At 36.1% G+C, this 71,420-nt stretch overlaps 7 protein-coding genes and 1 long non-coding RNA gene across 11 annotated transcripts in view; 3 read left to right on the forward strand and 5 right to left on the reverse strand.

Moving 5' to 3' along the window:
* The first annotated feature begins 2,547 nt into the window (after positions 1-2,547).
* Positions 2,548-4,227, forward strand: LOC136809708 (putative agmatine deiminase). The gene has a single exon (XM_067066244.1). The coding sequence runs from the start codon at positions 2,604-2,606 to the stop codon at positions 3,558-3,560; it is 957 nt and encodes a 318-aa protein (XP_066922345.1). The 5' UTR covers positions 2,548-2,603; the 3' UTR covers positions 3,561-4,227.
* Positions 3,985-6,304, reverse strand: LOC136809709 (uncharacterized; the record flags this gene model as incomplete). The annotated part of the gene is given in 3 exon segments (XM_067066245.1): positions 3,985-4,709; positions 4,905-5,165; positions 5,292-6,304. Coding segments are annotated over 3 exon segments (756 nt in total). The 5' UTR covers positions 5,512-6,304.
* Positions 6,305-6,805: 501 nt separating this feature from the next.
* Positions 6,806-46,122, forward strand: LOC136809713 (uncharacterized). Its single transcript, XR_010847014.1, has 3 exons — positions 6,806-6,923; positions 7,092-7,216; positions 45,768-46,122. It is a non-coding gene; the product is annotated as an uncharacterized lncRNA (long non-coding RNA).
* Positions 15,375-19,644, forward strand: LOC136809712 (uncharacterized). Its single transcript, XM_067066252.1, has 2 exons — positions 15,375-16,208; positions 18,650-19,644. Exons 1-2 carry the CDS (start codon positions 16,025-16,027, stop codon positions 19,102-19,104), a joined length of 639 nt encoding a protein of 212 aa, XP_066922353.1. The 5' UTR covers positions 15,375-16,024; the 3' UTR covers positions 19,105-19,644.
* On the reverse strand, positions 26,689-36,974 carry LOC136809710 (uncharacterized). Of its 4 annotated transcripts, XM_067066247.1 has the most exons (6): positions 36,583-36,974; positions 34,300-34,381; positions 30,504-30,851; positions 28,631-29,137; positions 28,191-28,382; positions 26,689-27,555 (listed from the first exon to the last, which is right to left on the reverse strand). In XM_067066247.1, the coding sequence occupies exons 2-6, from the start codon at positions 34,337-34,339 to the stop codon at positions 26,906-26,908; spliced, it is 1,737 nt and encodes a 578-aa protein (XP_066922348.1). In that variant the 5' UTR covers positions 34,340-34,381; positions 36,583-36,974; the 3' UTR covers positions 26,689-26,905. The 4 variants fall into 4 exon arrangements, with proteins under 4 accessions (XP_066922348.1, XP_066922349.1, XP_066922350.1 ...); XM_067066248.1 differs by lacking the exons at positions 34,300-34,381; positions 36,583-36,974 and adding an exon at positions 33,570-33,883; XM_067066249.1 differs by lacking the exons at positions 34,300-34,381; positions 36,583-36,974 and adding an exon at positions 33,302-33,465.
* On the reverse strand, positions 38,069-48,502 carry LOC136809711 (E3 ubiquitin-protein ligase MARCHF8-like). The gene is given in 5 exon segments (XM_067066251.1): positions 38,069-38,382; positions 38,384-38,653; positions 39,040-39,288; positions 42,240-42,383; positions 48,368-48,502. Coding segments are annotated over 4 exon segments (708 nt in total). The 5' UTR covers positions 42,339-42,383; positions 48,368-48,502; the 3' UTR covers positions 38,069-38,292.
* A 1,861-nt stretch (positions 48,503-50,363) lies between these two features.
* Positions 50,364-51,820, reverse strand: LOC136809714 (uncharacterized). Its single transcript, XM_067066253.1, has one exon. The coding sequence runs from the start codon at positions 51,790-51,792 to the stop codon at positions 50,653-50,655; it is 1,140 nt and encodes a 379-aa protein (XP_066922354.1). The 5' UTR covers positions 51,793-51,820; the 3' UTR covers positions 50,364-50,652.
* An 11,644-nt stretch (positions 51,821-63,464) lies between these two features.
* LOC136809715 (cytoplasmic dynein 1 heavy chain 1-like) overlaps positions 63,465-71,420 on the reverse strand; it is a gene marked incomplete at its 5' end in the record, with an annotated part of 10,852 nt that continues 2,896 nt past the window's right edge. Inside the window, 13 exon segments of the mRNA XM_067066254.1 lie at positions 63,465-64,096; positions 64,624-66,035; positions 66,262-66,434; positions 66,615-66,923; positions 67,522-67,621; positions 67,910-68,001; positions 68,115-68,415; positions 68,809-69,047; positions 69,593-69,994; positions 70,172-70,537; positions 70,781-70,948; positions 70,950-71,228; positions 71,230-71,420. The exon segment at positions 71,230-71,420 is cut by the window's right edge and continues 100 nt beyond it. Coding sequence (XP_066922355.1) covers positions 63,822-64,096; positions 64,624-66,035; positions 66,262-66,434; positions 66,615-66,923; positions 67,522-67,621; positions 67,910-68,001; positions 68,115-68,415; positions 68,809-69,047; positions 69,593-69,994; positions 70,172-70,537; positions 70,781-70,948; positions 70,950-71,228; positions 71,230-71,420 — 4,307 coding nt within the window.

Here is a 71,420-nt window from a genome sequence, read left to right on the forward strand (position 1 = left end):
AATTAAAACTTGAAAGTTTGAAACAAAATAAAACGTGCAGCAGCCAAACAAAATCAACCAACCAAAATTTGTCATTCAATTTCCGAGACAGCGCTTTGATTTTTAAGGCCTTGTTTATACGATAAAGTAAAAACAATTCCGCACATGTAAATGGATCAGTGTTTGAGGTCAGGCAAAATTTCCGGGAAATAGCCTATCTGGCAGTGCGCGGATCTAGGTGGATTCCGTCTTCCCCGTAGATCTTTTTCTTGGGAAGTTGATCTTCAAATTAGTTCTCAAGGTTGGCTTGGCTCAAATCTTTTCATCTACGGCTCAAATTTTAGGCAATTTGTCATAGTTTTTGAGAATGTTAATTTTATTAAAAAGCGCTGGGTTATTTCTTCATGAATCCCTTTCGAAGTTTTGCGGCACATTTTTTTGCTTGAGAGTCAGGTAAACGATGTAGCACTTTTGCAGTATTAAATCTTTGATACGCATTTCGGCGGGACGCTAGTGTGACTAACTGTCTGGCCTGTATTTTCACTTACTCTGTTAAATCTCTTTGACAACAAATTTGTTTTGATAACTCCACCAAGTTTATCAATCATACTTTCTGTCATAGCATGTCACGATAACTTTCACTGATAGAGCGCGTCCTTTTTAACTTTTTTGTTTTCATTCAAAATGACCGGATGCTGATTGGAGAATTAGAGAACGCCTGTCGCCGCCTAACCGCCATCGCCAAAATAACAAATAACGAGTGTGTAACTTTCCGTGCGAGTGACTTCATACGCTCCATCATTTTGCCACTAATTTGCTCTTCTTCGTTGCAGACATTTGCGTGTGTTCCACTACAAAGTTTTTTTCATATTTCGATTTAAAAGCCTACACAGTGCGAAAGAGAAATTGTGTGTTTTTTAATATGCCGTTTATTAACTCAAACCAAATGACTTTGGAGGTTCAGTGAAATGGTGGCCGAATTGCTGTCCCATGTTTTGTCAGATAGTCCCAAGTTAGAGCAGTTGACGGTAATATTTTAACTCTTCTCCACGATGATACAGGGGTATTTGAACTTTTCAAAACCACGTCTTTTTTATAAGAACTTTAGCGTTTTACTAACCTGTTTATTTTTATAAATATTTTCTTGTTGTCAATTTTTTGTTTTCTTTTTCAAGTTTTGCTCATCGAAAAGCGCGGCAATGTAGTGTCTTCTTTTTTAATTGAGATTGCTAGCGCTGTCGAATGTTTTGACGTTGCAATGTCTTCATTTTGAATATGGTGTTTGGATCATTCGCGGACTGGACCCTTTTTGATATCAAATACTAGACAGACACAAAAAAAAGTGAATAAGTGAAAATTTGAGGGAAAATTATTGAGTACTTAGTTTGAAATCTTTATACTTATAGTTTAGAGAGTCAGAAAAATTTACTTGGCATGTTTAAAAGTCTTTACCGGACGTGTCCGAGAATAATTTATTAATTGATGATGTCACAAGCAAAAGTGAAAAATTGACGTTGCAAAATTTCATAGTTTTATATACCATTCGAAGCGTTTTTTGATGTAGATTTCAAATCACATCAATCTTAATAAGTAAAAATTTGAATACGAAAAGTTATTGACGTCCGTATCTTCTATGACGTCATTTTTGAAAAAATGCCTCATTTTATAAGGAATTACGATCTCAATTTTCTCGAGTTAGGCTGAGAAATCGAATATACCCGTTTAATTGTCTTCTGTATAGTTTTTGACGAGCTTTCGAATGGTGTAAATTGTTTTTCGATTTTATGACATTCAAATTTGACATTTTTAGGGGGTGAGAGGGTCATGATTGACCAAAATCACATGTCGAATTTCATAACTTTTGAAATCTAAATTTTTACCTATTGAGACTGATGTGATTTAGAATCTAGATCGAAAAATGCATCGAATGGTATATATATCATTATTATATGCTGAAATCAAATTTTCACTTTTGGTGATGACGTCATCATTTGACAAATTACTACCGGACATGTCCGTTAAATAAATTTTCGGATGCCGAGTAAAATTTTTAGGATCAGTAGATATATGGGAACAAGAAAAATCAACTCGACGTTTGTCCCAAAGTCGTCCAGATTTTAGATGTCGTCAGCTGGCTGTCTATACTGGTGATATGTTTCTATTGATTTTGAATTATAATGAACTAACATGTTTCAATGAAATTTTGTGTGATGGAAAATAACAGGTTCTTTCCAAAGAGGAAAGTCATTTTCAGAACTCTTCTTGTGCAAATCTTCTCATAAAAAATATTTCTTCTCCCGATCAGCCATGTTTACAAAAATCCCGAATTTTGTTCATTTTTTACTTGGCCTCGTTCAAAATTGGTTTGGTGCTCTGTTTATTTTAATTTAAATTTTTGGACAGATTGCAAGGTATTTTAGATATAAACTTTATATGTCTTTCGGTTTTCTGCTTTTAGAAGGGTTCATTTCAATTTCAAATCTCAACTTAAAATTATACTGATTAACCAGGTGGGTCCTTGAAAATATCACTTGTTGTTACTGCTTTGAAATCAGCTGTTTATGATAAAGTATTTTGATTTCTTTGTCACAGGAATTATAAAATTAACACGAAAATACATAAAAATGTTGCTTGTGCTTTCTACTCCCTCCAAACGCGACAGTTACTACAGAAAATATTTGGACAAGATGATTGACTTTTACATCTCATACGCTGGAGCAGTAATCAATGAAAACCACGACAATATTGTGATTTTAGCTGATAAAACTGCAATGCCTTATTTAGCATCAAAGTTACCGAGTGAAAATCTTTTACTGGTTGATAAACAGCTTGACCCATGGGTTCGTGATGTCAGCCCAGTTTGTCCTGGCAAGAACATCCAATTTCAATACAGTGGTGGATTAAAGAAAAAGGAAGCAAAGCTCCTCCAAAAAAGCTTCAACCGAATCATTGAAAAGTACCACACATCTTTTTCTCAAGTTGATTTTTATAATGATGGTGGTAATTTTGTTTACAATCAAACGCTGGAAATCATCATTACAACTGACAAGTTTCTTGAATTAAATAAAATCACAAAGTCTAAAGCCAAGCTTTTGCTGAAAGATATTTTTAATGTCAAACAGGTTGCGATTCTTCCAGCAGATGATGAGAAGCTTGGTCACGTGGATGGTATGTGTTCCTTTCTTGATGAGAAAACTTTACTTTTGGTGAACTATCAAGAGGACCTGAAATTTCGAGATTCTGTCCTGAAAGAGTTGGAGCTTTTGGAAAATGTTGAAATCAAGGAGGTGACTTGTCCCTTCAATGATAAGAAAGCAGAAGGTGGATTTACTTCAGCTTATGGAATTTACGTCAATTGTGTCTGTACTGAGAATGCTGTTTATGTTCCTGTGTTCAATGATGTATGTGATGAACCAGCTCTGTCTGTGATCAGAGAAAGTGTGAGTTCCAAAGAAGTGATTCCTATAAATGCTGAAGCAGTTTGTGATTTAGGAGGCTCCTTACGTTGCTTGAGCTGGGAGGTGGAAGGTGAAAACGCCCATCGTTTGATGCAAGCTGCCAAGTTATCTGTTACTAATTGAAAATAAATATTATTGACAAAGTTATTGTATTTAGACAGCTCATAAGAATAAGTCGAAATTTCACTGGAACAGGGACAAAATAGTTTATATACTGTACCGTATAATTTCGAATAAACACCCCGGGCATAAATCAATTAATTAATTTTTTGGTTTTTGAAAAAAGGTGTTTATTAAATATTTTATAACCAAGGTCACTTTAATAAAGTGAATGAGAACCTTGAGAAATTGAAGCCTTTTCATGACTGTTAGACTACAAATATGTCAACTTAAAGATATTGAAACGGGTGAAAATCAATTCGAATATTATATTAAAAGAATACAATTACTAATCATTTATATAATAAGTCTTCCTTCGTACTGTTCTTCCTTTCAGCTTTTAATTTCAAATAAACGCCCCTGCTATGGGTGCGTTTTAAAAAAACAAAGGGCGTTTATTCGAAGTAATACGATAACATAATATGTTACATAGCAAGACTAATCATTAGAAAAAATGCCCAAGAAGTACGATGGAAAAATTATGGCTAAAGTGACTATTTAGGGTGAAAAGGCTTTCTGGTATCAGTATCAAGCACCAAATTTCAGCTTGTTTAGAGTTATGCAAAATTAATTCTACAGGACTATTAGTTATCGTTGCACAAAATGAAGATTCTTAATCCTTTACTCGATTTTTATATTTTTTTGTAAATAAAACACACATGCATTTATATGGATAATTCTTTTGTCTTTTTTTAAACTTGTTCAAAATAAATATTTATATTCATAGGATATATTTACACAATTTAAATTCATCTTTATACACATCTACCTAAATTTCTATGTACAGTTTTACCTGAGCAAAATTCAGATAATAAAATCATTAAAAAACACAAAAACTTCAAACTTCTTTGTAGACGAAGGTTCCCTCCACACCATCGATACTATCTCTCATATTGTATTGGTGTTTATGTCCACGACCTGAGAACTCAAGAGAGGAGATCTTTCGCTTCTTGTGTTTACAGAACATATGTTCCAGATTGTAAGCTTCTCCTTTGAGGGAGATTCGTTTGGAAGGTGAATGATGTAACCTGATGGCTTTCCTTCTCCACGTCTTCCCGTCTTTCGTTTCGCTTTCGTCCGAAGATGAGTCATCTTCTGTTGAAGGACATTCACCTGAAAGAAAAGAAAAGAAAATGCAAAATCAACAACAATGATTCATTTTCTTTTTCTCGGAAGCTTTCTTTCAACTTGATTACTTTCCGCTACAAACTAATTATCTGTTAACAACCGACATCATCTTTTTAATCCAGCTCACGTAGCCTCCTTAGAAATGAATCCTGGAAACCTTTCACTGAAAGATATACTTACAGTTTTCATCACATCCCCCATTCAATAAATGTTCCAAATAGATTTGTGCTTGCGTTGCTTGTTCAATCAAAGTATCGTAATCCATCTCGAACTTTCCTTCTTCCGAATGCATCTCTTTTCCTTGGTCAATATCAATGACTTGTATTTTGGGTACGTTGTTATTTTCTTTCGGTTTGCTGGTGTTGTGATTCTGTTTGAATCTCAATTTGGTCAGCAAATGATCCACAGTTCCTGACAATCTTGAACCCTTGGCGTGGTACACTGAAAAGTAAAGAAATTGTTTGTCAAATTGAAGGATTGAATATTAGCATGAGAAACATTGTGAGCACGATCCTCTACTTGATTAACTATTATATTCAAAGAGTTCTTTAGTAAGATAATACTCACATGTGGTTAAAATTTCACTGAGGATGATTTCAGCCTCTCTTGCTCTTTGTATCAATTGATATTCGAAAATTTTATCATCAATAAACAGCGTTTGGACTTCATCAACCTCGATAGTTGGAATATTATTCATAGTGTTGGCTTTTGGATGTTTATTCTGTGCTCCAACAACAATTGCTTTCTGTTTCTTCGCATCCGTTAAGATTTGCTTGATGAGATTCATGGTGATAATGTTTGAAATGTTTCAGTTGCAATTTGTTTTATATGGTTGTTGATGATGAAATCTTGTAATAGATTATTCATACAGGTCCTCTTTCGTTGTCGTAAAGATGATGGGTTTCGTTCAAATGTGTTGGTTCCCGTTAGACCAGGCGTTCGTTCACGTTTTCTAGTAATGAGACGTTATTTGCAGACTGAAGCTTCTTTATATATGTAGATCATTAACAAGTAATTATTTTTCGTAACATGACAAATAGAAGCTAATTGTCGGATGTAATGACGCTTTACAATTGCATTGTCGTTATGAAATTTTATTATTGCCTGTCTATTGTTTTTCTTACAATATTTACGGATGCTGTATGTCAACCTTTTGTTGTTTTTATTTCATCTTCATTTCCTTGCATTGGTTCTCGTTTATCTCAAAATTATATCATGCTGTTTTTATATAGAAACGCCTTAGCATTCCAGACGAAAGTGAGACTAAACAAAATTGATTGTTCGGGTTGCTAAGAAAACAATCTTTATAATCAACCTTAGAGTTATCTATATTTTGTTTAGTGACTTTTCTCCAATTCTTTGAAACTTGAATTCGAAAGATCTGATAAAACTTCATAAGAACAACTCCACAATGAGCCAGAAAAGGTGTTCCTTAATCTCGTAATGATGACGTCAATGAAATTGTGTGTGTTACTTGACATGCACTGACACAGTTCGGTCAGTACCTTCCCTGTATCTGCATTTCACATGGGTCACTCACGTCAATGATATCGCCTATGAATCAGCTGAATCAAGTTTTTAAGTCGTATTGCTGTATTGGGACTAAGCTTTTAGAAGTTTCGGATGAATCTTTCAGGTCACTGAATTATGTGCCTCTGTTTACAAAGGTCAATAACATGAATACTCAACATCATCCACTGATCAAAATCATTTCCCACTTTCACTTGACCTACTTTCTAAACTTTCTACACTACACATTTGACTTTATGGTCGGATTTGGCTGAAATCTTTGTTCCATGTTGTTTTTTTTCAGCACTTTCGGGCCTTTAAAGAGTATGACGGTCGGGATCACGGTCTCTATGTGTGTGGTAAATGTTACTAGCCTACGTTCCCTCGTGATATATATTGGCTCTTTTACACAGGCCCTTATTGGCGTTATTTTTTTGTCGCTGGCGTAAAAGGGCCGGCGTAAATTTTGCTTAAGCGTAATAAGGGTCAGTAAGGTATTCTACAGTATAATGTAAAGAGCTATCATAGGAAAAGTTTTTCAAAATGACATTTCTTTCTGCTTTCGATTTATTTCACTTTTCAGCAAAAATATTAAAAAGATGTCAGATGACTTCTGGGATTGAGAAATTGGAAATGAGTATCCTCCATTGGAAAGTTTTGCAATTCAGCAACAAATTATCTTCAAGAAAGGTATTCAATGACCTCAAGAATTCTATATTTTTATCTTTGATAGCCGGAACTCGAGAATATCTTGCTTATTTTCGGATTTCCCAAAATTTAGTACTTGATCTCTTTTCTTTTTCTATGACCTGGATCGGTGGTATATTCCTGGGTACTAAGTTCTTTTCATTTCATTAGGATGTTGGAAGGATAGAAGAGGAGTAACTTCACATCCAGAACAGATTTTTAAAACAAACGATGATTTGCAATTTCCACATTTTCATGCATCCTACCCCGGGAAGACTTACCTTCTTATTTCAGAGGTAAGATGGCTTTTCTTCAGTATTCTTCAAGGAAAATTAGTTTTCTTAATTTCGCATACGATGAGTAATATATCACATTGTGTACTTTTCGAGTGGATGTGTGTTGCAATGTCATATTTTTATCGCTTTTTATGGTCACGAGAACGGCTCATTTTCTTAAAATAGAACTCAGTTACTTTATTTGCAAGGATTGAAAAGATTGTTCTGGTAGTAATTGAGAATCCACCGCAAAGGTCATTGACCACTGAAGAGTTCAAGATGACTCATCCTCCATTTATTTTACATGCTCAAAAACAAAACATAAAACCGTTATCAGTATTAGCCTCCGTCTCGGAAGAGGACTGGGCCCGAATTTGCGGACGTTTTCAAAGTTTCACTTTCGTTTCGGCTATACGATAGCGTTTTCAAGCAGAAAGCAGAGGAATTCTGTGAAATTATGGCAGGGAATGCTAACCTATTTTTCCAGTGTTTCTCAAGATTGGACCAAGATTATTGTTCTAGAAAGTTCATAAAGGCCTAATAGTTTCAGATTAGTATGATTTCATCAGAAAAAACATTTACACCAAAGCTCCTTATTGATATGTGAAGGCTACCAAAAATAGCAATGTCCTCCATCAGAACAACTTTAACATAAGGGACAAGGACAGTCAAGAAGTCTACTTTGTTGAAAATTTGCACAAAATACTTAGAGAAAATGGTACTATGGAAGCCCATTTTATACTCCTAAATGATAGTTGAAAGATCAGCAGTTGAGAGGGTTGATTAAAATAGAACTGAAAGCACACAATAAAGTACACATATATATTTGTCCAGAAAGAACTGGCATGTTGTTTGCTTTGTTTTGGTGTTTAAAAATATGTACTTATCAGTCCTAAAAAGATACAAATTCGAATATAATGAGGGAAATGAGTCTGGTTAAATGTTACTATATTTACAAGAAAGGATTACCGAAAAAAATACTACTGTATGTACTACTGATGAACTAAACTCAAAAACTAAAACTTTACCATAAATTTACATTACGACAATTTAAAAATCTATCTTTAATAGCAACAAAGAAAAAAACATGGCTCAAAGTTTTAAAAACAGAGCTAGTCAGAGCTTTCAATTCAGTAGGTATAGAGCTTTCAAAATTTGAAAACAGACACTGCGTTGGTTACTACAAGACATACTATCCACACGGTTTTTTCGATTCATGAAAAAAATAAAGTATTTATCAAAAAAAGTTCTCTTTTTTTTGGTAATCAATTCCAACAAACAACAATCAATATAACAGTTTTTTGAAAACCATCCCACAGCGTAAACATTATCAACCAACTAAACCACACCGCCAAAATTGTAAAAATAAGTCAATATAATTTCTATTAACAATTTCTCGTAAATGTTTTTTTTCCAACATTCTGATACCAATCATGGCTGGAGGCATCATGTGCAGAGTGACTGTGTGGTACTGTATTTCATTGCTTTTAATGATCACGATACCAAACATCAACCAAACAAAAATTGCCACCAAGCCAAATCTGTCGATTAAAAATTTCCATGAAAATTATAATTGAAACTTATCTCCAGCAAAATACTTTTTTCAACATTCTGGAGGTGTTCAAAGTTAAAGGTATCATATGTAGAGCCAAACAATACATGAAAAATCATTTGCTATCCCATTTGCCATGAGATATATGAGTCAACAAATCAAACAAAAACCAACAAATCATGTCTCTTCACTTTCATGTCACATCGTGTTTATATGGGGTATCAGAAAGCCAATCCACAAGAAGAGCCATTTTCCTTTATTATGGAGTGTTCCAAAACTATTGGTAGGTTGTTTGGAAGTAAAGAAACCCACACAGTTTGTTTTATTTTGAAGATTTAACTTGAAAACAAACTGCATCTTTCCAGCAGAAACTCATGTTTCAACCTGCTACATAACATTGGTCAGTCGGGTCTGCTACTAACATGTAATAGTTTTCTTATAGCCGAGCTTGAGAATCCGTAGGCAGAACTTGTAACATGTATTATGTGTATAATTATGTCAGTCGACTTGAATCATGATACATTACTCACATTTCAGTGGATGCATTTTCGCTGTGAAATTATCCGCAAAATTTTCTGACCGCGTTCTGAGACGGAGGCTAATTTCATGACGTACTAGCAAAAAAAGTTCACTTTTGTTTCAGAATGTTCTTAGAAATCTTTCTGTAAAACAATAAAGGTCAACAATGACAAAGTGCTCCCCGAGGCCAAGTAGTATCAATAATGACCTGTCAATAATCAAAGCGATAAACACAGAAAACTTTTCCCACACAGATAAAAAGCCAATTAATTAAACATCAATACCTGAAAACCAATTTAAAGGTACTTAATGAGTCAGGCGAGCTAATTCAAAAGTTACTTTCTTTGGTAACTATAGTGACCATCCAAACCACTTTATTTGTTGGAGAAAAGACATAAAATGAAGGTTTTTTGCCATCCTTAATATCGTAATTATGGGAAAATGACAGCGGATTAAGTACTAGACGTACGAAAAATGTAGAAAAAGGATATGAATTTGTTTTTCGAAATTCAAATTAAGAAAGAAGTCAAAAAATACAATAACAAAACTAGAGATATTTTTTTCGGTCAAGAAAAGACCACAAGGTGGTTAGGTACTGAAATAAATACAAATTTAAAAAATGTTCAAAGACTTACATCATTTTTAAAATACTAACTGTGCTTATTTTGAACCATCAATGTGGTAGCTCTATTGCGATACACGTTTTTTTTTTATAAGAACATCCAAAAAATTTAAGCCTTGGGATGTTTTTAACTTTTCGAGTTTTAAGCCTAAAAATGTTCTTAACATGTTCTCATTTTCGTCATTTTTTGAGTATTTTTGTCTATTTTCCTAAGAAATTGGGTGTTTTAGAGCCCACAAAGCCTTAAAATGTTCTTAACTTGTTCTTAACACTTAAGCTGTCGATGTTCTTATAAAGTTTAAAGTTCTTATAAAAAAACGTGTATATCGAAATGTTTTGAATACATGGAACCCACTCATCCAAATAACTCTTTGATTCACTGCTACAAAACGAAGTAATTAAAATTTTAATTACCAAAACAATGATTGATGATATTTTTATAAACAAGATGATTAAAATGATATTTATGATATTGTTCGAAAGAGGCTCCTGGTGTTACTATTTTGTCGCCTAGCAACTGTGTTTCGTCAACAAACCACTCAAACACGTTTTCAACTTTCGCATTTAAGCTCGAGAAAGAATGATCTACATTTTGAATGAGTTTTTTAATCAGTTTAAAGTTGAAGTGATTATCAGATTTTCTAGCTTAAGAATGAATTCCTTTGTGCAGTTTGATATTCTGAAAAAATGTGTCACGTTTATATTTTGTACAATCTTACTTAACATGTACAAAACAATCCTTATTTGATTTGAGGAGCTCCAATCGTGCTCTTGAAATTTGATTTTTAAAGATTCAGATTATCAGCAATACAGTGGAGTCTCCATAACTCGAACACGCACGTGAAACCGAGATTTGTTCGACTTATTGAAAATTTGAGTTTAAAATTTTTTCGAAGGAAGTGAAAGATTAGGAACTTTCTTCAAGTTAAAGAGACATTCGAATCTAAAGTCCAAATCTCGTTTCTCCTTTATCAAATTTCCAAACTCTCTTTGAAGTTGCCATGTTCCGTCATGCTTGGAAAGCCCTGGTCATGAGGAGAAAGAGGCCTGTTCAGGCCTGAACATCTTAGCAAGCAAGCCAAATCTTCTGAAAAAGCTCTACTGTTTTCTTTGGCTAAGATGTAATCCTTGAAGTTGTCATCTTTCAGAAGGTGAATTCCTTATGTTTTTCTCTGGAATGGAAGTCAATGAAAAACTAAGAATATATCATATATCTTCTCGTTTTCTTTTTGGAACATGCAGTTCTTCAGAAATATTATCATACAAGAAGGTACTCGCGATCGAAGTACGCAATGTATTCAACATCGTTTTGTGACGTCATCACTACTCCACACGTCACATGCTTTCCAAGAAAGAAAGCATAGAAGCTGCAGGAACATGTTTCACTGCAGACCTTCGAGGAGGTAATTGCCAAGTAGATACAAGACGTCATCTGATGATGTCATTGCTTGATGATAAACGACGTTGTTTTCTCTCGGCGAGATAATGTTGTCTTACCAGGAAGATTTGGAAAGAAACTTCTAGTTTCGAATGTTGATTCATGATCGCGAAAAGTGAACATCAACACGACAACAAAAAATAATCAGCGCTCTTCAGTTTGTGGTTCACCCGAATTTCTTCCTGATTTGCGGTTTCGTGTTTTTGTTTTTTGACAAGCATTTTGCTTTTTGTTGTCTTGAATTGGACTTTGACCGGAGCATCGCTTTGCTATCCAAGTCTACCTAGAGCTAGATGACGAATTCTGATGCTTTGTTCAGTAAAGGAGTGCCCTTAGTGTCCTATCTTTTCTTTGTTATATCAGCGAGATGTGAAATAAAACTCTCCTTGGGTTTTCTTGTTATCTGTTAATCAAATTGAACATCGGAGGCTGAGGAATTCTTGACATATCTCTTTCAACTAAAAATACCATGTACAGGGTGTGAAAGAAGGAAAAAGGGGTTTGCAGAAAGTTCAAGTACACATGGGAGATGAGATGTCTTCAAAATTAGAAAAGTTAGCTTGGAATACGACGACTGTTCGAAAATCCCTTCGATTGATTTTGTTCGACGTTCGACGTTTCGTTTAATAAGGTAAATAACATCAAGAGCTTATTTTCTTCAAATACTTTCTATGGCTGTGACATGTTTAAGTTGACCTTGCACACAAAAAACCTCCCTATCTATCTATACTACCAAAATATTCAAATATTGCAATCTGTGATATTTTTTTAAAATTTTCGCTAAAGTGGGTTTATTATCGGAAGTTGAAATTTCGTCCGTAAAATGAATATCGCCCCATCATACCGTTTCCTGATGCTGACAGTCTGAATTGCATGAATTTGCACTTTTGAGAAATCACAACTTCATCAACAAAATATTGTTTCAATGTTTCGGTGAAAGAATGGACAATCAAGCTAATGCAAATTGAAGTAAATGTTCACAGAAAGGCTAAAAGTGTTATGAGGTGTTGAATTTTTCAGAAAAACTTTACTCCCCCTGAATTTACATCCTTTTTAATTTTTTAACCTTGCGACATTCCACCTACGAAAAAGTAACAACATTTTTCGAATCGAAGAAAAGACACCCGGAAAAAAAATTAACCGAAAGAGACGTGATCTCATTTCGACGATGATGTCATTTTACGGTTCCATCTTGAGTTACATATTTTACATTGTTTTATAAACAATTGTCATTATTACTGCACATTTCCACCTGCTTTAAAAATTTTGAAAATCAGTAACATCTATTTAATAAGAATCTGAAAAATAATTTGAATGAATGTATGTAAGTTGTATAGTTTTCCTGTTCTTAGGCTTAAACACACGTGACTTCGCAATGATGCCTTTTTCCCTCGAAGTAAGATTTTCAAGAATCAAATGTTAAGGGTTACTTAAAGTCTTGTTATGGAATTCGACATTAAACTTAATTTTCAAATAAAAAATCATTCCCCTTAAACGTGATATCGAAAGTTTCAAAAAGACCGCTTTCTGTTCAAAAGATTTTGTAATCAAGTTGACCCGGTCCGTTGCAAAATCATTTCCTGAGAAAATATTAAGGAATGTAATCATTATTTATCAATTGATTAATTAGTAGCATCCTTAATGGGGTTATCCCATGTCAGATTAGGTTAATTTGCTCTGAAAACCATTAATTAAGCTAATGTTACCCGTATCGCTAGTTTCTTATGGCTTTTTTTTATTGTCATTTAATTTAAACGTAAATACAAATCAAAGCAAGATTTCTCCTTTTCTCAAGCAGTACAAAAATGCTGTCGTTCTACAAATTTTTTTTTTTTTTTTCCCCTCTTCGATCAGACTTTCATCTACGTACGCTTTTTTTTATAAGAATGGTGTAAACCCATTTTCATCATGGATATTTTTAACTTTTTTGGGAAAATCATCCTAAAATATTCTTACAGCATTCTTAGGTTAGGATCCTAATTCAGACTAGATTTAACATTTAGTACATACTTCTCAAGTATAAAATGGCATTTTTGTGAAAGAAGTGAGCCTTACTTGGGGGTAATTGGCAATTTATAATTGAAAATGCTCTGAAAATGGCATTCTTAGCTTGAGTAGCAAAATTCCATGATGATGATATTCTTAGCATATTCTTAATTTTTTGGCCATTTTCATCATGGACATTCTTATAAAGTGTATTCTTATAAAAAAAGCGTGTATTTAAGAAATCCCTGTCTCTGGAACTTGATAGGGGCTTCAGTATTTGTTACCGTCTCTCCATCTTTATATAACATCCCTGTCTCAGTGATCCGGTGAAATTTTGAAATCCATCGGGATGAACACACCTTTATCTGAAATTTCCCGGGGTATGGACAAACTTTCCACTTCCAGGCATTACTCTTGTGTGCTTAAGTGTAGGCGAAAATCACCTCCATATCACTTTATATTGACCCCCCCCCCATTTTATGACCTTTATGCTACAAAGTGCCAAAATTGGCCAAAAACCTTCATTTTTCTAGGGATTTTTAGCAAAATCAGGTCAGTAGCACTTAATTATGACCCCCCATTTTGTTGATTTTTACCCATCCCTGCTTATTCCACCCCCCCCTTCTACAATTAAGCACACAAAGAGTAGCAGGTCTGGTTTTCGGATTTTCTTAGAAATTTATGTACTTTCTTTTTTACTTTGACTCAGAGTAAGATCATTAATCTCCCACTTTGATCTGGGTTGAAAATGTCTGCTAATTTAAACCGGGTTTAATCATTTCCCACCAGAAACTTTTTTACCGGGTTTCTATTGGACTAAAAAATGAACGGGGAAATGTTTTTAATTCGAAAATAGGGTATTTCAAATTTGTTTAATTATGTTTGTTCCTCATTTTTCATTAAATTTTACAACTCCTAGTAGCTTATTTTGTTTTTCTTTCCAAAATGGCCAACTGCTCCTGGCCTACTTCACTGGGCATCGTCAATGCCAACAAAAATTACCAGAAAGAAATATCTAAGGCGTATTATACGAGACCTAATATTATGCCGTAACAATTATCATCTAATACCCATATTACGTACCATGAACTACTCTAGACTTTAAACTCATTAACCCTGATTTTGTAGGTCCAATCTCTGACATAATCTATCTTGTCTTACAGACAATTTCTAATTAAACACCCCTATCTTACAGGCCCAGTGGAACCTCAGTGAAGATAAAAATTCATATTGAAATCCCAATGGGTTAAAAAATACAGTGGGGATGGTTTTGGATTACAATTTTTGAAAATTGAATTTCGAATGGGGACGAAGTCAATTTCACAATGGGGCTGAAATAGGGTATTTTCCCACCGGGGACGAAATTTTTGCCAAATTTTCCAGTGGGGCTGGGGTTCCAGTGGGTCTGCGGCATAATTAATTGAAACTAACAAATTCGAAGAAGCTTTTCAGTGCGCTTAGTTAGAATATTCTCAGTGTTTTCATGGTCCTTTTTAGATTACTCTGTAAGTGAAAATGTTCTTAGCTCGTCAGAGCCCCCATCAGATCTCAAAAATAAACTTTTTTAATCTTATGTCCATATATATTTTGTACTTAAAAAGGGCGTGATCTTCAGTTACGGAAGCAAGGTGTGATCAGGCGTGCTAGGGAAACTGGAAGACCAAATAAAAACCATCTTTTGGGCTGAATATTTTATCTATGATCACCTTCTAAATCAAAATGTGAATAAAAGAGAGGTGTTCTTTTCCCTGTTCACTCTACGCAGTAGCGTTGAAGAAAACCATTCGTCTGCTCCCCTTTTTGCTTGATAAGGACGCTGAGTGTTTGGGATAGGTTGATAATCTAACCCTTTGTTTCGAAAAACTGAAATTATATTTGAAACTATGAAAACAAACTTGTACAAATAGCGATAAATGAGATTTTCTCATATAATGGTTAAAAATTTCATCAAAGAAAGATTAATATGTCTATTGTTGAAGAAAGTCGAGCAGATGTTGGACCAAAAGTCTCTTCATAGGGAAGACGACAACAAAGTTTGTAAAGTGAACCAAAATAGCCATGTTCACACTTCCTCGCTTAAAAAAACGGTGAGATGTTTAACGTTCGCGCAGTGGCTTTCTTTATGAGACAAACAGATTTCATTATGAAGGAGAGTGTAAAATTATACTTAGAGCTGTAGAATGTTTTGTTTCGAAGAAGAAGAAGAAAAAGAAGAAGAAGAGTATATAGGAGACCTGAATGAAAGACGAGCCCTTTCACAAAAATAACAAGTAGAGAAAGTTGAGAAAGCGTCAGAGAGAGAGAGAAAGAGACTGGAGCAGAGTAGAGATTATTTGTCAAGAAACTGGAGAAAACCTTGTAAAGCTCATTTCGACGAAAAGAAGAACGTGAGCCATCAAAAGCTCAAAAAAAAAGAAATGACAGCAAAAGAAGAAAAAAAGGAACAGAAATAGAAAAAGAAGATGATTTATTTATAAGTGAAGAACCTAGCTTGTTGTTATCCACACTCCAATCCTTACAACTTATACTTTCGTCGTCGAAAAGAACGGCACAAAAAGCAAAAATTGGATTTCTTCATATGTATATATTAAAAGTGAATAATAACAATTAACGAAAAAGATTGATGAAGATTATGAAATAAAAGTTGGAATTCGAATTTCTTGACTGAACTATTTTGATTTTGTAGTTGAAGGACTGCTACAGTCAAGAGATATGATGAAGTTTAACATGAAGTTGAAAGGGACATCCAATAATTCCAAACCAGCCAAGGTCAAAGTACCAAAAATTGAGATCAATGAATGTAAAGTTAAAACAAAGGACCACAAAAAGTTGGAAAATGAAATGTTACAACAAGCGAAGGAAGCTCAGCTTTTGTTGGAACAATTATTATGCGAAGGTGAGTCATCGATTTTCACCTATGGAACATTTTATGAATTTGTAGGTGACGGGTAGGTGAATGAACTCGGTCGAGTGGCCACCCCTAAGTTGACATTTAAACCACTGTTTCGATGTGTACATGTACTACACCCCTATCTCGGCATTAGTACCCCTCCTCTGTTATTTAGATAGCATATTTACTCACCAAGGATAAGAGGAGACTTCGAGATCATGCTTCAATTTTTTTCCGTTTTTATGATTGATATCCAGAAAATGACAGCCCTTGATTTATGTCTGTGAATTTAAATATTGGAAAAAGTCTACTATGATCTACCATAGAGACCAATTTTTCAAGGACATGGGTATGGGATGTTATATTATACCAAGTGAAAACTTTTGAAGCCTCTGATAGAGAGAATTATCAACTGCCAGAGATGGCAGAGAAGGTAATCTATACCCATACATAATCACAACTTAGAAATCGAGGCTCCGCAGTAATTTCGTTGCATTATTTCTTCAAATTATTTCCTAATGTTCTGAACGATAAGATCTGCAAAAAACAACTTAAAATTAATTTCTTACGTAATTTTAGTCTTCAATATTCTATTCTTATTTTGCTGACGTCAGCCACCCACGAAGAAAGGATTTACGTCAAAAATGCGTGTGCTTTATAAAATAATTTTGTGAAGAATCGAAGAAGAGAAATTGTTTCAACTTCTTTTCATCTTCAAAAAAAATGAAGAAAGAAACGGGACTGAAATAAGATATCGTTTTCTATTGAGAAAAGATAAAGTTGGCTGAAAAAAATGAATGTAGGAATGAAAAGAAAAGGGAATATCATTTTGATAAAAGTTCTGAAAGTAAGAACACAAAATTTATGCTAGACTGAGAATATTGAACTTTTGTGTTCATCCTTGGACAATATCTTGGACTGAGGTCGACAATTTCGAAGTGTCTAAGTGTGAACTTGTCAAAAAATAAAAATAATAATAAAAAATTGATTAGAAAAGATTCCATTTGCTTGATTTCTTTTTGCTTTGTATTCTAACAGTGTGATGAAACTTAAAGGTCCTTCAATAAGGGTAAATTTTATCATCATATGAAATTTTCAGCTTGAGTTCAATGAAAATCAAATCAACTGATTTTGAAATAACATCAAAATATTTTGGAAATAATTTCCGGTCGGTTCATCAAAATATCCTCTCCATTTCATCTCCATAGCAACAGAAACATTTCCCACCTTACGCATTTCGTTGAAAATTCTTCACAGTGTTACAGGTGTGGTTTATTGAAAATGCGACTTCCGCCCCTGTTTCAACCCCTGTCTCAGTGACCATCCGATCAGAATTTTAAGTCAGCGGGGATGGATAATCCTTTTTGGTAAAGGGTATGGTCTTAAAGGGACATAACACTACTTGCGAAATTTGTAAACAAACTGTATGCAGCGGATACAAAATCAAAACAAATGTCACATGTCAAAATAAAAAATCAAACCAAATATGGCTAATTTTCATTGTTCAATTGTTTTACAAGTTTGTTTTGTACACTTGATTTTAATTGTTCTCTTTAATGACACGTGGTTCGCGCAATGTTTACCATAAATAACGTTATTTTATTACAGAAAGTTCCAATGGGGATGATCAATTTTTTACAATGTAGAATAAATAGTAATGGAATGTTCTTAGGATGTTTTTCTCACCCGGGACAAAGCTCGACCTTTTCTAATAACGAGGAATTTTTTTGGGTGATTTTGGGATAAATCTCGTCACAATGCTCGCTCAAAATTATGGCTTTTTATCAGTCTTTTTCTTGAAGTAGATCAAAAAGTTGAAATTTTTTACTTTCTTTGGCACAAAGACGACATGAGAATGGCATCTAAGAGAGAGCCTAAGTGTTGTTTTGGCTTTTCTTTCCAAAGTCTTAAAAAATATACATTTTTGTTTCTTCAAATTCTTTTATATACTGATGGCTAAATAAATGCATGACCATTAAGTTTATAGTCCCCAAAGGGCAAGAAAGGAATATCTAAACTCTCTCAAGGAATAAAAAGTGAAGCTTTAAGATTTGCGCCGCATTTAGAATTACGGATTGAATCAAGTCCTTTCTTTGTTTTCGCGCGACATATTTTTCGATCCGACGATAGGTTTTACTTTTAATCTGGCGTTTGTGTGAAAACCACACGTTTTGGATGGAAAATTAGCGGAGGGGGACACTTATTACCCGAGAGTATTCTTGTGGGTTTTAAGGGTTATTTAGATTGTAACTTGTTTTTTGAAGCACTTAACCACTTAGGTCTAATTGGCTTATCATAAAGCAAGTAACATTTCAAGAAAGAAAGTTTAAAAAAGTTGCGAGGGTGAATTTTCGGCTAAATTTTCCCTAGAATGTAGAGGCCCAATTATTAAGGGCTTTATTATGGCCCATGGTCAAATGCTATTAACAATTTCATTCATTTTTCAGATCGTTATGATGAATTCGGGAGACCTCGATCGAACTCACTGAACGCAACAGTTGAAAATTTGATTCTTTCCAAAAAAGTTCCAAACAAAGCGACCAGCAAACCGCGTGGTAGTGTGCCCACACTCACCAACATTCCCAGGAAATTCTTAATACGTAACAAAAACAACTCCAACGACCAATCCGCAACATCTTTACCTTGCTCACCCAAAGATAATCGTCGCACCAAAATGAGTCCTTTAAAATTCATGCGTAAATATAATACCGACAACTCACAAACGACGAGCAACGAGTGCCGATCACCGAAATCTAAACGAACATTCGAACCGAAAGACGTGACTGCAGAGAGCTCGCCCAGCGAGGCGGCTTCGAGCGCAAAATGTACTTCTTATAAACAAATGAACCAAGAAGATGAACAAGATGAGAGTCAGCAAAATTGGGAAGGGGAAAGCATATAGTTAAGTTGAGAGAAAGTGTTCAAATCCTTTAAAAGGACTTTACAAGGAGAAGCAAGAACACAAAACCTCATTTTGGGCCACAAAAGCGACCCACAATTCAATAAGGGAATAGCGAACGAATAGTTTGTTGACGAGATGAATTTGTGTGTTTATTAACATCGATCCGTAATAGATATTTTGAAAAATGGATAATTTATTTCCAAGGCCCTCAAGCTTTACATAAATTATTGTCCGTTAAAGTAGCACGGACTTTCTGCCTCTGATTAGATAAAGGAAGCGCTCTCAGCGACCATTAAATTTTCGATTTACAAAGGAATATTTTTACTTAAGTGGGTAGTTTGAAAACGTTTGGGTTTTATTTTCTAGAATTAGAAATTTATATCTCAACTATAAAATGTTCCAACTTTGTATTTCTCAAGGAAAATTGTTATAAACTGTCAAAGGGGTATTTTTACCAAATTCTAACCAGTTTTCGACAAAAATTTACGTGTTGAAACTTATTATAGAGGAAACATATGAAATATCTGAGTACATTGGAAATTACATCAATTTGCCTAAAAATCTCATCACGATGTTATCAATTTATTTCGAGAAGAAATGAAAATTGAAACAAAAATTAAGGAATTTCTTAAAGATGGAAAAAGAGTAAACTCAATAAAAACACGTTTAAGTTCTAGCTTTTTATCTAATGAGTGCTACAGCAGCAGTGCTACAGAATCGCCAGAAAATTCTGAGTAAGATAATATAAGACCCCCTTCTCACAGACCCGGTAGATTATTTTTAGCCATTGGGGAGTGGGGCTAGAAATAACAGACAAAAATACGATTGGGATTGGGGATATTCCCATATGTTTCTAAGGCCCTGACCATCGTGAATTTTAATATTTGTCACGTACAAAATATAAATTTCTGCCTGATGTAGCTCACAAAACTTTGGCATGTTATACATATTCTGTTAGGCCAACTATCCTTGAGTCTGAAAATTTAAGAAGCGCAGAGAAAAAATTTAATGAAGAAGAAAATGAAGACTTTTGCGGCGAAGAGTATTTCAACTTTGAAGAGCTTATTTTGGTCGAAGAAGAAATATTTTGAAAAAACTTTTGTGGTAGATGGTGTATCTTTTACCGAACTAAAAATATATTTTCGGAAATTTTTTCCAATAGCTTACTTGACTCAAAATGTTGAAAAAAGTGCTTTTTGACCTATTTTTCATCCCAATTGTTCATAGAAAAACAGCTTTTACTTTTGATGCATCATTTTAGAAAAATTTTCCGACAGTTCAATTCTTTGCGGACAGATTGAAATAATTTCGAAACAAAAGGGTTAATTACTCTCGGGTACCTAATAGCCGCCGCCCCCCCCCCCCCGCTAATTAATTTTTCGAACATTTTCCACCCAGGACATTCTTATTCCAACCCCCCGCTTATTAATTTTTGGGAAAATGTTTTTGAAAGTTCCCCTCTTTTGTCCTAATTATGCTGTATTAGCCTCCTTTTCAAAAATTTTCCACCCAAGACATTTTTATTCCTACCCCCCCCCCCCCGCTTATTAAGTTTCGAGATTTTTTCAATCCCTCCGCTTATTCCAATCCCCCCGGCTATTAGGTACCCGAGAGTACCCATTAAAAAAAGTGCTAAGCTTTTTATAAAAGAGGGTGATGCAACGTATAATTAACGTCTTTTAAAAGTTCATAACGTCATTTTTGCAATCATTTTATTAATTACTTTTAAAGGGACATTACAGTAGTAAAATGTAAACATTGCGCGAACCACGTGTCATTAAAGAGAACAATGAAAATCACGTGTCCAAAACAAACTTGTAAAACAATTGAACAATAAAAATTAGCCATATTTGGTTTGATTTTTTATTTTGACATGTGACATTTGTTTTGATTTTGTATCCGCTGCATACAGTTTGTTTACAAATTTCGCAAGTACTGTTATGTCCCTTTAAGGGATTTGAAAAAAGAAAGCAATTTGTAAAGGCAATTCTTTGTTAAAAGTGTAAAGAAACCTGAAAAATAACTTTTATGCTCAAATACCAAAATCAATATTTTGGTCAGAGCCCTTAAAGGCTGGGGATTTGAATTTCATTGTTTTCGGAGTATAAAATTCAATAGGGATGGGGAAAATAGCACAGTAACTTGTGGTGAGGATTTGCTTATCTGATTATTTTCAGTGGAGATAAAAATTAAAGTATAATTTTCCACTGGGGACGATTTTTTAGCCAATTTTACCAGTGGATGGGTCTGTGAGAAGGGGGTGTAATGTTGGTATGTTTTTGTACCAGTGTGGTGTACCGAAAATATATGCCCCTTTATTTTTCACATAATTACCGTGTACCTGAAGCAAATGAATTTCGTCACGTCACATACAGACAATAGAAATCTTATCGGCCTTTTTACACCAGCCCTTATTGGTGTTATTTTTTCGTCGCTGGCAATGTAAGGGCCGCCCGACGAATTACTCGCCCAGAATTGAATTACTTTAGGCGTACAAACTTTCGCGAACAGAAACTTTCGCAATTTTGGCCCTTTTCGCGAAAGTAATAATGTCTTTAAAAAATCTAGAAAGGGCCATTCGCGAAAGTTTATGCTCGCGAAAAATTAGACAGAATAGAAAATCTGTAAAACTTCAAACTTTGAATAAAATGTAACTTTTATGGCACTTTTTAGCCTGCTAAAAGACTAATAAGTCAAACGACAAATGTTTCAAGCCAATCCTATAAGAAGTTTTTTTCCCTCTAAGCCATTTTTTCATGTGAAAATTCTCATTTTGACGTCTTGATTCGCGAAAGTTTATGCTCGCGAAAAAAAAATTCCGTTAAATTCGCGAAAGTAAATGTCGTGAATTTTGCGATATTTCGCCCTCGCGAAAGTTTCTGCTTGCGAAAGTTTGTACGCCTAAAGTAGAGCTGGGCTAAAAATGGAATTGAGAAATCAAGTTTTGTGCGTAACATCGATGTGGGTAATTAGGGCTGATAAGGTAAAGGTACTCAGATTAAAGTCCCTTAAGGGCGGTAGCCCTGGTATGTGACGAGCCGTATTTCAAAATTTTTTTAGATAACTATTCGGAATATTTTTGAATAACTTAATTACAAACTTGCGAGTTTTTAAAACAGCATCTTGAGTAAAACTTTCAGCCACGAACGTTTGTGTATATTTTAAGGGTTTTAGGGCTATTTGAGTGGGAGAGTGTTGTGGTGTTAGGGGTGTTTGGGTGTAAAATATGTTTTGAAAGAGAAAGCTTTCATGAGATATTTAAGTACCTTACTCAGACATTTGACTTCTGTCTTACCTATTTTCATTTTGGAGGAATGTTGATGAAAGTAAGGTGTAAAGTCTGTAATTTCTGCCTTTTAATCTTAACCCTTTTCTGATTGACTATCGCGTGTCAATTTCTGCTCTATATCTTTTGAAAATCCATCAATTGAACGGAGACAAGTACAAAGCCAGCCGCCGTCTAAATCGTATCTCAATCCTCCTCTGTGAAAAGTCCTGAAACGGTGCCAAAACTTAAAATAGTTTGTCTAATCAGATATTGGAAAGGTCTATAGACTGCCGGTAATCTGGATTTAATTGCTGATAATTAGAAGGCAAATGTTGATTGCAAAATATGTATTTAACACAGTGCATCTTGTTCACGGCTCAGCGAACATCCATTTCATTAATAGACCAGATTTGTCTTTCTGTTTGTTGATCAGGTCTCATCTATCAATAGAAAACGGATCGATTCGAGACATGCAATTTTGTACAGTTTACCTAAAGGACAAGCTATCACCTGAATAATTTCGCAAAAGTTATGAAAACAAAAAGTTGAATCTATTAAAACTCGGATTCGAGAAAATGATCAAATTTTAAGTATGATTTCAACTTTTAACAAATGACACTTACTCTTAGGTTCCAAATAAACGGGTGGGGTCGAATAAACGGGGGACGGATGGAAAATTTTCAAGATTTTAACAAAGGGGGGGGGGTACCCTAATTGCCGGGGGTTGGAAATTTTACTTCTGAAAACCCAAAAATAAGGTAAATATAGGCTAAAATCAGGCTCTGAGAATATTCTTAAAAGTTCTTAAAAGTGGGGGGGGGGGTCCTAATAAGGTCCGGGGGTTAAAAAATTTTTAAGCGGTAGAGAGTACTCAAAGCAGAATGGTCACTTTTACAGGGGGATTTCAAAGCCATTTTTGCTTGAAATGAAATTCTCATTTATTCTTACGATTTGTGAAAGTTGATGCATGTTTCTGACTAAGGATCTATTTTTTAAAACCAACAAGCTTTATGTGCTTATCGATCACTGCCCCTTTCGGTATCTTTTATGTTTTTTTTTCTTCATAAAATCAACATTTGTCCAGAGCTTATGTCTATCACCTGCTTCATCAAATTAAAATCTGGACAAGCTGTTTTCTCAATTAATAAAAGAAAAATTTTCCTTGTAAGATAAACAACAATTAACTCCAAAAGATTTTCCTTACTGCCAGGAGATAATTGACGGCGTTTATACAAAATTGCTTTCATATCTCAATTTATTTTGATGATGTCTATTCTCAGGCTCTTTTTCGTAATCCCGAACTGCGGTTTTAGACTAGACAAACTCGAATAATTATCATAACAAATATATGCTTTAGTCAACTGACAAAGAAAATTATTAAGGTGTATTAGTTTTTGTTAATTTGTCTGCACGATTGGTAAACAATAAACTTATCCAATCATCAATCAATCAATCAACCTGTGCATAAATAAGTGAAGCGTAGTTCAAACACGTTGCAGTTGCGATTGCAAGGAGAAAAGAACACCAACAAAGCGAAAATGCCAGGAGGAGGTCGAGGACGCCGAAGGGTCAAAGCCATCCCATGGTTGCCACACAGTCGTGCAGCCATCAACAACTGGCTTGGTAAGAAGTTGGCCAAGTTGAAGAAGGATAGCCCAGAAAAGTTTTCCATGATGAAGAAATATTTCCCTGCCTATGAAGATGTGACCAAAGAAATGCAACATCTGGCACATATCAACCTCAAGAAAGCTTTAGCAGATCTCAGTCTTCATGCTTCAGTCGCCAAACTGGTGGTTGCCATAGCGACCGACTCCACCATCTGCATGTTTTTCCACAACATGTACCTACAACAATCCGAAAACCCACCCGAAGGAGGTATCTGGGTTGCCACTTGGCAGGATGCCGTCCTCCTCATCAACCAATGTGTCAACGAGGCACCAGAATTTGACGAAGATGTACCCATCCCTGTTCCCATGAATGCTATCCTTAACGTTCCCATGTCAACATCAGCTGGTCATGCTGCTTTCCTCAATGATAAAGTAAATGCCATCTTCAAAGACATTTTGAACGAATGGGGTCACTTCTTGCTCAGTAAATACTCTTGTGATGTTTTGGACGACCAACCGAATCATTGGTTCAGCCCCAAAGCTCTTGAAGCCATGCCTGATTTCGTGGATACTTACGTTTGTGATCCAGATGCAAAGCATTATGGGTACACCTCATTCGATGACTTCTTCGTCCGCAAATTGAAGCCGGGTGCCCGTCCGGTGGAGGACGAGGACAAATCGGTCGTTGTAGCGGCGTGCGAGGCGGCTCCACTCAGAATCTCACGTAACGTCAAGTCTTATGACAGCTTCTGGATCAAAGATCAAAATTACTCAATGGAGTTCCTGCTCAACAAAAATCCGTTAGCGACAGCTTTCTACAATGGCACTGTTTACCAAGGCTTCTTGAGTCCCACCACATATCATAGATTGCATTCACCAGTCAAAGGTTACATCTATGACATTGAAATGGTGGATGGTACCTACTTCTCACAACCCTACTTCAAAGATGAAGATCTTCTGTTGAGCGGCGTTCAACCCTACATGGCGCACACAGCTACTCGATGCATCTATTGGATCAAAGCAGACAATCCAGGATATTGGATTGATGTGTTTCTGCGCTCTTGGCATGTCTGATGTTTCGACTGTTGAAACAACTGTCAAGAAAGGAGATGCAGTTGAAAAAGGGCAGGAAGTTGGAATGTTCCATTTTGGGGGATCGTCTCATTTGTTGGTGTTCCGACCAGACACAAACATCAAGTTCGAAGATGACATCGAGCCAGACCTCCACGCAGCAAACATCGAAGTCAACGCTAAAATTGCCACCGTTTATAAATCGATCGAACCATTAAAATAGACATCAAAATGACAATTATTATGTACACTAAGGTTTATAATTCTCTACACAGCCAATATTTCTTAAATTCTGTAAATCTAAATCAACACAAGAAACTTTAGCACTTCATAAGTAACTTAATGACTTCGTTCTTTTTGAAAAATACCCCCTTTGAATTTGAAGTTGAATAATACCGAGGCTAAGTATGCTTAGCAAAATCTCATTTTCAGCCTCAATTTATGCTTAATTTATGCTTCTTTATATGTTTAGACTTCGTTTTGTTGATTTTCTTTGGGTTCATGCGAAATTTCGAATTTTTAAATTAAATTCTCTTTTGTAATTTGGCGTCGCAGGTGAAAATCTATGGTCCAAGAAAGCTAAAACAGCTTTAAAAGTAACCCTAAAAAGGTAGATTTTTAGAAAAGCTGCACAAGTCTTTTTGCATTTCAGCTTGAAAGTATGCTTTGCATTATGCTTATTTCTTACCGAGTTTGAGCCTAAGTATGCTTATAAACGTTATGCTTACAAAAAAAGAGTGTACCCACAAAAAAAGATTTATTTCCCGAAACTGCCGAAATTCACCAAATTAATTAATCGTCCAAATGCTCCCTTTTTTCATTTCTAAAATATGTTTTAAAATTAGAGCTCTATATTATTTGGCCTGACACCCAAAATAGTAGAGGGCATTTTGTAAAATCGCTCGACTGTTTTGTTAGAAGCACTTGTTATACATTTTTGGAAAGCTAAGGGGTAGGGGAATCGAAATTACTATGTTTCCAATTTTTTTTCGGACACTTTGGTGTGATTTTCGGATAAATATGACGGTCTCAGGCAGAAATCATAGGGTTAAAAATTAATGAAAATTTTAGCTCGAGAAAACGGAGACCTGTTGTATATTTTTGGAAAGCTCTCAAAAAATTAGGATTAGAGATATATTGCAAGTACAGGTGATTTCAGTATCTAACTCGAGATATTGAGCTTCAAAAAGCGCAAAAACTGGACAAAATAGCTGTTTCTGGCTGAAAAACACGGTTTTCAAGGGTTAATATCTCGAGTTAGGTACAGAAATCACCTATACTTGCAATATATCTCTAATCTTAATTTTTTGAGAGCTTTCCAAAAATATACAACAGGTCTCCGTTTTCTCGAGCTAAAATTTTCATTAATTTTTAACCCTATGATTTTTGCCTGAGACCGTCATATTTGTCCGAAAATCACACCAAAGTGTCCGAAAAAAAATTGGAAACATAGTAATTTCGATTCCCCTACCCCTTAGCTTTCCAAAAATGTATAACAAGTGCTTCTAATAAAACAGTCAAGCGATTCCAAAAAATCGAACAAAATTCCCCCTACTAAAAGTTGGAGATGTTAAGAATTCTGTTCGGAATAAGGATTATCCCCATCAATATGACCAGAAATTACGGATAAAATTTGAGTTAAAACAAATGACAGGCTCAAATGACAGGCTCAAAAGTGATTACAGTTTAACAGACACAATTTTTCAAAAATATATGAGATAAGAGTTTTATTGGTAAAGAAGTCGATTTTCTCAGAAAAGCCATATCGAACAATAGTGAAGTATTCATAAAACTGAACACGGTCGAAAATCAACCACCTATCACTGGAATTTTTTAACATTGGTTCATCATGATTTCAAACTCGTGTGGAGAATGTGCCGCCTTCCTTTCCTAAAGAAACATGTTTATTATCTCCATAAGAATGAGCATACCATTCGTCCTCATAAACGTTGAAAAAATGTTCAGTGTTACTACGATGACGTGTGTTATCTCCATAATTTGGCGACTGTCTTAATGAATGAGTATTATTATTGTTAGCAATAAAGGGTTTATGTTGTGAATGATGCGAGAGGTTTTTGGAATAACCAATCGGTTGCGAGCTAGTCCTTGAAACACTTGAATGAACGATAAACTCTCGATCATGGTTAATTACAGGGTTGGGTGAAGAATGCATTCTTTGTATGCGAGATGTAGAGTTTTGTTGAATATGTTCTTCATAATTTCGATGACGTAATTGTCTTTGATATTGCACCCTAGGAGGAGGGTTTTTACTTTCCCCTTCAGTATTGGTAGTGGAGGTCGTCTCTCCACCGTCGGGGGTGACGGGAATTGTAAGAACGTTTGTTTTTTGATACGTTTTCAAGCTATATCGTTCTGGTACAAACCCTTTCTGATTGGTCAATAATAATAAAGATGGTTTCTTAATGTCGGCGCCGGCAGTTTTTGCAGACTCGAGCACCGTGTGCTGCTTTCGATTGGCTTCTGCTAACAAACTATCCCAGTCGGCTGTGAAAGCAAAAATAAATCATGAGGAGTTAAAGATGTAACAAGCAACATGCTGAATGGACCTACCTGATCATGACAATCAGATAAAAGTAGGACAAATAGCAAGAGAGTAAGAAAGTGCAGTGAGCAGCTTGAGTATCACAGCTCAAATTGATATCGACCTGTGAAGTACAGTTAAAGTGGTATGACCTATATAGTCGTAGATACCGGGGTGAACAAATATTTTATTTCCCTATTGACGATAAAAGGTGATTTTCACCAAAGTCCAAAAAAAAAACCATGTTAGGCACTTTTTGGTCCAAAATTGCCCAAAAAATTTTATTTTTTCGAAAATCAGGATCCATCACTTTTTGGGAATCGCCATTTTGCATCACTGTGCAAAAAATCAGAATAAACTAATGAGCCAATCCCGAGAAAAGCTGGTAACAGACAAACGGACAGACAGACGAACGAACGAACATCGTTAATTGAAAGGACCTCCACCCACCGGGGTAGGTCCAAAAAGTGCATTATAGGAATAGCAAGGACATTTGTGTAGGGATGAAAGAATCACATGGATACTCTAATGTTGGTTTATGTTGTTGGAGAGGGTGAATGTATAGTTTGTGATACCTTAAAAAATAAAGAAGACTTACTGTGTATACAACCTTCATCTTTGCGCCGTTTCAATTTGTGAAGAAGTTTGTATTTGAAAACAATGTTACCCTGCTTCTTGATCTTGTGTTTGTACGAAATCTTCTCCGTATCCCCTCCCTTCACTTTCTTTGGACGTTTCCCATTGCCATCATCATTGTTGTTGGTGTGGCTGTGACCAAACTCCCAGAGGTCTGGTGAAGAAAGCAAAGGATTAACCATTTCCATGTTCTATTCTTTTACAGCGTTCTATAGTCCTATTTACATTGGAACTATCCAGAGTTTCAGTTCCGTTGAAATATTTATTGTTGGAAATATACCAACCACTTGAAAATGAATTCAAAAGCTAAAATTTAGAAAAGAATTGTTGTGAACAATGAACTTTGTGCCATTCTGTTATGGAACCTTAGTGAATCCTAAGATAGTAAAGAAAGCTTCTTACCGTTCTTATATCGGCCGAGCAAAAAGTTGATTTCTTCCATGGCATTCGATAAAGCCGTGAAAACGGTCGACACCAAACTCAAGCCCACGCTCAAATACAATGCTCGCAAAAACCAAATAGCCTTTTCACCTTCAGAGTCTGGCGCTCTCCCTTTGTTTGGTACCAGGTCCCCAAAACCTATGGTAGCCATAGCAACAAAGCAATAATAGATGCTGTCTACATAACTCCATTCTTCGGTGGAGCAATAAAGAAGACCTCCAATGAAGAGCATGCAGACCATGAGAAAGACAGATACCATCATGACTTTGATGTTGATGTGTTTGATGCGATTTTTCTTCTTTTGACAACAGCAATGACTACTGACGTATCGCAAGAAGTTGAAGATGGCCACCGTAATGTGTTCACCCACTGATGCTAATGCTAAGATGTTTAATGGGATGCCGATCAGAGCGAAAATGATCAGAAATATCCGTCCACTTTGTGTCTGTGGTGTGATGTGACCGTAACCTGAGTAATAAAGACAAATTTACGAACATAAATAATCGAGAGATAGAAAGAATCAAACAAAGAAGAAGAAACATCAAATCTGGACAATATCACTTTATGGAGGTTATCTTTCAGTAAAGTGATATGAAATATACAAAATTTAATAAATTATGCACCATAAATTCAACATTTGCTACTATTTTGGCTAGAAGAAAAATGTTCGACATTCAATCAGACAGAAAAAAAGCCCCCCTAAGGCAGAATATCGTTTTTTTTTATCAAAATTGTCTCTTTAATGGTTTCGTTTTGTAATGAAAAAAGTATCGAGTGAGAGGGGAAAGGAAAAGGGTAAGAAAGGAAGCAGCATAACACGCCTTGTTGTGTTGTATTTTCTTATTCCAAGGATCATTAGAGTGGGAAAATAGAAAACTGAATAAACACACCCCTAAAGAACACATTAACGAGTTTATGTATGTGTTTTTTTCAGTGGCGGAGACAGTTAGCTTTTGATTTGTCTACTTGGGGCGCACAAACGTTCGCACAAACATTTGCGAGCAGAAACTTTCGCAAGGTTGAAAAATTTTAAAATTTACGACATTTACTTTCTTGAATTTGAGGAAGAAATGTTTTCGAACCGTTGGATAAAAATGAAAATTGCCTCAAAAGTGAAAAATATTCTTTAAATCGGATAAAGACTGTTGTTCTTCGACTTTGAAAAGGTATGAAAGGATAAAGATATGCCGAAAAATCTGATATTTATTACGATTTCAAGGTTTTATAGATTTCCAATTTTTTTAAAGAATTTTTCGCGAGTATAAACTTTCGCGAATTGCCCTGTTAAGAATTTTCAAGGACATTTGCTTTCGCAAAAAGGCCAAAATTCGAAAGTTTGTACGCCTAAAGTAGATTCTGATTGACTAAGGACGATAGTAAATCAGCAATTTTACCGTCTTTGACTTTGCCAGCGCCAGAACTGCGGGTTGTTCCAAATCGTTTCACCCCGCCGTCCTCAAAAAGGCAGACACGTAAACTCGCTATTACACGTTTTTTTTTAAGAAACTAGTTTTACCAAGCAGCCTCAATGTTTCTTAAGAAATCGACCTTTTGAGCCTTAAATGTTTCTTACATGTTTCTAAACTTTTTGACATAATCAGCCTCATGGAAGGCTGGATTGCAAGGTTCTTAAAAGAAACCGAATTAAAAAATGGTATTTTCTCATTCTCAGCCTTAGTTTTTAGGCATTCTGAGCCTCATGTTTCTTAAAAGTGTGTTTCTTAAAACAAAAAAACATGTATTTTATTCATATTTTCCTTCGCATGTATTTATTACGTATACATAGAATGCAATGTGGAGAGTGAAGAAAAAGGGTTGATTGTGAAGTACAAACCGATAGTTGTAGTGACAGTGGACGCAAAATACAGTGATTGGTAATAATCCCAATCTTTTGGTTCTTGTCTCCTTTTTCGAACCAGATCTTCAAACCGTTTCAGCCTCACATCACTGATATTGAACTCTAGTTGCAATTGTTTGCGCTCAAAGGCTAGTGTATCTCTAGCATTAGGGTCCTCGTCCTCGTGTTCCAGAGCACGAAAGACGAGAGCACCTAGCAACAGGTAGACAACCATGATGAAGCCTCTGATCAACAAAATTTTGAGCGAAGGCTTGATGGGCGTTTCTGTTTCTGCTTTTAACTTATCGATGGTCGCATCGTGTTGCTGGCGAGATTTTGGGTAGCCTGAAAGCAAAATAAATCATTTTTCAAACATAAAATCGAGTAAAAGTTGATACAGTGGAACCTCTAATTAGCGGATACCATCGGGGAATCGGTTTAGTGTCCGCTAATTAGAGGTGTCCACCTTTTGGAGGGTTTTGAGTTTCAGGCACGAATTTCGAAATTAAACCGTACTAGGGGGTCGCAAAAATGAAATTATGGTTTTCCCTAAAGATATAGGAACATGAAAAGACTCGAGAAAAGTTATTTAAACACAACAAAATACTTTTTTTCAATCGTTCAAAAAAAGTCTAAAAATACTAAAAATAACAAAATAGTGAACAGGGGAGGTGGCTATGGACTTGAAGTGCCAGTCATTTACTGTTTTACTGGTCCAGGAACGCTTGTCAACTGGGTAATGGAAAAACTGAATCTTTGTAAACAAAATTTGGAAGAAATAAAATGCTTGAAATAAATGGTTTAAAATGATTTATTACTTGTATCTGAATGTCTGAAACTATGTTTTCCTCGGTGTCCGCTAATTGGAGGGAAAAAACAAGTTTTTGACCATTCTGTGCAAAAAGTTTTGTCCGCTAAATGGAGGTGTCCGCTAATTGAGTGTCCGCCTTTTGGAGACTTTTTAATAAGGATTTGACTAGAAAACGGCCGGGAAAAAATATTTTGTCCGCTAATCAGAAGTGTCCGCCTTTCAAGCCAGGATGGGTGTCAAGAAAAATAAGGAAAATGTTGTCGTTGTTTGGGTAGGAAGGGTTATGGTTAGTAATTGCATAGATAGATGGTATAACTAATTTATTAAACCACTGCAATACTTCAGTTTAGGCCGTTGAAGAGTGAAAGAAATATCCAAGGCACTGCCAGAAAATGGCAAACGATAAGCAAAATTTAGTGATGATAGGCACTTTAGATTAAGCAGGCAAAATGAGATCGAAAAACAACCAATTGAAAGCAATAATCAAATAAACCCCGTTCATTAGCGTAGACAAGATGGACGCAAAATTTGTGTAGGAGGGCTGGTTTTATGGCACTGTAATTATCTATTTATGATATCAAAAAATCTTGCGCCCCTTTGGTCTACTGCCATTCACTGTTTTGGTGATATGGACATAGGTAAAAAAAAACATTCGAAGTGAGCCTCCCAATTGGCGGGGGGAGGTAGAGAGCCTGTGTTCGTTGGATAGTATAAAATATCTTTTCCTCGTATCACGTGATGAGAAAAGAAGAGAGAAAAGAGAGAGGAATACTTCATCCTATCTTCAATAAAATATATTTTCCCTATCAACCAAGTGTGAAAAGAGTAGAAATAAATGTTGGAGTGTTTTAATTGTAATTTGAACGAGATATTATCCCATAATATTCTGTTATTTTACAAGACAAGAAAAAATATTATCTTTTTGCTCCCATCATTCATTTGGTTAACAAAAAAAGCCATCTTCCAAGGGGAATGATAGCGCCCTTCGTGTTCAATTCAAACAAACAACACATTTTGCAAAAAGAGCCAATGTCAAAAAAGACCAAAAGTAGATAAGGTGTCAATTAAAAGTGACTGTTAAAATTATGATAAAGTTATACAAAGCTTTATCGAAAACTTTTTGGAAACGGTTCCAAAGTGGTACGATTTTATTCCTGGGTTATTATCACTCACTTGCCGTTTTAAGGCCTTATATCTTTCGAAAGTTAAACCGAAAAAGAAATGAAGGATTTTTGTGACTAATTATGACACTTTCACTTTTGAAACTTTCTTAGAGATGGAAGAATTGGCATCGAAGCTGTTTCTCTTATTTCGATCCACCATTATAAAAGACTGTTCAAAAAATCTCTACCAATCCAACTCCACTAATAGCGAAAAAAGCTTGCCACAAATGACCAGATTATTAAGAAGATCTGCAAGAAAAGCACAACGAACAAACAAAGAAACGAAGCGATGGATCAAACCCAATCATGTAAACAGATCATTAAACCAAAGAGCCTTACCATTCAACGAGTAGAGTTTTTTGCGCGTCGGATGAGCCAACCACATGTTGGTGGTAAGAGAAAAGCAGAAAGACAATGTAGTCTACACTTTTCTCACTGTATCTCCAGTGAAGAGAAACACGAAATGTTTGTCGAAAAACCCTCATCGATTGTTCATACGGCAGGTGGAAATCGAAGGTTGCATAGCAACTCAGGCCTCTTTCCTCGACAGTTTTTATATTCCAAATTAATTGGACAATTCTATATCGAAATACAATAACGCACGATGTTCCTGTTTTTATTCGTCGAACGGCAGGAGTTGGGAGGTCAGTCCTCCAGAAGACGTTCATTTTCTCGCAAACAGTGGTTGGTCTATTTCAATCAAAAGTTCATCTGGACAAAACTGAAAATTTATAAACATTTAGAGAAAAACATCAAAGTTGAAAGAAAGAGAGGCGTAACAAGGACGAAAAGCCGAATATTTTTCTCACGTTTTCACTTACAATTGTGAAGAGCAGTACCATCTCGCTATAAACGACGGAATGACGTCTTCGTAAAGCCACCCGATGCCGATCGGAAGTCCGCCTTGCGATGTTCCAATGATGAAGAAAGTTGAGAAGGGAACTCATCCTTCTTTACGTTCAAATTATAACAAGAATAATGAAAAGTTATGAAACAAGGATATTTGATAAGGTCCTCCTTTTTCCTTTTGGCTCACATTCCAACAGAGAAGACCTCAGAAGACTGAAAAGAATTTGATGTATATCTCACCATTTCTGAAGAAAAGCATTTTTTTCTTCAAATTTCCGCTTTCTTCCAGTGAAGGACGGCTCGTTTTGTCATGAGGTTTCGCTTGACTTTCACTTTATCGCAGTACTATCTTCCTTTCACCAACTCATTCAAAACAGCCGAATAAACAACTTTTCTTCCTAAACCAAACGCGCGGACGAAAAAACTGAGAGAAACCATGAAAAATATTTTGCAAAGAAGATACCCTTATTGTAACGAAGCAAAATAACAAAACAATAAAAATACATGTTAAGAGAACAATCGCGGAAAGTAGCAGAAGGTCCTCAAAAGAAAGCTGTGAACATATTTCGTGTAACCAAACATCAAAAGCTTCTCAAATACATCAAAACAACAAGTTGAAGAGAAAGAAATGGGTAGATGAGAATTAGTGAGCAAATGCTTTTTTGATGTGATCACGATCCTGCTTCACCTTACCAAACCAACAAAGGGGGAGCCATCTTGAAGTGATGAATTTCGTGACCGAAATTTCCCACCTAGTTAGGATGGGAAAATCCCACAAAAAACAAATGACTAAGAGCATTCCAATGGAAGATTTTCTCTTGTCAACAACTAAAGGTTTATTATCATCATTTCCTTTCCAAAAAGGATCTCCCAGTGTGATCAAAAAGCTTTGCGCCGAATGAAAAGGAAAGTCAAACTTAAATCTGTTGAAAGTTGACTAAAAAAGTAGTCCAAAAGAACGGAACCTTACCAAATTTGAGTTTGGTGCCTGCAGTTAAATGAGCCGCCATCTTCTCTTGAATTGACTATTTGCAAATCAAATGACTCATCAGCTAAAAAAAGACAATCGAAAAATTGATTGATTAGTTGAGCGATGTTTTGAAGAGAGTTTTTACGAAGAGATGATTTGAACTGATGGAAGCCATGTTCGTCAGATTCTTATCTTAGCAAAGGCTACAAGAAAAATAACATCCATCGCCATTATCAGCAAAGTAAAACATGAAAGATAGAATAACTATTGCAAAATGAAAGACCAAAGTCGGCTCGGAGAACTGAATTGATTCGCTCTCAAACTGAATTTTAAATTTATTCAAAATACTCAATTTAGTTTATGCTATGGTGTTCTGAGATACTTTATCTAACAAACACCCATGGTGTAACTAAGAGAGTCCCGAACGAAATAATGCAAATCCAGGGGTCCTAAAAAGTGTATTTCGCTCACCGAAATCAAAAATGAGAGTCGAAGTTCACCTTCGCTTAATATAATAAGAGAGGTTAAGTTAACTTCTACATGGTTTAAATTTTGAGCCATAAAATGAAAACAAAAGAGAACAAAAGAGAATTCTAAAATACTTTGAAAAGAAAAGGATATGATATCGAAATGAAGAAAGGCAACCATGAATAAGTCTAGTACTAATTGTGAGAGCGGAAAGCAAAGACCTTCAATTTCATAAAATACACTCACGCTGAGCTTTATTTAAGAGTAGTTGAAAACCAAAATTACTGAAGACGCCTAAGTAAATAAGAGTGAAGGCCTTTTCGTCGACTACATATCATGGAAAAATTTGAAAGCGCTGTATCGAATGCAAAATCTGTAATTTGTGGCTCAAAAAAATTAAATCTTAGTCAGAAAATAAAATCCTTCAGCGTATTATATTCATTCGGGCCATTAACCTGAAACGCAAAAACTGAACAGACCCACATTGCCCTTGAATTCCCCTGAAATGAGTGAGGGAACTCACCACCATTCTCATCAAACAGGTATGAACTCTATCTCTTTCTGACCAACGAAAATAAAAAAATAGGAATAGGCTTGCGATAAGCATCGCTCACTGTTCACTTAAAATTAAACAGATTTATCTCTCTTCTTAAATAACCTATTTCAAACGAGGTCTTCTTTTACTAAAAGAAAGATATACTTCTAGGATACTAAAAACAACAGTTTTGGGAGAACTTAATCCAGGAAGCAACATAAAAACGAATCTTATTTCATTACGAAGAAGTATCGTTCAAAACATATTTCGATTGCAAGCCGTTTATCGCGAATCCTTTCTGTGAAATAGATTTAGCTTGGAACCAACCTACACGTTTTTGTAAGAGAACGTCTTGATTTGCGCTAGCCTGGAAGACGAAAATAAGTATAACAACTCTATAAAAGTCGAAAAAAGTCGTGAAGTCATTGCAGTGGTGCATATCACATGACCATAAATAAGATGCAACTTTTCTGTTTTTGACCTTTATATACCCTGGACCAAGCTTCTCGATCCCAGCTAAGCAAAATTTTTGATTGGAGTTTTTTGAAAAGTCGTACCCTAATGGCGGCACTACTCGATATCGGTGTAAATGCATCGAGAGCGCTAGGTCTACTTTTTCTCAAATTCTTTTGATGATATAGCGGCGTTAGACGTTAATTTTTAACATTGCAATGGCTTCTTCTCGGGTACCAATCACAGATATCTAAGCCCGAAGGGCTAGATTTGCAACTTTAAGCTTTCTCCAGCAAAAAAAAGTGAAGCTAAAATTTGACTTTTTAAATTTCGTGCATGGATAGGATCTAGCATTTTAATTGTTTTCGGAGCGCGAGATCAAAAAACGTAGCCGACAAACGCTATTTCACATCTCTCAAACCGGTGAAATTGCATATTTTAGTCACGTGACTCTGGTAGGAAATCCTTCCAAAGATGAGCTTCACTTTTTGATAAAAGCTGCAAATCTAGCCCTTCGGGCTTTACAGATATCTGTGGTACCAATTCCAAAAAAACTCCAATCAAAGATGGCGGAAAATTGCTTGGTCCAGGGATATAAAGGTCAGTGCACCCAACACGTCACTTTTTCTATTGTTTAAGTGACGTATCGGGTGGAAAATTTTGAAAGTTCTCAGAATGACTCTCCAGTGGTGCATATCATGAATAAACTAAATTCTAATATATTAACCATCGTTTAACACTGGGAAGGGAGGCACAAAAAATGCAATTTTAAAAGACTATTGGCTATTCCTTACTCCCACCGGTGTAAATAAACAAACTGACCTTACCTGGAATCACAGAATCTGCTCTTCTTTATGTGAGAAGTAGTGAAAGCTTTTAACATGGCGTGTTGTTGCACCCCTTTTCATTTTTTTTATCATGGAAAGTAAGATTAGAGTATTACTTCCACTAATACAGCTGCCACCTGAAAGAAAGAGAACAGAACCCAAGGGGAAAGAGGAATTTTTATTGGCCATTAATATACTACCGATAGTTATCACCTCAAGAAAGGAAAACTTCTTCACAAGCTGCATTGAAAATCACAGAAAGGGAACGAGACTAAAGAGGATAAAGAAATTGAATAAAGCAAGGATAGTACTTTTGATAAGTTGTCGAGGAGATGACATCTTGACCTTTTCCTTCTTTTCATCCAAGTAAGTTTCATTTCTTTTCATTTGAAATCTCTAAAATGAAAAAGACTTTTGATTAATGACAGATATTAACCTAAAAGTTCATTTGAATAAAGGCACAGGATGAAGGGGATGGCGTTATATAACATTCGAAATTTGAATGTTACTACTCACTTCAATCATTTAAGCAAACAACTCTTAAAATATCTTCAAGGAAACTTTGCATACAAATAATGATGATGTATTACGCTCAGAACTTCGGTTCTTTGAGCACTCTATAGACTCTGTTGAAGAGCGAGCTCTGCTTCTCCGTTCACCACAAGCGATTATGCGAAGCTCAACAGTTAGTGTTTTGAGCACTCTGATGACAACAGCAGTCTATGTTCGCTTACCACTGAACTGATGAAGACTCCTGGGAGGGACGAAACATGTGTCTGCGGATAGATACAAATGATGATAAAAGAAAAATCTTCAACGAAGCAGCATTATCCAATAACAGAAGAAAACACCAAAAAAGTAGGGAAAGTTTAAACCGATTCAGAGGAAATATTCATTCTAGAAATATACCCGTGAAAAGCTTTGAAGATTTTCTGTAAAATAATAAAAAATAATAAATAAAGCCATGGTAAAATGAAAAAGGTTTCTATGTACAAAGTAGAACGATACCAATACCTTCCCAAATCACTCTCACCACCAACCATTTCATGTTAAAAGAAAATTATTTCAATATTTTAACTTTTTTGGTGGTTGGTGACTTGAAAACATTTGGCATCATAATATTAAAATTTACATCATAATTATTAATAATCTTTATCTCAATAAACAATATCTCATTTTAAACTATAAAAATGTAGAAAAAGAAAAAGAACTAAGAACGGGAAAACACTACCTGAAGCTTGGCAAGCCCAAGCAACGGTACAAAAAGTGTCAAAAACTCAAGAGCTTAAAGAAAAGATTACCCATTTTAAGGTAATTGAGGACGTCTGGTCAAGTAGTTGGTACTAAAGTTTTATAGCAAAGTGAATCTCGAGTTTGAGAAACTACAAATATGAAACTTTACAGAACCAAGTTAGCTCTTCCAAATGAAAAAACATGTCTTATCTTAAGAGTTCCCGGGGCAGAAATCATCGTTCGTCAGTTAGTTTATCTCAGACCACTCTATACGAACCATAGAAAAAATCCACTTGAAACTGAATATCAACTGAAGGAAGATGACGCGGACTCTAGCTAAATGAATATAAGGTACTTGCTCATATACATTGTATATGGCGCGCATACTGATGAAATAAAGCTATAAATGTGTAAATAATTTGAAAAAATCTAAACATCAATATAATAAACAGAAAGGTATTTCCCGAAAAGAGGAATTTAAAGTTTGCTTTCCAGCTGATTGTTCCCTTCAACTAAGTCCACTTTATGTTGTTGTCTTTCATCTTCGGGAACACTCTTAACATAAATCAACCCTATTGAAGGCCTTCAAACGCATGAAGAGATGGACGTACACCTTACATTGCACGTACATGAAAACTACTCCTCCAAAAAATCCAATAGCAACAACGATCAGTTTGGTCCAAAAAGGCCACTTGAGGTTTCCATCTTTGACCTCCTCTACAGTGCGGTCAATGAGCACCCATAATGACCAAATGATACATGTGACAGCTACGATGTGAAATGCAACGGAGCAGAGTATTTTCCGTCGTTCGCTGTGCGTCAACGCTAACGTTTTCCACTGAAAGTACAAAGATACAAGACCTGTTGTTTCTTCATCATGATATGAAAAGGGACCATGAAATAGTAGTGAGGATATTAATGTAATGGCGTGAAAAAAATGGGCGGTTAGAGTTTGTCTAAATTCCTATTTACAGCCTGATTATTCTCAAATCCTAATCGATTTCTATGATGTTACTTTCGCGGTTTCACGTCGTATTTTTCTGCTACATATGAATTACGAAACTATCGATTATTTCGTGACGAGAGTAGGCTCAAGAAATAAGATCGCTGAAAAGGTTTAATAAGTCAAAAGATCGAAGAAGACTCGACCTAGAACCCAGGTCTAAAGCACAAAATGTTTCTTCATTAACTTTTCAGAAAAACTTCAGACCAATTAAAATTCACCTCTATGATTGGCTTGACAGTGGAGTTCACTTGATAATTATAATTGCACAATTCACAGGTTTTGGCATCCGTAGCCTTGATCCACTTTTGAACACATCCCTGGTGAACGTAGAGCAAAGAGCCAGAGCAGTAACAAGGTGTGATGAGTTCGTCATCTTTCTCTGTTTCACTGTGACATATCTTGCAAATGTTCGCCCCATTTGAGATGATAGAGAGCACTGAATAACTTCTTTCCGGCTTCTTTGATTTCTAGGTAAGTGAAAAGAAATAATCATATAATGTAATATACAACTGATCAAAAACAACACGTCTTTTTTGCATGAATATTTCGGCCAAAAGGCCTTTCTCAACATAAAAATGAATTTCTTTGACAAGGTTTTTAAACATATCGCTATATACACCAGGGAAAACATAAAAGGCATATTGACAATTTAAAAAGTGATTAAGTAATAAAAAGTAAGAAAATTATTAAAATGACGTTTGTAATGTACAATTAAGGTTAAAAGAAATAAATTACACTCCAGAGAATAAATAATAGAAAATGATGTGCGTTAAAAATCTGTTAAAAATCAAATCAGTTTTATAAATTGAAATCCCTAATGGAAAGGAACAAAAGAGAATAAACAAAAAAGAGTCAACCTAGCCGTAACCAATTGTCACTTCCCTCTCATTCAAGCCCTGAGGATCAAATGTCTGGAGTTTATTTATCCAGAAATCTTCGCGTACCCGAAGACTCTGCTCATTCTGGGACTGATCTATCAGTGTAAATTCCCAGTCCTCCATACCATTATGACCCTCCTGACAAAAATGAGAGTGAAATGACATTTGCGGGGCTGTCTCACCTGCACTGCATTTCCGATAACAGGCTTTGTAGTTATTAAACCTGTTTCTAAATTTTACAGTACTACCTACGTATTGTTTTTGACATGATTTACATGTCACGAGGTAGATAACATTCTCGGAATCGCAGTTCAGGTGAGACCTAATTTCATACTCCTCAGATGTTATCGAGCTCCTAAAAGATTTTGTTTTAGAAATAGAAGGACATATCAAGCAGCGTGTTTTTTGACATGCCTCAGATTGGCCGTCTGCCTTCTTCGGTTTTGAGAGTTTAGATCGAACAAGAAGGTCTTTGAGGCTTTTGCCTCTCTTAAAGCCAACAATAGGCACATCAGAAAACACCTTGCGATGTTCTTCATTCGCCGCTGAGAGGAGTACCTGAATGTCCTGCAAGACATTTTTGATTTTGGCAAAGGCAGGATGATAAGTTATATTGAACACCGGCTTACGTCCACGAGTTTTTTTATTGTTTTGCTCTCTAAAGAGCAAATCATCTCGCTTCGGTTCTCTGGCCCTAAGGATCTCTTGACGAACCAGTTTATCACTGTATCCTCGCTTTTTTAGCCACAATGCTAGCTGGTCGCATCTAAGGTCAAAAAAAGATTGTTCAGAACAGATGCGATTTAAACGCAAAGCTTGGCTATATGGGATAGCCTTTTTTGAATGAAATGCGTGGCACGAGGATGCATCATATACTGATGGGTATCAGTAGGTTTGACATACAGGTCCGTCACTAACTTATCATTAACCCTAATGACTTGGACATCTAAAAAATTGACAGAAGTCGGAGAGTATTCAAAGGTAAATTTGATGGAGGGATGAAAGCTGTTAATCATTTTCATGAATTCTTGAAGGCTCTCTTCCCCATGCTCCCAGATCATAAAAATATCATCGATGTATCTCCACCAGATTTTAGGTTTTAACTCACAAGCACCCAGAAGCCTTTCCTCCAAGTCTGCCATGAAAATAATAGCATATTGAGGGGCCATTTTGGTCCCGATTGCGGTACCCCTCTTCTGCTTAAAAAATTGACCATTATGTTCAAAATGATTGTTTTTTAGAACACATTCAGCAAGTTCAACCAAAGATTCAGTTGAGATTTTTTTGTCTTGCCTTTGGTCAAGTTTTTTTCTAACAGCCTCCAAACCTTCATCATGAGGAATATTAGGATAAAGTCCTACGACATCAATAGTACATAATAAACTATTCTTAGATAATTTTGGAAGCTCTGTTAATTTTTGTAAAAAATTATTGGTGTCCTTTTAATAAAAGATTTTACTGTTTTGGCAAGGGGTTTAAGGTGATAATCAAGAAAGGCTGAGATGTTTTCGGTATAGTAGCCACAGTTGGAAATGACTGGTCCCAGGGACGCTCGAAAGACGCTTATGGATTTTTGGGAGAAGATAAAACCTGCCCAACCTAGGATTATTCACAAGAAAATAGTCTAAAGTCTTATCAACCTATATCACCCCTTACCTTTATGTTTAAGAGACAACTTTCAATAACATCAATGAGGTGACTTCCACCAGTGTCTGTTAGTTTTTCATAGACACTCTCATCCCCCAACCGAGATTCAGCCTCTGCCAGATAGTCATCTCTGTACCACACAACCACAGCTGAACCTTTGTCAGCCTTTTTGATGATAATTGAAGAGTCATCTCTTAAAGTGTCTAAGGCCTCCCTTTCAGAGCGTGTAAGATTATTCTATGTCAATTTTGTATCAATTTTATTTATCTCCTCCTCCAAACGACTCAAATATACCTCAATGGCTGCATCTTTACCCCTGGGATTAAAGGAGCTTTTTTTAACAAAAGGATTAGGAATAAACTCCTTGTCGTCATCCCGAAAATGCCAACGTAGCCTAAGTTTCCGACCAAAAACCTCAAGCTCCTCCTTAAGTTTGGTTTTATTAACTTGAGAAGGAGTAGGGACAAACTTCAAGCCCTTTGAAAGAAGAGATACTTCTGATTTTGATAAATTTCTTGATGACAAATTTATGACATTTTCACTTACAAATTTTCCTATATATCTTTTAGTTATATCATCCTTATGTAATATACAATGTATTTTAAATCAAATACTTTCTAAAATTTGTTCCTACAACGTTTCAATGTAACTTTGGTCTCAATCGTAGCAGCCTTTTACAAATAGAGGTTATGGCAAATTTTCTAAAGAACAACTCTTTCAAACTGTTCCAAAATAAACCGTTTATCTGCTTATTATATATTAAATCCAAAAAATGAAGGAATTGAAAACAAACTTTATAAAAAAGTCAAGTTTTTTGAACAAACAGATGAAGTCTGAAGAAGATAATATTAATATTTATACAGACGAAGTAATAAAAAGATTGGAGCGTATACCTCTTCTTTGATTTCGTTTTGTTCTTCATCTTCTTCTTCTTGAGCATGTTTTTCCAACAAGCCAGTGATGGGGGATACTACGACTGTCTGTACTGGCATCTTCTCTCCTCATTCAACCAGTGATTTTCATTTTGTTTTTATCGACTAAAAATATACAAACTACATTTTTGGACTTTTTGTAAATAGTCTTCTTGGTTGAGCAAAGAAGAACATTTTACAGAATAACAAACGTCATTATTTTTAAAGCTTTTTAGCAACAGAGAAAAGAAGACGAAAAGATGAAAAGATGCACCATTCAAGTTGAACCAAAAGGAAAAGCAAAAAGGAAAAGTAACCTTCTTGCCACAAAATTGAAGCATAAATTAAACATTATCTCTGAAAATGAGATTAAAAATTCACATCAAAAATAAGGGTTGATAAGATTTTCACTTTAAATTGGTGTCTACAATGAAAAATGAGATATTGAGTGTATTTAAAATATGATATCTCTGATAAGTTTTCCTTTTTTCCTTTTTTCATAATGTAATATAGAGTGAAAAAACTATCCACCCGTCTCGGCAATTAGTCTGTTCTGCTGACCATTTTAAGTTATAATTCTAAATATTAGTAGCATACAAAATTGCAAAATACAATTGACACTTGATGACATGTGATTGTAGTGTAGAAAAGGCTATGATGTAAAGTTGATAATGTCAACTGGGCATGTCATGTCTTGGGCATTGATTAACTCTTCAAAAAAGTAGTATGTTTGGAATGTCTTCCTGGTATACTTTGCCAAATGACAAAAAAAAAGATAATCTTTGCTTTTTGTCAAGGTTTTGAAAATTGAATGAAAAAAATATCCCCTCAAACCTCAAAGAAAGAATTTAAAAAATGCTCTGAAAGATTAGAAGAATTATAGAGATTGGCCCAAAAACTCTAATCACATTGAGTATAACCTATCAAAATCATTTTAAAATTTATTAGCATTAGAACTATCCTTCATTTTTTTTATTTTAGACCATTTAAAGTCACTTTAGCACTGATCTTATCAGGAAACATATGTTTGCATGGATTCCATATTTTTTTAGGTACACCAAGCTGCATGATTTTAAGAACTTTGTATGGTTGATGAATTTTTACCAAAATCAGTTACATTTCTTACCACACTGAATAATCTATTTGCCTGTAATTTGTAAAATTATTTAAGCCCTATACTAAATGAATGCAAGTAAAAAGGATCACTCAAACTTGCAAGGTAAACCCAAGGTATAAAAGCTTTTGGCCCCCAAAAAGGGGAGCATGTAAAAACTGTTACAACTAACTCTCTTTAATTTGATATTCAAGGGGCTAAGACTTTTCATCGAATAAAAGTTAGTTTTGAATTAAAAAAAGATTCGACTTGTTGATTGACCCCTGGTTTTGTGTCCATATCTTCTATTTTGTGGGTCTCTTTTCCAGGGGTTTCTCCTGTTAGCGACAACAATGATTAGTCCAAACAAACTCGTCTGTCTTCCAGACTGTTCCTGATTAACTCTTCAGAAATCTCTTTCTTCTGATTGGCTAGTTTCATTTCTGGATGTTTTGGAAAACCTTGCAGCAAAGGCATCTCAATTTTCTTCCTGAAAAAGTTAAGGAAATGGCATGGTGGTCCTCTAGAAATTTCTCATGATTATCCTGAAATGATCTTCTGAGATTGCTCTGAGCAATAAGCAAAATCTGCGAAAAGGTCTATATATAGACTGTCATATATGAATGATGTCATGTTGAATGATGAAAAACTCCAGCATCAAAAAAATGATAAAAAAAAATTTATGCACACTTATTATATAATATAGTCAAACGTGCGCAACGCACTGGGCTCAACTTCAGTGGCTTCAAATTATTCATAGGCCCAATTGTAGACCCCAGATATTTACCCAATGAACAAGTGTGCCAAATTTCAACCAAATCCGACCATTTTGGAGGCCTGTAGGCTGCTTCAAAGCTTTAGCCTCGTTTTGGCAAAAAACTCGTCCCCAGGCCCCAAAAATCTAAATTTTTGAAAAATGCAAAAAGCACCCCCAGATATTCACCCAAGGAACAAGTGTGCCAAATTTCAGCCAAATCGAACAATTTTTGAAGTCTCCAGGCTGCCCCAAAGTTTTGGGACATACACACACACAGACACACAGACAGACACACACACACACACACACATTCTCAGATTCTAACTCAACTGAAGTTGAGAATAACATTCTTGCAGTTTAGTCCCATCCTGGGTGTGAAATTTTTCTTCTTTCTTCAAACACTCACATATCGATTTTTCCCACGCTTAGCGTCATCCCGACGCTATAGGGTGGGTGGGTTGTATCGGATGTCGCTAAGAAAATCTACTAGAAATATCGATTTTCGAGGCCCAAGAGATGTTCAAATTTCCAGAAAACTATAACTTTCATACTTATTATTTTGCAGGTAGCAGCCTCTTTTCAACAAAACTAAAACATCCTCACTTCAAATTTGTCTCTTTTTCACAGCATCAAGAATAAACCCGTATAGTAAAATGCCAGAGACGCTCATAAAATCAGGTCTGTAAATCAAGCACACAAACAAATTTTTTTCCAGCGTCATAACTTATGCGGGTCTGGGAAACAATCTGTGTAAAAGTCATATACCGAAACCACTACTAAAAAAACAATGGAATGTAATATCAAGCAGAAGGGGAAGCAACTTCTCTGGCAGTGGAACATCAATACCTGAAGTGAGAAAGGAAAAAAAGGTTTTCAACGATTTTTGGTATATTTCATAATATGATGCTAAGGGTGGGAGGGTTTTTTTAATTAGCATCGGAATGACGCTAAGCGTGGGAAAAATCGATATGTGAGTGGCCCGCGAAAATTCTGCTCAGTGACTCAGCGGGAATCAACCAGTAGTCGCACTAGGAAATCAAGCTTTCAGAAAAAGCAACATCAAGCTTTCAGAAAAAACAACATCAGTCATCTACATGACGGATGTATTTGCAACAACAAGGATGAGAGTTATCTGAATCAAGTTCAAGTTCCCAAGACAATTAATTAAAACTTGAAAACTTGTAAAATGAGACAAAATGACCGGTTGCGAACTTGCAGCAGCCAGAATATCAAGAAACCAAATTTTGTCATTCAATTCCCGAGACAGCTCTGATTTTTAAGGTCTTGTTTACAGCCTAGAGAAATGTTAAATTTCGTTTTCCCGCAAATTTGTCACATTATGTCTCGATAGCCTCATTCCTACGGAACTTACCCTTAGAGGCAATCGAGCAAGAACAATAGAAAAAATCTTTATTTGGCTCTGTAGAAAAATTGCAAAATAGAAACTCACTTAAATTCACAATACTGATTCTTTACCCCAAAACAAAACTTTTCTATTTTGTAAGTCTTTCTTACACTTCCCCATACGCAAAATATAGAGTACTTTCGTTTTCCCCCAAAACTTGCGAGGGAAAAATGTTAAGACCGCGTGTTGTCCTCGCGGACTTTCCCAGCGTAATTTATTTGTGTGATGTCATAATGTTTTTGTTCTCTTTCTCAGATTATTACTGACGGCACTTCAATCGCTTACGAGATTGGACAATGGTTGACAATAGATCGTGATACAACAATTCGATGACGCGCGACGAATGAAAGTTCATTTTGGGTGGCTTGATAACACTCGTAATTTCTTTATTTTTCTAGTGTATTTTGTTTTTTCGCTTTAGAAGAAGGGCTATGCGGTAGAAAATAAGGTTTTATACCATTATTTTTAAATTTGATATTTTAAATGCCTATTTTAAAGAAAAATTCGTAAGTGGGCGGAAAAATAAAAACGCCTTTGTTATGAACGCCCGACTGCCAAAATCTCGGGATTCTGGGACTTCTTTTGAGACGGGGGTTAGACATAAAAACAAAAAACTTTTTGTAATCAAAAATTATATTTTATAACAAATATATTGAAAAGTAATAATTCGTTATATATTTATAAACAAACAGTTCCATCAATATGCCAAAAACATTTTGTTCAACCACCTTCACTTCAAGATAGGCCACCATAGAATGAACTTCCTTTTATAGGATGAACCATATTCATGTGGCTTTCAGCCTTACACTCCATCACTTACATCACTTACAGCCAATCAGAATTTGTTAGCGAGCGGTATTCATCCAATCAGAATCGCGTAACATGATAGCGAAAGTGAAAGTAAAGGCAGAAATATATTCTTTTTCGACGTGATTTGCATATTAGAACAGAAAGTAACGCTAATTTGTCAAAGATTTGTTTAAAACCACCTTATTTTTTGTTGAGTACAGTATCGCCTAAATTTATCGAAAAAATACGCATTTCAACATTAATTTTAAAATCTCTTTTATTGTTAACTCTTTTATAGTTAAGTATCCCCGGAGCTCAACTCGGAAAGGAAAATAAGCGGGCGGCACCGCCCTCGTAGTTTAATCCCGGGATTGAAAAAACCTGGAAAAAACCTTTTCCGTACATATATAATGTAGCTAAGGAATTTTAAAACACGGCCAGAAGTAGTGATTGGAGGTTTTTGTAATTAGACAGCATGACAAAGGTTTGTTATATTTTAGCATAACAAAGACAAACTCAGGAGGCATATAAGGTAAATTGTGTTTTGACTGCTTTTAACCATTTTTCTAATAAAGAATATCTTCAAACTTGACTTCACTGCCGTAGATCTTTTACTAGGGAAATTTATCTTCAAATTAGTTTTCAAGGTTGGCTTGGCTCAAATTTTTTCATCTATGGCTCAAATTTTAGGCAATTATTCATAGTTTTTGAAAATGTTGATATCATTAAAAAACGCCAAGTTATTTTTTCATAAATCCCTTTTGAAGTTTTGCGGTGCATTTTTTTGCTTGTGAGTCAACAAACAATATTAGCATTTTCGCATAGCATTAATCTTTGATACGCATTTTGGTGGGACCCAGTATGGATTCCACGAAATCTCGCGCCGAAGATATTTTTCTGTACAGCAAGCCTCACGCCAAGCAAAATTTCTTTTGTACCAACATTCAATTTTTCAATAAGGGTGCAAGATGGGAAGAGAGGCGCATGCGCCAACATGATTAATAAATTTACGCGAGCGTAAGCAAGCGAAAGCAAATTTAGCCAAATGAAAGCTAAAAATCGATGGATTACGGAGTCATTCACGCCGAGCTTGGAATTATTACTTTACACCAACTGAAAATCAAACAATCTTTGTAAGTACCCTTACGCCAATGTGCCAAAAACGTTTCAGTTGTACGTCAAAGATCTTTGGTGTTAGTTACACGGAAATCCATAGGGGTGGGACGCTAGTTGCCTAGTTCAGGCAATGTCAACCGAACCCTATGGAACCGATTCTTCTAATCGAACCATCAACAGTCAGGCACATCCTGGCAAATGAACAGGGTATTTTTCACTTGCGACCATTGGCAAATGAACGGGGTTGAAAACGAAAGCAAACAAAAGTGACGTAATAGCGCCGAATACCCAGTTTAATTGAACCGGGTTGGAAATATTTTGCTTCATTTCAAAGAACTGCATGGATGAAATTTTTTTTCCATGGGTCAATTTTGTCTTCGAAGATTGAGGAAACTTTTAATGAAAAAATAAAGTTCCCAGTTTTCTTCCTTTTTTCCCTTTTTCAGTTTGAAGTTCATTTTTATTCATTTTCACGCTTTTAGCCTGAGACGTCCTGTCTCATTTACACTGGGTGACGAATACCCCATGCAAATGCTCACCCCGTTCATTTGCCAGGATGTGCCTGACTGATCAAATTTCATTGAACGAAATCAAACGATAGGGTTAGATTACCAAACTTGGTCGAACGGATTTTTTTATTTTGCTCCAGTGTCCAGAGGCAGAGAGCATCACCAGACGGTCTTGGACGGTGTAAATCGAACGAATCAAACGCCAAATCAATTGAACAACGCAATTGAACACAATCGAATAATTGCAATTCGATTGTTGAACGCAATCGAATCGCAATCGAATATTACTCAGGATTTGCCGTTCGATTACGATTGCTTCAATTATATACGTTCAATTATCAAAAAAATGATAAAAGAATAAACTTATGCACACACACACACAGGACACATGCATTGTGTGTATAGCTAGCAAAAGGTCTATAATAAATAGGACTTTCTTACCTAAGTTAAAATATTACCAGTTATCAGGTTACAAACTTTCTCTGACGTCTGAATGCCAGCTGGTATTTCTAATGAAATATTGGCTTTTGTGGTTTTATTTGAAAGCTGTTCAGTTGATGAGTTGCTGAGTACAGTCGGGTCCAATTTTATTGGAGTTTTTAGACATTACAGCCTCGTAATATACTTTTCGAGGTTCGACTAGAAAAGTTGCTGCTGGCTAGCATAATATTTTATGATATAATATAAATAATTGAGTATGAGCAAATCCGACTGAGAATGATGAAAATTATTTTAGGGCGGATGTAGCTCAGTAGAGAACTTACTAGACGCCCCGCTAGCGCCCACCGCCCAGAATTAGCACACTGAAGAGAAAGTGTATTCTCCCTCTTGGAAAAACTTATAATATTTCCCATCGAAAACGTGAAATCTTTTCCGCCACAAATAAAACTTTTGGTGACGAGTTGTGATCCCATTAAATAGCAAATCTGGTAAAGCTGGTCTGTAACTAGGGGGTAACTAGCTAATAGTCTGAGAAGCACTTTATGAGGCCCCCTCCAGCGGACCTTCATTTTCAATTCACGTAATCACACATACCCAAGCATCCACGCAAACTCCGGGGGGGGGAGCACTCGATTTCTAAGCAACGACATGTGCCGCCAAAAAAATGGCTTCCAAAATGGGACCCTTACTTACAGTGCAGCCCTTGAACAGTGAAAAGGTACCCTTACAGTGTAGTTTGATTTCACATCTTAGTTTGCTGAAGCCACCTGAAAATGAGCCCAAAATATCGACACAATGTGCAAAACAAATCAAAATGGGTGCGAGTCAGTCAAAACTATAAAGATACATCCGATTTACATGCAATTCAGCAGTCCCCAAACACACCCTTGCAGTGTCTCCAGCTAAAAGAAGACCCTTGTAGTCCACTCTATCAAAAGTACACCCTTACAGTCTTACAGTGCATTTCGAGAGTCTCGAAAAACCTACCCTTAAGAGCGCTACATGCCGTGGGTCGGACCAAACTGCTGGGTTCTTTACCCCCTGCCAACCAATCGCTTTAAAGAATTCTCACGATAGTCTAATGCATGTAGGGGGAATATTGCACATATACAGTAGCGTGGTTGCTCGATCAAAATTGGGCGAGACTGGGGAAACAATAATTTTGAAAGTTGGGATTTTGGCGCCCCCTATTAAAAGTGAAGTTAGTATGTGTGTAAAAATTAGGCGAGCGAAGTGAGGACGAAAATTTTGGGTTGTTTCATCTCTTTTTTGCTGAAAATTGCTAATTCTAAGGTGTAAAAAAGCAAAAAAAAAGGGGGGGCTGGAATTTAGTAGTGACGCCTTTTTGCTCCCCGTGTCTCTCGGCACCCCCAAAACAATAGGGAAGGCACTGCCACCCTGTCCCCTGCCACTACACTAAAGCTCTAAAGAAGCCTGAAAATGTTTCGATCGGACCCGCTAATTCTATCGCGTTTTAAGATTTTGTTAGCTCTGGCAGATAAAAAAAGTACTATAGGAGATCTCGGTTTCGTAAAAATCACGACAGTTTGAAATATTTAATTCACATTGGTCTTGAGGAACTTGCACAATATTTCGATGGAATCATATTGAGAATGGTTAACTAAACATCCCGGAAAAAAACGAGCACCTGACCAAAAACTGGAAAATTTTCTTATTCCGTTTCGTTTTTTGATGATTTTCGAAAAAAGGAGCCTTTCAATACTGACGTAAATTCGATTTCGCAAATTAATGCAGAAGCTTGTCAACAAATCGAATGTTTGTACCCCAAAAACCTGGGCCTCCAATATTTGAAAATGTTGCAAAGTTGAAAAAAGCCGTGAGGTTAGTGTAGAACAGGGAAAAGTGAGTAGAACTTGAATTCTGGGAAGTGGAATATTAGCCGAAACGACGGCATTCGTCATTGCTTGCAAATTCAGAAATTAACCGTGTCTTTAAAAATATGATGAAATAAAAGTATGAATTTCACGAGAAGAGATAGCATACCGTAGTTTATTGGCCTACCTAATATATTAGCGAACATTATGGTTTACGGACCGTAATGTACAAAGTATGAGTGGATAAGGGTTTCTTTACAAAAGTACTAAAATTTATCTTTTTAAAGTTTTTCTTACGAATCGATTAAACACTAAAAGAAGCACAAAACTGATTATCACAATTTCAAAATCAACGTTCTGCACTTAACCAGGCCAAATAAGTCTTCAGATAAAAATTTAAGGATTCTCTTGGTTAGTAGTTAGTATTTTCATTTTTAGTAAAATTAGTTTTTAGTTAGGAGAATGCACATTATTTCTCGTGTTCGTAGTATTACGCGTAGATAGCGTCCATTGCATATCTTGAATTTTCTGTTTGGTCTCACTGATCTCGTCATCAGTAACCAGTAGAGGTTTCTTCCATTGCAATCTCTCAAGTTTTGGAGTTGTCGAAATTATTGGTGAAGAGGATACTTCTTTACTGCTGGTTGGCGATTTCACATTATTCGAGTCTTCCCTTTCAACAACATTTAAAATCTGTTTAAAACAAATTCCACAGTTTGTTTCACGATTTGCATTCACAATTTCGTTGGAATTTGTTACACAACCATGTAATAATTTACCCTCTTGTTTACTTTTGGCAGTTTTTTTCCCTCGATACGACTTGTTAGCTAGAGGTGGAGTGGCCCACTGTTTATTATGTGATAGGTTGTGCGAAGTGAGTTGTTTGTCTGTTACTGGTATGATTTTTAGCATCTCCTGAAATTCATTGTTTAATTCTTTATAACACCGTTCATCCTGAGTCAATAGTTCATTCTGAAATTCACAAACTTGATATAATCCTCTGTGATCCAATTTTTCACTCAAATCATCTTTAATAATCTTCTTTTCAACCATAGATAACGAGTCGGCACCGGCAACTAAATCCAAGAACTCGTACAACATCAGTCGATCAGATACCAGTCGATCCACACGTTGTAAAAGCTGTTTCAGGCGATCTGGTGCCATGATTTTTCCACATAATTTTAAAGCTCTCATGACGTATTTGTCTTCTAGTCCTGCATGGTCAGATCCTTCGTACGTTTGAAATGATACTCTTGTTACTCGGAGCTGAGAAAAACTTGTAAACCGTTTCTGGAGTAGTTGAATGGCTTTGATGACGACTTTCAAGTTATACGCTCCGTCCTGATGATTGAACGTTTTATTCAAGATTGGATAAAAGAGATCACCATTAAACACTGTGATGAGATCATCAAATTTGACAATGGATGTATTGTGCATACTTGGAGTGCTGACATCCTCACACGATAATACTGAAATTGAAGAAGCAGGCAAATGTTCGGCAAATACTTTTGGATGAAAACCGAGAGCTTTGCTGAGAGTTTCCAGCTCCTCCCACGACCAATTACCATCTTTATTTGGAAAGTCTTTCATTTTCTATTTGTCTTGTTTTATTTTACTTGTCCTATAAATAAAAGAAGATACCAGTTTTATTGATTTACACTTCAGACAGAATTTTGTTAATGCAATGTCTAAATACCAATACTTACTCGTAAGAAGACCAATATCATACTAAATCCTCGTTAAATGAGGTTAATTCTGGTTCGAAAAAACTTCTTCTTTGTCTTCTCTACCGAACTCCTAGTCAAAATGCAGAAGAATTTTCTGCATTTAAACAAAAATTGGAGGAAACTATCAGAAAAATTTATGATGTTTCTCCTACTTTAGCTATTTTCCTCGGCGACTTTAACGCAAGAAACTCAGTTTGGTGGACTGGTGACATTACAAATTCTCAAGGAGAGGACATTAGCGAGTTAGCTTCACAATATGGGTTACATCAACTAATTGATGAGCCGACTCATCTTCGTCCTGGGTGTTCTCCTTCTTGCATTGATCTTATTTTTTCATCTTCGCGGACTCCTATTTTAGATTCCGGGGTTTTACCTTCACTTAATCCACGTTGCCACCACCAGATACCCTTCGTAAAATTAAACTTTCGAACTATATTCCCTCCAGCTTATAAACGCAAGATTTGGGACTTTTCTCGTGCTGATGAGAGGGGAATCGTGCTTGCCCTGAATGCCATTGTTTGGGAAACCTCCTTTCTGGGACTCAACGTAGAAGATCGTGTTGCCCTACTCTCTGAATATATACTTAATATAATTTCTAATTTTGTTCCAAATAAAACTATCACCATCAGAGACAAAGATGCGTTATGGATGACTCCTGAGATTAAGCAGATGCTTTTGGATAAGGCTAAGATATATCGTCGTTGGAGAAAATGGGGAAATCCTTTAGATGGTCAGACACTTGATGACATGGTTGACAGGTGCAGATTGGCCATCAAGACTGCCAAGGATAGTTATTTTTCTCGTCTTGGCAACTCTTTAAATGATCCAAACATAGGAAGTAAGAAATACTGGTCTACGCTGAAGCAGTTTCTGAACGTACGTAAAACCCCGAAAATTCCACCTATTCGAAATGAAAGAAACGTCCTTGTAAGTGATGTTTCTGAGAAGGCCGATATTTTTAACTCTTTTTTCTCAAACCAATGCTCACTTATCGATACTGGTAGTGTTTTGCCACCTGAACAATTTCTTACTAACTCTAGACTCGATGTATTTGAAGAAGAAAAAATCGAGTCTATTATTAATTCTTTGAATGTTAACAAAGCCCATGGGTGGGATAATATTTCTACTCGTATGGTCAGAATCTGTGGTAAGTCTCTAGTAAAACCTTTGCTTAGCATATTCAATCTTTCTATCAACTCTGGCATCTTCCCATCACAGTGGAATAGGTAATGTGGTTCCTGTCTATAAAAAGGGAGGCAGGAGCATAGCCAAAAACTACAGACCAGTGTCTCTTCTTCCTGTGTTTGGAAAATATATGAAAAGTGTATTTACGATACACTTTACAGGTATTTTGAAAACAATAACTTATTTTCTCCTTGTCAGTCTGGTTTTCGGGAGGGGGATTCCTGCATTTCTCAGTTGTTATCCATAACGCATGATATTTATACAGGGTTTGACAAAGATCCTTCTCTAGATACCAGGGGGGTGTTTTTAGATATTTCAAAGGCATTCGATCGGGTGTGGCACGATGGCTTACTCTTTAAACTCAAATCTTATGGGGTGACTGGACCGTTGTTTTCCTTAATTCACAGCTTTCTTAACGATAGGCATCAGAGAGTTGTGTTAAATGGAAAAACATCTGAGTGGAAGCGAATCAATGCTGGGGTACCTCAAGGCTCGATTCTTGGTCCATTGTTCTTTTTAATTTATATTAATGATCTTCCAAAAAACCTTGAGTCAAAACCGAAGATCTTTGCTGACGATACCTCTTTATTCTCTCTTGTGATTGATCAACTCTTGAGCCTTGATGTACTTAACAGAGATCTCTCCAGGATAACTGACTGGGCTCATCAATGGAAGATGTCTTTTAACCCTGACCCATCTAAGCAAGCCATTGAAGTCTATTTTACCTGTAGACTCACTCCTCCTAATGCTCCAGTAATCTCCTTTAATAATTCTAATATCGCGACCAGTGAGTACCAGAAACATCTTGGTCTAATCTTAGATTCAAAACTTTCTTTTGATCGCCATCTAGACGAGAAGATAAAAAAGGCCAATAAAGGAATTGGTCTTATTAACCGACTTCGCAAGCATGTGCCTAGGAGATCTCTACTAACCATTTATAAATCTTTCATTAGGCGTCATCTTGATTATGGTGATATCGTATGTGACCGCCCGGGAAATGCTACCTTTGTGCAAAAGCTTGAATCTATTCAATATAATGCCTGTTTAGCTATAACAGGCTGTTTTCGTGGAACGTCTCAAGAAAAACTATATTCAGAACTTGGTCTTGAGAGTCTTGCTGACAGGCGCTTTGCCAGAAGAATGACATTCTTCTATGGAATTATTAACAATTTAGCCCCGAGGTTTAGCGGTGCTTTATTTTAGGCTTTTACCTAACAATTGTAGCTTCCTTCTCCAAGATTTTTTCTTTATTTACTTATTTTTTACATAGTCTAGTACCTCTGGCGATATAACGTTAGTTCCTAGCGGGGGGAGGGACTATATTTTATGTTTAAGTAATGTTTTGTAATATATGTTCGTAGTGTACACGTGTTTTTGTTTCAATAAAGAAAAAAAAAATAAAAGAAAAAAAAGAAAGACTACTCATTCACAGATCACTTTAACAAAGTGATAGCAAATAATGCTAAGGACATTTCTCGTTGAATTCTGAGAACATCAACAGAAAGAGTTATGTTATAATTACTTCAAAATCCTCAGTACTCCCTCATCTCAACAACCGTTCTCAGCTTTAGTCACCAAACACCATCCACCAAATTGAACAGATTGAATCTGTACAAAAAAGAAGGCCTGTAACTCTACAAAAAAGAATGAGAAAGACAATTATTTATATCGGGTCGATACCATAGGGTTAGTACCAAACTTCAGCTACAAGGAAAGCACTGTAAAAGGTGATGTCTCCAAAACAATCCACAGAAGTAGCTTTGGCAAAAGGCCTAAAACTCATTAATAGTCTACCATATGACATAGAAAACATCACTGGCTGCTTGAAAGATACATTCAAGAAATATCTCGACAAATGTCTATACCTGAGATTGCGCGCATTCGCGCAAGCGTCCAAACACAGGTATAAAAAAGTCCGTTCTTCCGTGGAAAATTGTGAGATCTGTTATCAACACTCGGTAACTTTGACATGTCAATCAATCTTGCACGCTGGAAAAAAATTCTCTAGAGAAAAACAACACAAAATAAATGGCGTCAAGATGTGAGCAGCGTGAGTGTGATTAAATTGTTAATTCTTCAAATTATGTACCAGTATGTGCTTTTAAAATGCTTTTAAAATGCTTTAAAAATACATTTGGTTGTCATTATGGGATGGTGAAAGTTTGATTGATAAATTTGTTTGAGGTATGAAAACAAACTTGCTGTCAAAGAGATTTAAACAGTAAGTGAAATCAAGTCCAGAAATCAACCATCCCACAATTTGATCAATCGTCCCAAGTTAGAGCAGTTGACGCTATTTTTCCGAATAAAATGAAGTTGGCTTTTGATGATTCCTTGTTTTCCAATTTTTTCCAATGTCTTTTCTTTTGCTTTCTGATGCCATTGTTTAATCATATATATCTTGTTCTTTTCTTGAAAAATCTTCCGTTATTCGAAAATCTTTCAAACAATCTGACTTATGGACAGATATGCCAGAATTCCAGCAACCCCATACACTTCTTTACAAGCTTTTAGATCACAAGCTCTTCCCTATCTCTGACTTCCCTTGCACAGTATGGCAGAAAATGCCTCTTTTCCTTTCATCAAAATTTAAATTTGGGACATTGCCTTCATTCAATAAATGGAGAATACATAACCAAAGGCTGGTTAAAAAATATTGAAGTCTTAAAGCAGGACAGCACATAAGCCAACCCTAAAAATGCCAACTAATACTTATATGTAACAGCTCAGAAGGTTATTATGTACAAAAAATGGTATTTGCAGCCACAAAATGTACACTTTTTCTTAAAATAACACTGTATTGTGTCAGATTGTGTTTGTTTTGCATTAGACTTTGCAAATATTCACGTTTTGAAAACAAAACCCAACCTGGAATGTGTAAATTGATAAATTAGTGATTGAAGCCACATTTTAAGCCCATTGAAAACCCTGCAGCCACAAATTAAACCCATAAGTATCTTTATCCATGAACATATAAACGACTGGACATCTATCTTTTATTGTCTCTTTGAAGCGAGCTTCGTTGCCGCCTGTATTTCAAAATTGCTATAAAAAATCCGACAATATTCCGTCGTAATTTTATTTCTTTGAATTGTTTAGGGAAAATGATTGATAGAGCTTGAACATTACTCCTAATGCACAAAAAGACTATTTTCAATTTTTTTCACGAGTTTGCAATATATTTTATCAACATTTTCAACTCTGAAATGCAGAATTTCAACTGCGTGTATACTTTTGAATCCCTTTTGTCACTCCAATATTTTTTTTTATGACTTGAAAAAAATAGCTTGCCAAAGTTGAGTGCCTGTGTCATAAGAATATCGAAATTAGAATGTGACACTTTCTAAAATTATTAGACACTTTTAAGTCAAAATTTGGAAATATTAGTCGGAGTTTTGACAAGCTGACGATGATTTTGCCTCTGTTATCTTTGTTATGATATAGATAAAAGACTTGAGAAAAGTAGAACAACAGAGACTTTTGTCGAAATTTTGACTTTGTTAGCAAGGTATTCCCAAGAGGTATACCATCAGAATTTATTGTTTCATTTGATGATTTTAATGAGGCGGCAACGAATTTAGCAGTGTTATCTTCAAAAATACAAAGGAGATGGATGTCCAGTCGTTTATATGTTCATGCTTTATCAGACCTTAAACTACCAATTTCAAGAAAATCGGTTAAAAAATATTGAAGTCTTAAAGCAGGACAGCACATATAAGCCAACCCCTTGAGTGAGCCACAGTGACATACAGCCACAAAACCTGCCCTCACTTTGCCATCTTATATTTCAAGACTGAATCACTCAACTTCAAAGGGAGCCACATTTTTGGAAAGTTCATCAATTTCCTTATTTTATGGAATTTTGTACTACACAGCAGCCACAAGAATGTCAACGCTGTGGGCTAAAAAGTGGCTGTGATTGAAAACCTCACTTTTTGGGGTCCTATTTTTGAATGCAAATACTATTTTGAAAAACATTTTAGGCGAGATAAACAGGAAAATGCTCAAATTAGGTAAAATTCAATAAGAACGGGCAATTTTACCCCCTGGTTTCTCCAACTGCATCCTGTATGTGAAAGTTTCAAGCCAGTATTGTAATTTTCTAGTATATATTACACAAAGATCAAGTTTAAATTATTTTCATATATATTTTAGGCGAGATAAGCAGTGAAAATTGCTCAAATTATGTCAAAATTCAATAAAATGGGCATTTTTACCCCCTGAAGCGTTGAAAATGATACTAAGAAATTTTTCTGGTGTATCGCATTAAATTTTGTCATAACACAAAGTTTGTGTCTCATTAAAAGTTGTTTCGGTAGGTCCCAGTCTTATAGAGTGTCAAAATTCAGTGAAAATACCCAAATTTTCCCTTTTTCCTCCCAGGTAAACCCCCAAAAATAATTTTTCTTAAAGAATTTTTGCCAATGATGATCACCAATCTATCTTGAAACTTTTGCCAAAGTTTCAAAGCAATTGGTCAATTTATTCATGAGATATAACAAATTGTATCATACATGGAAATATATTTTCCTTAACAAATCCTTACAAAGGGTAAAAAGTACCCCCTAAACTCAGGCCCAGTATGAAAAATTGACCAGGAATTAGCTTTGGGGACCAAGCATTTCTTAAACTAGGATAGTTGAGGATTCTAAAAATGTATAGTTTATCCTGTAGAATCTTGGGTTAAGCAAAATGCCATTTTTCAGGTTTGGCTCCCGGACTAGTATGTTAAGAATTCATTTTGATATGGGTTGTCAATTGCTAGTCTCAATTGCTAATTTTGAAAGACATCTGAGTGTAAAAAACAAAAAAGGTAGAAAAACGGAACCTTATGGCTGGCACCACCACACATACCCAACACTCATTCATGATACCGTGAGGTGAAGTCGGGTAACTTGCATCAGTGGGGAGGGAAACTTGCATAGCCATCAAATGACTGACCAGACCAAAAAAGCAGCAAAGATTCAAAAGAAATTAACTACGCCGCTCTACTCTACCATTTTTGTTTTGATTTAACTTTGTATTTTAATAACCAGCCCCAGGTCCATTCGTTTGAGGGCTCTATGCTATGCGCAAGTTAGCCTGGGAATCCATGCTATGATTTCTTCTTTGATAAACTGATGGCGAAATGTATAGCATGGTATGGGTTGAGAGTTTGAATTTCTCAGATCCTAATAACGGTTGAAAACATAGCCAATCAAATTTTGTTATTCTTTTACTGGTCACACTTTCTTAGAGAAAGCGCAACTTTCGAAATTTGGTTTTTATTTTAGTAAGTGAGGACAGCGCTAAATTCGAATTTCCCACTGTAAAAAATGTGAGTCCAATATTGGACTCACAGCTCAGACCCGTCTTGTGTACATCAAATTATAAAAAAACACACGACGGGTCTCCTGTCTATGCGCAAGTCTCCCTCCTCCACTATGCACTAATGCAAGTTATACTCGACTTAACGGCATGCATCATTGCAATGTTTTCCACGAACCCAACAGCTGATTTGTTGAAAGCGACGTAAGTCTAATTTACGTCACTTACAACCAATCGGCTGTTGGGTCCGTGGGAATACATATTGGATTGCAATGCTGGTAGATACATATATCATGAATAGCTAAAAATGAAAAAGTGAAAAAGTACCCGACCCTCAAACCTCAGGAAGTTTACGAAAAGCAACGTCATAACCTTTGAAATTTCTATAATTCAGGTTGGAACTTTCCTTCACAGTATCAGGGGAGGGTGATATCTTTATTTTGACTTTTAATGTTTTTATCTTACCCCTTCTTCGTTCTTCAGATCTCTTGTCTAAGCTTTGTGCTCCATCCGATCCGACTGAGATTTGTTTATCAAAAGTCTCGATGTCTCAATTGTTTTGTCTCGACTACTTTTTAATAGCGCCCATTTGAAGCCTCCATACAGGGTCTTAGTGCTCTACGCATTGGGCGCATTCGGTTCTCATCAAATTTTTTCTTTGCGATTCTTAAATTTTCAGACTTTTGGCCTAACAGAAAATGTATAACATGTCAAAGTTTTGTGAGCTACATCAGGCAGAAATTCGTATTTTGTACGTGACAAATATTAAAATTCACTATGGTCAGAGAGCCCTTGGGGCCGTCCACATAGTACGTACGCACTTAAATGTCGAAAATCTAGTACCCCGAGGGGTAAATCACTGAAAAAAATCACGTACACCTCTTTGAAAAATCAAAAAGAAATCAAAAAGAAATCAAAAATCAAAAAGAAATCAAAAAGAAATCAAAAAGAAATCAGAAATCAAAAAGAAATCAGAAATCAAAAAGAAATCAAAAAGAAATCAAAAAAGAAATCAAAAATGAAAAAAAATAAAAAAAAAAAAATTAAAAAAAAAACAAAAAATCAAAAAGAAATCAAAAAGAAATCAGAAATCAAAAAGAAATCAAAAAGAAATCAGAAATCAAAAGGAAATCAAAAAGAAATCAAAAATCAAAAAGAAATCAAAAAGAAATCAGAAATCAAAAAGAAATTATTATTATTTTTTTTTTCTTTATTGAAACAAAGACACGTGTACACTACGAACATATATTACAAAACATTACTTAAACATAAAATATAGTCCCTCCCCCCGCTAGGAACTAACGTTATATCGCCAGAGGTACTAGACTATGTAAAAAATAAATAAATAAGTAAATAAAGAAAATAAAAAGAAAAAATCTTGGAGAAGGAAGCTACAGTTGCTAGGTAAAAGCCTAAAATAAAGCACCGCTAAACCTTCCAGTTTCGTTAAGAAATTCAACAACAGAACAAAGAATAGATTTATTTAGATTTGAAGTCAAACTTTCATCCCCATATAATTAAAGCCGACAGAAAAAAGGAGGGTTAAGTGGCGGATGAAAAATAATGCCTAGGGTCTGAAGTTTGTCGAACAAAGATTGTCTTGCATGGGAATATATAGAGCAGTGCAGAAGAAAGTGTTGAGTGTTTTCAACAGAGTTAGTTCGGCAACCACAGAAAGGGTCTAAAGTGTCGTGGAAGCCATGTCTAAATTTATGCTCGTTGAGATGGCTGAAACCGACCCGAAGTCGATTAAGAAAGATCACTCCTTGAATGTCAGGAACATCAAAAACATGGGATTGCTTGGGTCTCAAAAATTCATAGATTGCTTTTTTGAAAGTTTTAATTGAAGGTAGATCTCGTATATTACCTCCCAGAACATTCCACTGAGATATGCAGTACGGAAAAAAAGTGTTACGGAAACGTTCAGTTCGTATATTAAGAGGATAAATAGGATTTCTTGTTCTAAGGCCACCTGGTGCTGTAAGTCTTACTGGCAGGTAGTTACGTAAATACGAAGGGGCTAAATTGTTAATAATTCCATAGAAGAATGTCATTCTTCTAGCAAAGCGCCTGTCAGCAAGACTTTCAAGACCAAGTTCTGAATATAGTTTTTCTTGAGACGTTCCACGAAAACAGCCTGTTATAGCAAGGCAGGCATTATATTGAATAGATTCAAGCTTCTGCACAAAGGTAGCATTTCCTGGGCGGTCATATACGATATCACCATAATCAAGATGAGGCCTAATGAAAGATTTATAAATGGTTAGTAGAGATCTCCTAGGCACATGCTTGCCAAGTCGGTTAATAAGACCAATTCCTTTATTGGCCTTTAGTATCTTCTCATCTAGATGGCGATCAAAAGAAAGTTTTGAATCTAAGATTAAACCAAGATGTTTCTGGTACTCACTGGTCGCGATATTAGAGTTATTAAAGGATATTACTGGAGCATTAGGAGGAGTGAGTCTACAGGTAAAATAGACTTCAACAGCTTGCTTAGATGGGTCAGGGTTAAAAGACATCTTCCATTGATGAGCCCAATCAGTTATCCTGGAGAGATCTCTGTTAAGTACATCAAGGCTCAAGAGTTGATCAATCACAAGAGAGAATAAAGAGGTATCGTCAGCAAAGATCTTGGGTTTTGACTCAAGGTTTTTTGGAAGATCATTAATATAAATTAAGAAGAACAATGGACCAAGAATCGAGCCTTGAGGTACCCCTGCATTGATTCGCTTCCACTCAGATGTTTTCCCATTCAACACAACTCTCTGATGCCTATCGTCAAGAAAGCTGCGAATTAAGGAAAGTAACGGTCCAGTCACCCCATAAGATTTGAGTTTAAAGAGTAAGCCATCGTGCCACACCCGATCGAATGCCTTTGAAATGTCTAAAAACACCCCCCCTGGTATCTAGAGAAGGATCTTTGTCAAACCCTGTATAAATATCATGCGTTATGGATAACAACTGAGAAATGCAGGAATCCCCCTCCCGAAAACCAGACTGACAAGGAGAAAATAAGTTGTTATTTTCAAAATATCTGTAAAGTGTATCATAAATACACTTTTCATATATTTTTCCAAACACAGGAAGAAGAGACACTGGTCTGTAGTTTTTGGCTATGCTCCTGTCTCCCTTTTTATAGACAGGAACCACGTTTCCTTTCTTCCACTGTGATGGGAAGATGCCAGAGTTGATAGAAAGATTGAATATATTAAGCAAAGGTTTTACTAGAGACTTACCACTGATTCTGACCATACGAGTAGAAATATTATCCCACCCATGGGCCTTGTTAACATTCAAAGAATGAATAATAGACTCGATTTTTTCTTCTTCAAATACAAGATTATCGAGTCTGGAGTTAGTAAGAAATTGTTCAGGTGGCAAAACACTGCCAGTATCGATAAGTGAGCATTGGTTTGAAAAAAAAGAGTTGAAAATATCGGCCTTCTCAGAAACATCGCTTACAAGGACGTTTCTTTCATTTCGAATAGGTGGAATTTTCGGGGTTTTACGTACGTTCAGAAACTGCTTCAGAGTAGACCAGTATTTCTTACTTCCTATGTTTGGATCATTTAAAGAGTTGCCAAGACGAGAAAAATAGTTATCCTTGGCAGTCTTGATGGCCAATCTACACCTGTCAACCATTTCAACAAGTGCCTGACCATCTAAAAGAAATCAAAAAGAAATCAAAATTAAAATCAAAAAAAAAATCAAAAATCAAAAAAAAATCAAAAAAAAATCAAAAATCAAAAAGAAATCAAAAAGAAATCAGAAATCAAAAAGAAATCAGAAATCAAAAGGAAATCAAAAAGAAATCAAAAAAAAATCAAAAATCAAAAAGAAATCAAAAATCAAAAATAAATCAAAATCTCGTACACCTAATTTTTAGTGATTTACCCCTCGTAGTACCCCCTGTACGCAAATGGCTATACCCCCTTGTAAGTACGTACTTTTTCACTCACCCCCTCCCCTGGGTCAAGTTGAACATTTACAAGAATTTTTGTCATTGGATTGGTCGTTAACTATTCAAACAAAAACTTTTATTATATTTTTCTAAAGAACGCGTCATCTCTATTGTTTTGAATAACCAATTATGTGAGCATCTTGTAAAAACTTCAATACAACTGCCTCCCCTCGGTCGAAGAAAATTTTGAATTCAAATCGTTTGGTTCGGACCTTTATTTTATACATGAAAGTCAATGTTTATTAAGAAACTTTTCCTTGATGCGTATAAGAAGCGTAAAAGTCGACAAAAAACAAGCAAAATAGGGCTATGAAAAATTTTTCTCTGCGTACGTACATTTTTCTTTGACCCCTCCCCTCCCCTGTACGCAAGCATACGCTTGTGAGAAGAACCCCCTCCCCCTCACCCCCTTAATTGAATACGCTCTTCTCGAAATGCATAAAATCATCGTTTTCATTTCAAAGTATTGTTGTGCAAGCGTCTGCAGTTTTGCAACAAAATTGAAAACGGTCTTTTGGGAAAACGTATTACATGTGTAAATATCATACGAAATAATCTACCTGGGGGGTTTCCAATGATGGAAAAACTAGCTATAACATAGAGGTAGCCGCCCCCTCCCCCAGCGGACGCCTTCACATCGAAGAAGTTATTTGATGAAGAAGTGGTGGTTTCCCCCTCATTTTGTCATAAATCACTTATAAAATGACACTTCTACATCAAATAATTCCCGTTCAGTACAGAAATCGGCCATACTCTTAGGTCAAATAATCGGGGGGGGGGGGGGGGGGGGGGTTGGAAATTTTTTGAGATTTTAATAAACGGGGGGAGGGGGGTTGGAAATTGTACTTCTGAAAACCCAAAATAAGGTAAATAGTGCAAAAAGTGGTAATAGTGCAATTAACGATTAATTGCACTCCTCTAAACCAATCAGATTCGAGTAATTTTGCACGGCTGACGATTACATATTTTAATTACACCAATCAGTACAGGCGATAGTTGGCCTAACAAAATAAACACGCCATATTTTTTGTGGACCAGAAATTGACCATGCTATTTACTGCCATACAAAAAATGTCAAAGCATTTTATGATTTCAATTTAATATATTTATTGAAATGAAATGATTCAAGTAATTACAAATAGATAGATTAAACAAAACAAAACTAAACCCTAGAGCAGAATAACTTATATCAAAATAACAAAACATAAAGACTTTCAAGAACAATAACCCTAACAGCCGACCCAAGTAAAGCCAAGATTCAAGTTTTAAAAATTTGAGGCGATCTTGATTTTGAAATCCGCGATTTAAAGAATTAAAATTCAAATGCTATGCCATTGTGCACTGAACATACAATAAAATTACCCAACAATACATTACCTAATAATAATCGTATAACTTTATATAATATGAAGAAATTTTCATGAGTCAATATCCGCATTTTAGCCAGATAAGAATGAGAGAATGAAAGCAACCCCACGCTCGTAAAACGATCTTCCAGGAACGGCACCCGACGTGCTCATATCCACGGTAAATAACAATTCACGGCGTGTTTGGTTCAAATACACCGGTAAGCTAACGTCGTTTCCACTGAGCTCTGGTGGGTTCGCCGTATCGATCTTCACCCATTGTAGACGGATGTCAGAAAGGTCGGTGATAATTGTGTCGACCAGGCTTAATTTGTTCGCCAAACAGGAAGCTCCTTGCAATTTCAAACCTAAAGAACAGAAATTTAATTATATTATGTTTTGGTGGTAACGTATCTCATATACACAGGAAAAAATCGTTAAATCACACTCGTGTGAAAACTGATCTCCCACAGTGGGATTCGGTTCGTTTTTCACACGGGTGGGAAAAGGTAATTAACACCCAATGTGTTTGTCTCATGTCGAATTAATTATCAAACTAAACGCTCAATCTGAAATGACAATCTGACTTAATTCTTCTTAAATTTGAGGTGTTTTAGTCTGATACTCAATTCAATATGGTGTAAACATTAAGGGTGTCATTTACCTTTTCACACCCGTGTGAAAAACGAACCGAATCCCACTGTGGGAAATCAGTTTTCACACAAGTGTGATTTAACGATTTTTTCCTGTGATATAATGATATATAAAAACGCTGACATATAATGCATCCATGAATCGATCAGTCAGTGTAACTATGTGTCCACATTGTTTTCGGAGCGATGCGGAATAGTTTTCATCATTTGATCTAAAAATGTATGAAAGGTTACCAACTTACCAGAAACAAGGAAGCTACAATCATCAATGGATAACTGCTCGTTTTGATCAGCGACAGTGACTTTGAGGTAGAGTTCTTCAAGAGACCATTGGTTTGCTTGGGCAACGTATTGGCGTGAGGCTGTAATAAATGCTTCAGGCATGAAGAGACCACCCATCCATACTTTCATGGATTTCAATTCTCGTGCACCACTTGTGTTGGAGATCTTGGAGATATTCTTCAGTTGTTTCATTCGTTCAGCCAGGTCGACAATCCACTGGATGACCGTCAGCTCTGAAGGAACCTTGTAACGATTCCATGATTTTGGGATGACTCCTTTGACCAAGTTATCTATGATCAATCTCAAATCGTTGGTCTGTTTGCGTTGACCTTCACATACCATCATTATCTCCGTCAAATCTGATCGCATGTTGTCGAGCAACTTGACTCCGAGATTGACTTCTCTTTCAAAACATCTGAACAGAGGATCTTTGATGTTCTCCATGGTACGTTTGACGTGTTGGATGGATTCGGGAAGGATACTGAGCCAATTGCGAACTGATTGTTGCAGCGATTTCATCCATTGAGGACGGTCATCAACTCCTAAGTTCTCGTCTTTGTCGGTAGTTTCAGGGACATACTCCAATTCATCGTCTTCAGCCAGCGTTCTCATTTTCAACAGGTTGGCCAAACAAGCGTCACCCAATGTGGACAAGATAACTTTTTCAGCATTATTTGGCAATCCAAGCCATGAGGGAGACTGATAATCGGGAAGGTTTGATACCCATTGCATAAATTGCTCACGTCTAACACCGTCTGGAATAGGTGTATCTTTATGCCCTTCTACATTTGTGACCAAGGGGAAATCTGAATCGAAGCTGTGTTTGGTGAAAAGGCGATCAATGAATGACTGCAACAACTTCTGATCGAATTCATTGTCGATGTGACCACCATAGATGGATTGACCGAGAAGTGTGCTGAAAGCGTCCCACGGTAGTTTTTCTGGTGGAATGTTGGCCCGGTTCTGTGAGACTGATGCAATCCAGATATCAAGCATATCAAAACCAACTCGAAGGTCTGACTCATTGAACTCGTAAGATTTGGACCAACCAAGAGGAGCGTAACGCACTCGTTCTTGAACAATGGCATGGAACCAGGCGAGTAAGAAATACATTCTTGCTCTTTCGGCAGGAGCTTGAGACATCCTTGAAACGGAGATGGTGCTGAAGGTTCGTAGGAGGTTAGCTTTGATGCCTGGCGGTGGTTCGTACACGAAAATACGAGAAGCTCTGAGCAGATTGACAGGAACTTTAGGATTCACCTCCATTGTCATGAACAAACGGAAGTTAGGGTGTGGTTGCATTGAATGAAGTTTCTTTTCCAGCGAGACCAACCAAGATGTCGCCAAATGAACGTTCTTCAACAGAACCCATCTGAGAAGGAAAGAATTTATTTAAATTTGCTGTACAAATTGAAATACAATACATAATCATGATAAGATTTTAATAGATGGTCAGCTGGTGGTGCATGAACAAATTCAACATCGTGTTTCAGAATCGAAATGGTTCATTTTTATCATCAACCCATCACTAATATTCGAGAGAAGAAAGAGGGTACTATTCGAAACATTATCGCTATAAAATATTTATGTTATCTCACCTTCCTGACTTGACAGAAGCACCGATGACTTTCTCAGCTTCGTTGAAACCTTCAGCTGACCCAAGGGCAATGGAAGTGATCGATTTTCCTGTTTGGGCAACCAAATCGTCAACCCGTCCACTCACTTCGTAACCAGCTGGGGAGCATAACAACATGGGAGTTTGTGCTTTAATCTGTAAAATAAATTTTCTAAGTTAGTCTTCAGATCACGACATGATACTGTTGATGTCATTTCAGTGCTTTAAAATTCATCAGTGTAACTATGTGTCCACATTTATTTCGGAGCGATGCGGAATAGTTTTCATCATTGCTTTAATGAATGTAAGAGTGTTTGCTTAAGAAAGTATCTTTACCTCTTTCTCAACAACGCTTGACATGTCCATTTCTTTTTCGGCACCTTGAAGGAAGTCAGTTCCCATAACAATCAGGACAAAACGTCTCATCATGGCATGAAGGTTGTCCGGTCTGAAAGCCTGTACAACAAGTGTCTCGTACATGACTTCTCCGACGGGTGTAAGATCACTAGCGTCCCAACATTTTGGTACATTTTGTGTCGGATTCGTAGAATCGAGCCATTGATCGAACTCTGCACGATTGGCTTTGATGAATTTCTCGAGGTCTTTGAAAGGTGGTAGTTTGTTCAAACGCAAGAGAGACGTTTTCTAAACAGAAGAAAGTTTTTGAATTAGTGTTTTTTAAGATTAATGAAACATCAAAACTATGTCATAGTGTCCTCCTGGGTTGGTTCCCCCACTAAAAATCCAATTTTTTCTCCATTCCCCCCTCTTTTCTTTCCCCCACCATATTTCAAAATTTTTCGGTTCCCCCCTCTTTTTTGATTTTCCTCAGCTATTTGAAGATTTTGCGGTTCCCCCATATGGTTAACATAAAAATGCCTAAAATCAAATTTGAAATTTTGGGAAAGCTTGAAAATATAGCCTTGAAAGTGCTGGGAAAATGAAATTGTATTGAAAAGTTGGTTTATTTAAAAAGGTTTGCTGATTTTATTGCTTAAACAGGTTTTGCAATAAGATAACCTTGAAATCAGTGAAGTTCCCCCAGTCAAAATTTCCTAAATTTATGGTTTTCCCCCCTCTTTATTTCCCCCAGCAAATTTCAAATTTTTCATTTTCCCCCATACTTTAAAAATAGGGCCAAAATCAGAATCCCCCCCTTTATAAAGGGGGGGGGGGCACTATGTATGTCAGACGGGCCTACGTTTTGAGATTGTGGTGTAGACGACTTTAGATAAATTCTTACCAACTGATCAGTGAATCCTGTTATGTTTATTGAGTCAGCTTGTACTACGATTTCTTTTCCTTTCAACAGATGGTCGAGTTCATTATCGTAATGATTCTCACTAAAATGAAAAGACAAAATAGATTATTAGAACTAAACTCCACTTCAAACGAATTTTCAATTTAGTACAGTAGAAATCGTCAGAATAAATTTGTCCACAGAGTTTTCGGAGCGATGCGGAAAATTTATCATCATTCAATATTAATCAATTTTAATCTTTTAAAACGATTTTGAAAGTCTTCAGTGTAACTATGTGTCCACAGTGTTTTCGGAGCGATGCGGAATAGTTTTCATCAAGAGACTCCAAGCAAACAACGATTATACGAAGTACTGAGGATAGCAGACTTACTTTTTACCCTTTAATCTGATTCGGGCAAGGAGAGTTGCAAATGTGACTCGATCGTCATGAAACAAACCACGAGCAACACGATTGTACGCAACCTGAAATAAACGAAATTCTTTGGTAAAAAAATACACAACAAACAATATCTTGAAAACAAATAAACAGTGTGCTGAGCAAAAAAAAAAACTTAAGTAAAGATGAATCAATGTACCTGAGACAAGCATTCAATGAGGATGTTCAAACGAACAATGGGGTCCTTTTTGTCTTTGAGCATCTCATTGTCATACAGGATGGATCGGAAAATCTCCAAGAAGAATTTCAAAGCAAATTGATACATGAAATGGACAGCATGGAATCCCTCCATAGTGAAATAGATGGAACTGCAAGCAGCTGCGAGTGTTCGATATTGTTCAGTGACAGCTTCCACCTCCATCATAACTGTATCAGTTTCTTCGACTTTCTGTGTGATTTCAGCAGCTTCATTCTTCAATGTTTCAAGAGTTGTGATGACCCTAAAAAGAAAAGTGGATAAAGAACATCCGAATTTCTCAAAGGAGTGGACCTTAGAGGGTAAACACATGATATTTCAAGTGTAGCAATGTTTTAAAACTGATATCCCAATTGAAAATGAGTATACCAGCAGTTATCACAAGCGTTATTCTCGCACTACATTGTATCCTTTGCTAAATTGTAATTAGCAAGGCATTTAAATTCTTGTGTGCAATAATAACCTTATATGAACACGAGTAATGGAATCATTTAACGGCCTTGAAATTAACACAAATGAGCAGGTTTAAACTGTAGAGTTTAACTTTAAAAATAAACAGGGTTTCTATTATTAACACGAAAATCTCCTAATATTCATGTATCAAGTTAGAACAAATGAACATTGTCAGCTTCCTTACTTGTCGTCATCCAAAATGCTTCCTTTTGATTCATTCAAAGCCTGCAACAGTTCTTTCTCTAAATGACGTAGGCGAAGATGGAATTCTCCTTGTAATTTCAACAAATCAGAGCGCTTGGCATCAACTTCAGGACGTTCAGCTTTGAGCACCTCATGTAAACATTGACTTTGAAGAGAGCTCCGTGTAACAGTGAAGTTGACGAAAGTAACTCTTGAGCACAAATCTGGTGGAAATTCGACCTTTAATAAATAAAATTAAGAATGAATTGAATCAACCAGATAATAAAATAGTCGAACATGCGCAACGCACTGGGACCAAATTATTTACAGACCAGGCTGCATCGTTTGAGGCGTGTGATAGCACGCGCACACCTCCACACACACCTAAAATCTTTGAGGAGAGTGATTAATCACACGCCATAAATTTGGATTTTACTACTTAAAGTTATGCATAGCACTCCTTATCACACGCCTAAAGTACTTTTAAGGAGTGCGATTGACCACACGCCTGGAATTTGCAAATGACAAAGCCTGACAGACCCAATGTAACAAAAAAAACAAGTGCCTCAAATTTTTTGAAGAATGAAGAATACACCCCCAGATTTCACACAAGGATCGAGTATGCCAAATTTCAACCAAAGTCGATCATTTTTGAAGAGTGCAGGCTTTCCTAAAGTATTTGGGACAATCAGACATTCGTAGAATCTAGCTCAATTGAAGTTGAGGATGAAGAAAGAAGTAGAAACCTTTCAAAAGCAGAAGCATAAGGTGATAAGAGTACTCACTGTTGGGTCCCTGGTGGACAGGAAGATGGTAAAAGCAGGAGATAAATCAATATCTTGGTCTCCTAGTGTAATCAATACACGACCACCAGTCTTCTTAACTTCTTTGTTCAGGACAGGATTAAGAATTGGATCGTAACTTTCAACATCTTGAACTAGCAAGGGATTCCCGAATCGCAAAGCACTTTCTAAATTCTTTCTGAAAGCGTCATCAAGGAAACTTGTCTTGGTAATTTTTTTCTCTCTGTACTCTTGAAGTAAGAATTCTGTAGCTTGACCAGAGGGATCAATGATAAGAGGGTATCTGTTAAATCGTTTTAGCATCACAGCATTTTCAGTACATAAATCATCAGACGGTAATGAGTGGGATTGCCATTGTAATCTTTCATCAGCAGTAGACAAAAACTGAAAAAAAGTAATATTTCAAGGTTCAAGAATGTTGCAATTAATTTTTAAGAATTTCATGATCACGCATATAATTATTCAGTGTAACTATGTGTCCACATTTATTTCAGAGCGATGCGGAATAGTTTTCATCATTAAAAAAGCAATCAAATAGAACTAAAATTAGTTAAGACTTACTTCAGTCCTCGCAAGGTCTGATCTGAAGCTGATGCCTGCTTGTTCAATATGGGATTTCCAAATATGCCACAAGCTTGATCTCATTTGTTGATCTAAATAACCACCATAAGCAAGGAAAGCAGCACTCAGCAGAACGTCTCCAGCAATGGTGCCCATTTGATTTTGGAATCCTTCACTTGTCACCTCCCATCTCTGTCTTTCAGATCCAAGACTTCTCAGTAGAGCAGTACTTCTTGTGACCTTGGCTTCAACTGTTGACAAATCTGCTTTGATGGCTTGTGCTTCACTGATTAAAGCTGCATACTCTTCTTTGTATTTAGCAATATGACCCTCAAGTTCATTAATCATGTCTGCAACAGCAGTTAACTAGGAAAGAAAAAGAAAGATCATGCATCCAGGAAAATTAAGTGTTGCAACTAACACAAGGATCTGCCTTGCTATTCAAAATTAAAGGAAGATAACCATTTCAAATTCTTGGCACATGACATGTTTTGGGGAAACTGGACCCTAAGGGCTGGTAGGGAACAGAAAGGAGAAATCGGAGCAAAAGGTTTGGATATTCTTTCACTAAGTATCTAAAGGAGTTATGAAGAATTATTGAGTACCTACCTTTGACTTATTAGCCAACATGGCATCTTCATTCTTAGATAATTCCTCACGAAGGGGATCAACCTTTTGCAACATATCAGCATACGAAACTTGAGCAATAGCCCATTTGACCAAAGGACCACAAGCCAAACTGGCTTTGTTCATCTTTTCGTAACTGTAGTCTGGGTTGTTTCAAGAATTGACTGATCATCTGTTTCCTTGTTGTAACACTAATATCTTCAGTTTGGAAGTTGACAATGCTTGGTATAAAAGCTGCCTTGCTGACAATTTGACGAATTTCTTTCCAATCAGTGCATGGTGTGCCCAGCAAGAGACAAATTGATTCCAAAGCTATTCTAATAGCTGGTGGAGGTTTACCCAACCTCCTCAGTTCATCAAGATGTTCCCTCTTGATCGACTTGACAGCACTCTTAGCATCTAGCAATGCTGGTTCTACTTCAGCTAATTCAGTTAATGATTCGGGCTTTCTTCACATTGATGGCATCAGTTTGTTTTTGCAAGTCACCTTGGAGTTCAGTTGAAGTTACACGTTTCTTCTCAGCTTCTTGTTGGTCTTTCACCATCTGCTTCAACTTTTGGTTTGCAAGTGTGTTCTTTGCTTCCAGCTCTTGCCTTTTTAAAGCCAAACTTTGCTGTAAGT

The sequence above is a fragment of the Clytia hemisphaerica genome, unplaced genomic scaffold, assembly GCF_902728285.1.
Source record: "Clytia hemisphaerica strain Z4C2 unplaced genomic scaffold, Clytia hemisphaerica genome assembly, whole genome shotgun sequence".
Taxonomy (NCBI): domain Eukaryota; kingdom Metazoa; phylum Cnidaria; class Hydrozoa; order Leptothecata; family Clytiidae; genus Clytia; species Clytia hemisphaerica.

Bases quoted from the DNA above. Each gene is read 5' to 3' on its own strand.
- LOC136809708 (XM_067066244.1), top strand. From the start codon at position 2,604: ATGTTGCTTGTGCTTTCTACTCCCTCCAAACGCGACAGTTACTACAGA.
- LOC136809714 (XM_067066253.1), bottom strand. From the start codon at position 51,792: ATGAAAGACTTTCCAAATAAAGATGGTAATTGGTCGTGGGAGGAGCTG.
- LOC136809712 (XM_067066252.1), top strand. From the start codon at position 16,025: ATGATGAAGTTTAACATGAAGTTGAAAGGGACATCCAATAATTCCAAA. The intron at 16,209-18,649 runs GTGAGTCATCGA...TTCATTTTTCAG, and splicing joins GGAACAATTATTATGCGAAG to ATCGTTATGATGAATTCGGG.
- LOC136809710 (XM_067066246.1), bottom strand. From the start codon at position 32,865: ATGTGGTTGGCTCATCCGACGCGCAAAAAACTCTACTCGTTGAATG. The intron at 29,138-30,503 runs GTTTGTACTTCA...TTTATTACTCAG, and splicing joins CACTGTCACTACAACTATCG to GTTACGGTCACATCACACCA. The intron at 27,556-28,190 runs GTAAGTCTTCTT...TTGCTTTCACAG, and splicing joins AGATGAAGGTTGTATACACA to CCGACTGGGATAGTTTGTTA.